The 72089-nt window shown below is 30.5% G+C and overlaps 5 protein-coding genes across 13 annotated transcripts; 1 reads left to right on the forward strand and 4 right to left on the reverse strand.

Moving 5' to 3' along the window:
- Positions 1-16203: 16203 nt before the first annotated feature.
- LOC113858464 (protein FMP32, mitochondrial-like) lies at positions 16204-19742 on the reverse strand. 2 transcript variants are annotated; one of them, XM_027491131.1, is made up of 9 exons: positions 19522-19725; positions 19096-19329; positions 18855-18986; positions 18644-18703; positions 17023-17099; positions 16873-16929; positions 16709-16775; positions 16500-16625; positions 16253-16456 (listed from the first exon to the last, which is right to left on the reverse strand). In XM_027491131.1, exons 2-8 carry the CDS (start codon positions 19282-19284, stop codon positions 16506-16508), a joined length of 702 nt encoding a protein of 233 aa, XP_027346932.1. In that variant the 5' UTR covers positions 19285-19329; positions 19522-19725; the 3' UTR covers positions 16253-16456; positions 16500-16505. The 2 variants fall into 2 exon arrangements, with proteins under 2 accessions (XP_027346931.1, XP_027346932.1); XM_027491130.1 differs by having other exon boundaries at positions 16204-16625; positions 19096-19345; positions 19522-19742.
- Positions 19743-22572: 2830 nt separating this feature from the next.
- Positions 22573-29731, reverse strand: LOC113858050 (transmembrane and coiled-coil domain-containing protein 4-like). Its single transcript, XM_027490469.1, has 15 exons — positions 29288-29731; positions 29128-29209; positions 28516-29022; positions 28018-28186; positions 27769-27921; positions 26779-26876; positions 26514-26605; positions 26233-26303; positions 26013-26148; positions 24534-24593; positions 24367-24449; positions 24079-24155; positions 23918-23988; positions 22929-22986; positions 22573-22792 (listed from the first exon to the last, which is right to left on the reverse strand). The coding sequence occupies exons 1-15, from the start codon at positions 29542-29544 to the stop codon at positions 22670-22672; spliced, it is 2037 nt and encodes a 678-aa protein (XP_027346270.1). The 5' UTR covers positions 29545-29731; the 3' UTR covers positions 22573-22669.
- A 6349-nt stretch (positions 29732-36080) lies between these two features.
- On the forward strand, positions 36081-39791 carry LOC113858580 (protein CHAPERONE-LIKE PROTEIN OF POR1, chloroplastic). Of its 4 annotated transcripts, XM_027491278.1 has the most exons (6): positions 36081-36253; positions 36836-36935; positions 37168-37342; positions 37448-37551; positions 38553-38997; positions 39216-39587. In XM_027491278.1, the coding sequence occupies exons 3-6, from the start codon at positions 37200-37202 to the stop codon at positions 39370-39372; spliced, it is 849 nt and encodes a 282-aa protein (XP_027347079.1). In that variant the 5' UTR covers positions 36081-36253; positions 36836-36935; positions 37168-37199; the 3' UTR covers positions 39373-39587. The 4 variants fall into 4 exon arrangements, with proteins under 4 accessions (XP_027347079.1, XP_027347077.1, XP_027347078.1 ...); XM_027491276.1 differs by lacking the exon at positions 36836-36935 and having other exon boundaries at positions 37129-37342; positions 39216-39791; XM_027491277.1 differs by having other exon boundaries at positions 36836-37342; positions 39216-39607.
- Positions 39792-42711: 2920 nt separating this feature from the next.
- LOC113857786 (probable serine protease EDA2) lies at positions 42712-48705 on the reverse strand. Of its 2 annotated transcripts, none has more exons than XM_027489980.1 (12): positions 48383-48705; positions 48039-48164; positions 47012-47167; positions 46036-46218; positions 45807-45923; positions 45664-45717; positions 45495-45566; positions 44549-44754; positions 44293-44387; positions 43837-43911; positions 43352-43435; positions 42712-43043 (listed from the first exon to the last, which is right to left on the reverse strand). In XM_027489980.1, the coding sequence occupies exons 1-12, from the start codon at positions 48599-48601 to the stop codon at positions 42928-42930; spliced, it is 1503 nt and encodes a 500-aa protein (XP_027345781.1). In that variant the 5' UTR covers positions 48602-48705; the 3' UTR covers positions 42712-42927. The 2 variants fall into 2 exon arrangements, with proteins under 2 accessions (XP_027345781.1, XP_027345783.1); XM_027489982.1 differs by having other exon boundaries at positions 42731-43010.
- A 5925-nt stretch (positions 48706-54630) lies between these two features.
- Positions 54631-66985, reverse strand: LOC113858365 (pentatricopeptide repeat-containing protein At1g22960, mitochondrial). 4 transcript variants are annotated; one of them, XM_027490986.1, is made up of 5 exons: positions 64987-66985; positions 64612-64804; positions 64370-64525; positions 60633-60754; positions 54631-54736 (listed from the first exon to the last, which is right to left on the reverse strand). In XM_027490986.1, exons 1-2 carry the CDS (start codon positions 66845-66847, stop codon positions 64776-64778), a joined length of 1890 nt encoding a protein of 629 aa, XP_027346787.1. In that variant the 5' UTR covers positions 66848-66985; the 3' UTR covers positions 54631-54736; positions 60633-60754; positions 64370-64525; positions 64612-64775. The 4 variants fall into 4 exon arrangements, with proteins under 4 accessions (XP_027346787.1, XP_027346784.1, XP_027346786.1 ...); XM_027490983.1 differs by having other exon boundaries at positions 64612-66985; XM_027490985.1 differs by lacking the exons at positions 54631-54736; positions 60633-60754 and adding an exon at positions 61184-61196 and having other exon boundaries at positions 64612-66985.
- Between the last annotated feature and the right edge of the window lie 5104 nt (positions 66986-72089).

A 72089-nucleotide genomic window follows, 5' to 3' on the forward strand; every position in this document is an offset into this window, starting at 1 on the left:
TGTCTTAACTTGACGTTATTTTAACATGGAATATAATTTGCTTAGGAAAGGAACGAAGGAACATGGAATTAGTTAACTAAAAATTGACGTTAGTTATATATATATATATAAGATATATATTATGTTGTATTTTAGGTTTATTATTATGCTTAGCTTTTAAGGTTTATGTTGCTTGTAACCATTTAAATACAAATAAGTATAAAAAGACTCTATTAGCAAAAACACGTTAGTTTATAAAATAAGTTCTAATATTTTGTTATGACAGGTGTTTGTTTAATAATACAATTGATTAAATACTTAATTTGATAATCATGAAATTTCATTGTTATAATGAGTTTATTTAGGTGAGGAAAAAAAATTTTCACACAAAGCTGACACTCTTTGAAAAGAAAAATATCAAACCTATTTGCAACAATGATGTTGCAAAATGTTAAATCTTTCTTGCTTATCTTTCCATATCTTTTCCTTGCAAGTATGTAAATAAGCATAGTTTATCCTTTTTCATTAATTGGCTTCTTTTTGTTTAGTTATTTTATTTTATTTTTATTTTTTTTCTTGTTAAGTTTATTATTTATATTAATCAAATTACTAGAAGCTTAAGCAAATTTTTGTCATGACAACGGGAGATAATATAAATAAAAAGCATAATCAAATCATACATATTTAATGTTGGAGGAAATATTTTGAGATAGTTGGTATGTGTTTTTCCATTTTCATGGGAGTTAGTTATTTTGCATTATAGTATTGTAAAAAACATTGTCTTTAGCAAAACCCAATAGATAGAGAAGGTTTAAAAAGAGAATTTTTATAGACATTGATCAATGGAGATGATGTTACACATGTTGATAAACTTTGCATAGATATTAGGTCATTTCATTTATTATGTTCGATCCTTAGTAATGGAGGTTGGTTAAAAGAGGACAGACTTGTAAATATTAAAGAATAAGTGGCTTTGTTTTTACTTATAGAGTTTTTTTAGGGCATTAGACAGAACACTTATTGAAGTTAATGTGTTAAGCAATTGATAAATCATGATATTATAATAGAAAAGTGATATATCTACCAATGTTCTAGATGTGTGTTCTAAGGATACGAAGTTTGTATTTATTTTTCTTGGATGAAAAGGATCAACATTTGACTCAAGGTTATTGTGGGATGCCATTTCTAGGAAGAATGGTTAAATGGTTCCAACAAATATAAAATTAAGCATGGTACAAAATTTATATAGTAAAAAATGATAAATATAAATATTTAAAATTGATAGATATATTTTATTATAGGTTACTATTATCTTTGTGGAAGCTGGATATATAAATTATGAAGGATTTCTTACTCCATTGCTACCATCACAGGGAATGGAGATATGGATATATATACCATTAAATAAGGAATGAGTGTCTAATACGAGGCATTCTATGGAAAGAAATGTGATAGACTAAATCTTTGGGTTGTTAAAAATGCATTGGAATATACTTAGAAGTTTTTATTTTAACTAATCAAAATTTAAAATTATATTATAATTACTTGTTGCCTTTTATAAATAATTTTTAAAATATTATTTAAGTATTAATTATAAATATTTTATATTAATAAAATTTATATTTATATTTTTTTATTTATTTTTTAAAATTATATAAATAGTAAATATTTTAGTTTTATTTTAGAAACATATTTTGTTTATTTAAAGACATCTTATATTCAACAAATAAAGTTATAGTAAATACATAAAATTGATAAAAAAATAACATTCACATAGTTTGTTGAATCAATTAAAAGAAAATTATATGTTTTAAAAAAAAAAATTTAAACTTACTGCAATATATATATATATATATATATATATATATATATATATATATATATATATATATAATGACAATAATAATAACTATTAAATTAAAAAAATAATTACAAAAAATAACACTTATAAAATTTATTGAATCAGCTAAAAAAATTATTATATTTTAAAAAGTAAATAAATATCGTTATTATAAAAATTGTAGATGATAAATACTTATATTATAAAATTCATAGATAAAGAAAAATAACATATGAGCATAAGAAGAATTATTAAAATTTATATTTAAATTAAAATAACTTATATTTCTAAGTTTTTATCTTAATTAAAAAATATGTGATAAAACTTAATATAAAAATTTAAACTTAATGTACTATATATATAAAATGAAAACAATAATAACTATTAAATTAAAAAATAATTACAAAATATTTAATTTTATTTGTCTCATTAATTTGTTATTTTAAATTAACAAATAAATGTAAAATTAACTACACTATAATATTAATGTAATATAGAAAATATTACTAATACAATAAATTAAAACACATACTTATAAATTACATATAAATTGATAAATTGACTAATAATTTAATTAAAACATGTGCAAGTTATAAAAATATATATTATTATATAATTTATTTATAATTATATTATTTATATTATTTGTTACATGGTCTGATTATATATATATATATATATATATATATATATATTATAATATATTTTTTATTTTATTTTGTTGTTATTTTTTTTAATAAATTTTTACTTTCAAATAAAATATAATTCAGATTTAAGAAATCTCTATTTATTATAAATAAAAAGAATTATAACATAATATATTAATATAATAATTAAATTAACAATAATAAAATTAAGAGTATAAAAAATATATTAATATAATTTTATTATTTTATTTTTAAATTTTATTTCGTTTAGTTTTGATTACGTCTTATTCCTATTCAAAGACTTAACTATTTTTTAAATTGTTTAAATATAATAATTTATTATTAAATAAATTTATTATTTAAAAAGTGTAATCATGTATAAATATTTTTAATTTTTAATATAATATAATTTATGTTTATTATAATTATAAATAAATAAAATTATAACGTAATATATTAATTTAATAATAACAGAATTAAGAATATAAAAATATATTATGAAATAACTTTATTATTTAAATATATTTTGATAGCTGTATTTTTAAATTATATAATATACACATATATATATATATATATATATATATATATTTATACAGACCGGCCTGTCAGGTTTAACAGACTTTATAAACAGCTCAGGTCTGACTTGTTTACTTAAACAAGCCTTAAAAAAGGCCTGAGCTTGGTTTGTTTATTAAAAAGGCCAGACCACAGGCCCCTGTCAGGCAGCCTGGCCTATTTTCATCCCTCAATATGGATCAAACATAGAACATGATAAAAGTATTTTTTTTTTTATTATATCTTATCCTTATCTAACTCTCATATCCTATCATATTCACCAAATGAGCCCTAAAATGTAAATTATTAAAGATATATATTAGGGAGAAAAATTTTAGAGGAAAAGAGAGGGTATGACATAATTTTTAATTTTAAATTAAAAGAATTATATATAATTTATGATGATATGATTAATATATTAAATTTATGTCAATATATAAATATATATTTTATTTTGAAAATAATAATAATTTTGAATATATTTATTTAAAATACAAAATATGTCTTCTCTTTCCCTTCTATATAAATACCCCTTCCAAACAACTCCTAAAAAGTTAGAAAACTTAATAAAGAATTATTACATTTAGTTAGACCGAAACCAAAATTAGTAAATATTTGTCTAAGCTTGTAAAATTAGGTTTGAGAGGTTCCTATTTAAGGCCATATAGTGCCTTAGTTAATCTGCCTACAAGCTTATTATTTCCTACTACTAGTGGTTGATATATGAATATTTCTTGTAAATCACCATTGAAGAATGAGTTATTGACACTCAAATGAGGAATTGCCAATTTTTTTTTACAGAGCAACGGACAATATTTGACCTTATACTTTTAAATTGATCTATCAGAATTGAATTTGATCTTGAATACTCCCTTATACCTTTGTGTTTTTTATAAAGACTACACACTTTTTTAAAATTTAAAGTTTAAAAACCAAAGAATAGGGGTTAAATATATTTTCTTAAATGCTTTGGTAAACTAAAATAATCTTTCCATGCTCAAATAATCTCAAGTATAATATTTGATGACTTCCACGCTTGTTAGTCTCCTATTTTTTGCATGAACGTGTACCTCATTATATAATCTAATGAAGAAAAATTTACGTTAGACACATCTAAGTATCTATTAGACTTAACATATCACTTTTTTGCAATATTTTTTTGATACATACAAGTCTTTTGTTACAACAAAAGTACTTTTTATTTTCTTTCTTTTATTCTTTTTGCCATTTTATTACAAGGCATGAGGAATAAGTAAAAATACATTTTTATCTTACAAATAAGTATGATTTTTTGTTTTGTAAGTCAACTACTTGCTTTTGTACTTTATCTAATTCATATTGTCAATCTTTAAACGTGAAGATTGTTAATGTCTTTATATATATATTATCAGTTCTTTCAAGATATTTATTTTTTATAAATCATCTTATAGATAATCTTATATACTAAGACACTTGAAAAAATTCATTAAGACTTTCAATCTTTGATAGATTTATTTCTTGCTTTAACATTCTCCTTCATTGCATCATGTCAATAAAGTTAAGATAGAGCTTAAGAAATTATTATATGTTATAGTGAGACATGATAGACTTTTGGTTTTCAAGACTCTAACTTTACAAGTTATAATTACAAGGTGATTGTGAATACTAATTTTTATTTTCTAGAGGAGATTGTTCTAAAATCTTTAAAATAAAATAAAATAAAAATTAGGATGTTTAACAAATAGAAAAAAGAAAATATTGAAAAATCAAGTTTCAGTAATGGAAATTTTGCATCAATAAGACATAACTCAACATTAAAGTTAAGTTTGTAGTACGAATAAGAAAAAATTTCAAACATTTAACATTTTCTAAAACCCTAAATGAAAAACAATGAGGACCAATATAAATACACAAGTAAGAGATACCAAAAAGGGGAGCAACAAAAATTTGTAGGGAGAGCAAAAATTTTAAGAAGCAAAAAGTAAATTTTTTAAGAGAAAAAGTTTGGAAAAGAAAAAGAAGAGAAAATTTCTAAGAGAGAGTTTTAAAGATCTAGACAAAAAAGCAAAAGAAGAGAGAAGAAAAAAAAAGCAAAATAATAAAAACAAAAAGGAAAGAAGATACTATGCTCATATCACTCTATTAGTAAGTTATATTCTTTCTCATTTATTGTTTTTTAAACTTATACTTCGTAAATGTGTACATAAGACAAAAGAAATACTTAAATCACCTTTCTTTCTTTTTTTAATGGAATTATTATTATTTTATTAATCCATTCAATTTGATTTGATAGACATGTAAAATTCAAACACAATATGTAATAAAATTATTATTTTTAATAATAATAATAATATTATTATTATTATTATTATTATTATTTTGTTATTTGATTTTAATTTGACGATACGAAAATGTGCAACTTGAGTGCTCTGCACTGCATCCAAACCATACCATTTCATCTATTGTTCTTTATTTGATTTTATTTGTTTAGTTTATTTATTTTATTATTATTTTTTATCTTTTGGTCATCAACTTTTTTTTTTGTTTAAGCTTTTCTTTAGCCTTATAATTTTATCTATTTACTATCTAATTTTATTTATTTTATTTTATTTTAAATAAAATACCTTTTAAATTTAAATTTTCAAGTTTCATTTATGTATTTTTTTTTCAAGCAATGATAATTAAAATAATTATAATAAAATATTATTAAAATTGATTAAACGTAATATAATTTTTTATTATATTATATTTGAGTTTTGTTTTTATTTGTAAAATTTATTTTATTTTAATATTAATAATAAATTCTTTCTAATTTTTTTATGTTGTTTCATTGTGTATATCTTAATTATTATTTTGATTATTTACTTTTAAGTTTTTTTATTTTATTTATTGTATATTTGTAGAATATTGATGTGATTTAATTTTATATCTGTGATTTAATTTCTTTTTATATAATTAATGAATAAAATAATTATATTAATTTATAATATTAATGTATAGCTTCTTTATCATCATGTATTATAAATTGATAAAGCCTATGTATATTTACTTTACCTAAGATTTATACAATATTAATTTATCAAGACATGTCTCTAACTACTAACTTATTGATTAATCAACTAATATAAATCAAAATCATTTTATTAACGCAACAATTTATAATGCTAATGTGTATCAATGAAACCTTAAGTTTTATACACCATCAAAATATATTAAAGAAAAAATATTTGACTTCTAAAATTAATCAATTATATGTTTTTTATTTAATTAAAATTTATTATCTAGAACATCTTAATCATATTAATGCAATAATTTATAGTATTATTGCATAACGTCTCTATCTTTATACACTTTAAATCTTTAAGACTTTTGTATACTAACGTTATTTTGAGTCTTATATAATACAAATTTATCAAATGAAATTTTAATTTTTTATTAAGTAATTATATTCTTTAATTAATATAAATATATTTATTTTATTAAATAGAATTAATTTCATATTTAAATTTTCTTAAGTCCTATTTTTAATTTTGATAAATTAAACAACTAAATATTTCTTTATTTTATTATAAAATTTTTTGCAACATCGATTTGTAATTTATATTACTTTCGATGATCTAATAAATTATAATAGATTTATGTATAGTTTATGCTATTTAAAATTTTTTTTCAACACGAACCTCCAAATTTAAGTATAATTCCAAATATTTTATTTATAAGTAAATACATTTTTAAATTATTCATTTATTTTAACGACTTGTAATATAGTTGTGTGACCTTTTATATTATTTATCATAGGATAAGTATATAACTGCATTATCTTGTATCATAAATGTGATTTTTTTAAAATAATTTTAATTTCAAAATAAACTTTAATTTTTTCTAAATTTAATTTTAATCAAACAACCTTAGAATTTTATGATAAAACTACATGACTTTGAGTTCCCCATTGCACATGGGGATGTATAGAAGCGAGAACGAACCTGTTAAGCTAAAAATATTTTTAAAATAATTTTTCTCTTTCCTAATACCAATTAATGTCGGTGAATAGATTTTCTTCCTTTAAAAAATAAAAATAGCAACACTTAATGTCTAGGAGTTAAATAAATATTTTTTAATTAAAATAAATTTGCACAAATAACTTAAGGTAATCGTTTTTTAAATAGATGTTGTAGGGTACAATACTTTTCCTATACATAAATGACTCTCGAACTCATTTTTTATTTCAAAGATCATATTATTTTAAAAGTTTTCTTAAAATAAACTTTGGTGGTGACTTCTATGATTTTTTTGCAAACATTTTTATTGATAAATTTTTTTTTCTTAAACACATTTTTGCTATACCGTTACGACTCTCAATTGCAACAATGATCATTTTCAATATGTGAAGGAGGTTATGGATAAAAAGAGTCACTATTGTTGCAACTTGATTATTGTCATTGATAGCGTAGGTAGAAAAAAATTTAGAAATTGGAAGAGAATAAGAAACAATTAAGAATGCATATTTATAAATAAAAAAAAAGTAGCATATAATTTAAATTTAATCAAAAAGCAATATTCATTATAATAAACATGCCTAATAATATAAATTCTTCCATTTGGTGACAAACACATATAACCTTTAAGATAAATGTTGTATTCAAGAAAAGTGCATTAAGTATATTTGAAATTAAGTTTATAAGTATTGTATGGAATTAAAAAATTGATAGCAAGCACAATCAAAAACTTTAAAGACATTATAATATGGTGTTCTTTTAAACAATAATTCTAAAGTTTCCTACCTAATAAAATAATAGTTGGTTGACAATTAATAACAAGTGTTGTAGTAATAAAGCATTAATGGCTAAAAGGTAAATTTGACACAATAAGTAAAGTTAAACGTGTTTCAATTATATGCATGTATTTTCTTTTTACAGTACCATCTTGTTGACAGTGTAGGAACATGACATTTTGTGTTTCATACCATTTCAACTTAGAATTTAGAAAGTATTAGATATTTAGGGTAAGTTATTTAAATATGGTATAAAATTAGAAGAAATATAGAAATATGGTGTATTTTGCATTTTTATTGGAATATGGCCTTACAAAAAACACCAATGACGATTTATGATTTAAAGTAGTAAATGAAATAGGGTGACGAGTTTTAGGTGATCAAAACGTCATCAAACAATGCCAATGATGATTTTGACTCTAGTTAAGGCATCTCTGCAGCAGTTGTCACGTCGTACCTTTGTTGTGGACATCTAAAGCTTTGTAAACTTGTCTATAGCGAGATTTGACCATTGTTCATGCACGCCATGCAAGAACTAGAGTAAGGAAGACATTTGAAACTTTGTAAATTCACCAATGGTGAGTTTTAACCTCTATTCATGCATGTCATGCAAGAATTATAGCCAGGAAAAAAGCATGAATTGTCAATGGCAATTTTTTCCTATATATATGACCTCCAAACCTATTGTTACATATGCGGAAAGGAAACAAATTTTGAAGAAGAAGAAGCTTTGTAGAGAAGAAGAAGAAACCAAAAAAAAAAAAAAAACAAAACAAAACAAAAATAAGAAAAAAATATTTTGATATTTAGAAGTTTGAAATTTCAGAAGAAATGATTAAAGATTCAACTATTGATTTAAGGAAACATATCTCAAAATAAATTTAAAATTTAAATATAAGTTTTTCTGATTTACTTAATATATTTTTAATATGTATTTTAATTATAGTTTAAATTTCATTAAATAAAACATAATGTTATTAATATATAGTAGTTGAGTAATTTTTGTGAGCAATAGTTAGTTCTAGAATAAAGATAATCTAATAATAAAAAATAAAAATTTAATTATAATTTAAATTGTTATAGTTATTAAAATAAAAATGTTTTCAATTTATGTTAAAAAAGCATATAATAATATTTATTTTGTAATATGTTATCATGAATTTATTATGTTAATTATAAATGTTTTATATATGAACAAAAGTACATTATATTATAATGTAATTTTATTGTGAAATTAGTTAGGTTAATTTAATAATAAATTAGTTAGGTTAATTTGTAATTAATAAATTAATTAGTAATTATTAACTTACAAGCAAAAAATATTTTAATAAAATCTGAGAATTAATTTAAAATAATTAATAACAATATAGTTAAATATTTGTATTGAATGTGTATATTTTCTAATAATTATTTATTTCATTTAAATAATTATAACTTAAAAAGTAATTATAAATTTTTTTAATTTATTAACTATGTTTATTGCTAATAATAAGTTAATGTTAATATTTTTTTAATTATATTATTATAATAAATTTTGATTTTATAAGAATTATATATTTTAAAAATATATTTTAGGAGATTTTTAATATAGGTTGTTACGCTCTTGTCACTTATCAATAATGTCTCCACAGATAAAAATTATGAAAATTTTGCAGCATGCTGGTTTTGATTGAATTTCTAAACTTTGTCAAATGCAAATAAACAGTTCACTTATAAATGCACTTGTAGAATGTTGGACGCCTAAAATACATATATTTCACTTAGTTTGTGGAGAATGCACAATTACATTATAAGATATTTATATGTTACTTAGACTTAAGATTAACGGTGTAGCAGTGATTGGTTCTACAAATCCCTTTACCGTAATAATACAGGATATGTATGAAAATTTAATAGGAGGCTGACATAATTCAAATGACATTGAAGGATTAGAAATTAGATTAAAGTGGCTATCACAATACCCTTGTTGGCTTCCTTTTAATTCTGACATTAGGTTACAACAACATGCTTGTGGGTATATTTTTTGTTTGCTAGGACATGTTTTGATGTCGAATAAAAGTAATTCAGTGATACATGCAAAATACTTGCAGTTGTTAACAAATATGAATGAAATTGACAATTATAGTTGGGGATCAACATCCTTGGCCTCACTTTATAGAGGGTTGGATTATGCTTCTACACATGATGCTAAAGAAATTTGTGGTTGCTTAATATTTTTGCAGGTGTGGGCATGGCATCGCCCCCTATGGTTGGCTCTAATCCCGGGAGAACAATAATATTTTCACTTGCTCTTAGATGGAGACACTTGTGATATCCAGCGAATACTCTATTTAAGAATCTTCATATTATTAGATTAGCATTGGATCAAATGAGTGTTAATAAGGTAAAGAGTTTTACTAATTCTTATTAATATGTTACATCATGATATCCAAAGAAACCTTTCTTAATAGGGATTAACACTAATGAAATTTGTTTATTGCAATTTTTGTGGACACTGCATGTAGATGATGAAATTGATGTACTAGCTCCAGATGAAGTGAGGTGTGAACAACAAGTGTGGTCAACTATTAGTACTCTTATATGTTTTGAAGTTATAAAGTGACATGCAACTGACTGTGTCATGTGTCAATTTGGATATGCTCAATTTATTCCTCTTCAGCGCTGACAACTTGAAGGAGTCCATAACAAAGACTTACATAGAGTAAGAGAACCAAAGGATTGGACACTCATACATCATGATTAGGTGACAATGTGAAAGCATCGACATGAACGTATGTTAGGAGTACAATCTCAGAATTTCTATCCTTCTAATGAATATTGGGCATGGTATACATTGTATGTAATGGATTAGCTATGGTTATCCCCATAGATGGAAGACCCACTACCTCAACAAGAATTGTTGCCTAGGGAGTCGTCACTTTCTAAGCATGAAGACATTCCTATAGATGCACCATTTATTCAGCCACAAGAGATTTCATCAGCTTACTGCATAAGCCTCACTCCCTTTACATGCAAATAACTGTGTCAATCAGAAGTAAATGGCTCTTATAAGTGTTGTAATAGGAAAATTGTGGGCACCTTTTAATACAGAATTAATGCATTCAACGAGATTCGTTGTCATATGACTCCATTGATGTTTGTTGTCAAATGCTAAAATCCACTTTTCTTGTGGTAATTTATTAAGCCAGTCTATATAAATTTGTCCACGCTCTCATATTCACGTATAATGAATATTAAATTCATGCTTGATTCTTAAGTAACCTATAAATAACAAATTTAAATTTCATAAGCATAAACATTGTCATCTAATAATATATTAATTGTTTTATTTTAAATATAAAAATCAAGTTTATCACCTATATAAACAACAAGTTTATGCAAGTTAGGAGACTTGAATCTTCCTAAAAAATTTGTAGCAATATGCCTAATACAATACATGTGGAATGCTCTTAGAGGTTCCCCTTGGCCATTGTTTCTTCTTATTAATGCTATAATTGACTTGTGACGATCAAAAATCATGCCAATGCTATCTTTAGTAATGTATTTTCATAAATTTTTAAGGAAAAAACTCCAAGCATCTGCTATTTCACCCTCAACAATGGCAAATGCAATTGGCGGTATATTCTGATTTCCATTTTTTGCAACAGCCACTAGTAGAACTCCCATTGTATTTGTCATATAAATATGTCCTATGAACTTGCACAAGTGGCTTGCAATGTTGAAATGCTCTAATGCAAGGATCAAAACTCCAAAACACTCAACGTAATATTTGAACATTGGAACCCAATTCATCATTGCGATAAGCTTTTACAGCATCTAATTTCACAATAGAACTTCGAACAACATCACACATTGCTACGCATTATTGCAACAAAGTTTCAAATGAGATTTTTCACTGACCAAATACTTTTTTGATTGCCTTTTGTTTTGCCAATCACGTTTTCTAATAACTTATCGTGTACCCAAATTGAAACTGAATTTCTCCAATCACTAGTTTGATTTTAAAAGAAGGATCATATTCTACTATTGACTTTATATATTTTGCAATTGTGTCTGTATCTAACTTTTTTGTAATCTTGATAAATGATTCCAATAGTACAATTGTGTCGATCGTTATATTTTTGAATTTCTCAAAAATACTCGTTCTTCCTGAAACTAGCTTAAAAAAGCCACCTGCAATCTAAGTCATACATTACACATTTGTAATAAAAAGTATTTAGTTCTAACTTGAACACTTTGTAGTCTGCTCCTTTTGATATACTACAATACTTCATTATTTTTATAACAGCTTCTTTGTAACATCCCTCTTTCATATTGAAATTAATTTATATTTAACACTAATATTATTAAAACATAATTAGCAAAATTTGTATACTTTGTATAAATGATACAGTATGAGAACATGAATTAGAAAACTTGACGAATTTACAATATTTTTTTAGAAATATACAAATATATTCTTAACACAAGATTTCTCTTTCAAAATGAATGAAAATACATTAAAGATTTATACATCTATTTCATAAAACTTTATTATATCCGAGCAGTTCCTTTCTTACAACTCCTTGATGAGTATGACCCTAGAACGGATCATTTGTCTCCATTTCTTATCTTTTATTACCTGAAAGTAATCAGTAAGGGTGAATATTTCCCGCCCACTAAATCTCTTTTAGTATATCTTAACTAATAATAATAATTAGAGTCGTAGCCTAATACTTTATTCTAATTCATTATCATTCAAATACATGTAGTCGTACAATCATTCATCGAGCACATATAACATTTCACTCATTATACACACATTTCTATGCTGACCTATATGTTATTATACATGTATTATATATTTCAATTCATGTGTCATGATACATCTGTCCTAGTAACACCCGTCGATGTACTACAACATATGTACCATAACAACATGAACTGATCTGCTACGACACATATATTATATCATACATATTCTTTACCACATCTTATTTATATCACTTTTCATCATAATAATTGCCCCTGGGATCCCTTGAGGACTTCTAGCATAGATAGCTGCTAGATAACCGCAACATCACGGATACACGTGTGTCGCTCCGGCTCCTTTTAGCAAAGGTATAGTCAGGAGCTGCGTCGGGAGATAAGGGTGTGGCCTATGAATGTTTATTTTCAATAATTTATTGTGCACCTTTTTCATTGTTAACATTCACCATCCTCATTTCCTCAAAATTTTTCAAATCTTCTCCTTAACTCTATACCCCCTAGTATACCATTGCACTATCTATACTCATTCTCTTTCTCATTCTCAGCATTTCTCATTTCACATTCCTTTTTATCAATCAGCATGTCATGATTCATGAGTCACAATTTATATAAAAATTTATAGATTACAATGTACATGATAACACATCCTTCAACATGCTATAATTTATATTATAGTCGCTCTGTTTCAAATTACGTGAACTTATGCATTATAACCACGCATCATATTCTCATTTCTCATTTATATATGACATGTTTTCACTTCCAATCAACATTTCATTCATATTTCCATCATTCATTCATATACCATACGCTTCCAATTTCAATCATTTTATTCATATTGCATACATTTTAGTCATCATTTCACATCTATACTTATTACATCGTACCAGTCCAACATATCAAATTATCACTCAATATCACATCATACCACCAATGCAATACATCAATCATATCACAGATACTACCACACAAGCTCACATCATACAATCAGTATAATCTACCGAAGGTCGGACACCTTCGGACTCAGCTCAATTCGCACAATACCAATATATGTAGTCTTCTAACTTAAAGTTCATCATTGTATATCTTTTAGTACTTAATTCATATACACCCTTAGAAACTTAGTTTTGAAACTTCTTAAAGTTGTCCTAGCTCATATCTTTCTTTTAAAAATTTGATATTATCAGTTTAAATAAACCCAAATCTTTCTTTATGTCAAAATACCCATTTATCATATAATATTATCAAGATCTACCGATCTTTTCTAAGTGAGATGCCCATGTTTCTCATAGAACCACTAGATATATAGATATATATATATATATATTATATATATATATATATATATATACATATAACTACAGCTAGAAAATACTCCCCTTACCTGATAATGGTTCCTCCAAATTAGTTCTCTGAGTGATCTATGGAGAGATTTCACAGTATCCACGGAGAGATCTTCCAAAAGATAAGATTTCCTAAGTATTTCGAGGTAGAGATCTTATCATGAGAAGAGAACCAAAGAAAAGGAATAAAATAGAGATCTGAACTCCGAGAAACTTACTTAGATCTGAGAAGAACGGATGTTTGAGCTCAAATCTAAAGGAGATCTAGAGTTATTGGAGGTTTTCTCTAAGAAGGGAGAGGGAAGAATGAAGAGGATGGAGAGGGATATGTGATTTGGTTGAAAATGAAGATTTTAGGGCGAGAGTTCCTTAAATATCTCTCAAACTCGCGACTTTCTCGCTACAGCGAAAAAACCAGAAGTTATCTTCCTTTGCTGTCTATCATTCTAGCTATAGTGAGAGCTCCTTGCTACAGCGAGAGAGTAGCATTCTCGCTACAGCGAGATAGTAGCATTATCGCTACAACGAGATATCCTATAGTTCACCTCAATCAAACACTTCTAATTTCAAATAACATGCACAAACAATTAGTATTAATTGCAATAATAATAAATTACAAAATGAGGATGTTACATTCTTTGTCATTGAATTGTCTTCCAACATAAATTCACCATAAGTTTGCATACTCTAGAAACTCAGAAGCAATTATAACATCAAAATCTAATTCATGCATAAAGGGTGGCTCTTTAAAATGATGTTGTCCACCCACATGGGGTTCATCTTCATCAACATCATCATCAAAATCCTCATCGCTTTCCTCATCACTTTGATATTCTCCTTCAAAGTTATAGTCATCACTTTCACTGTTGTTGTGTTCTCATTTTGAATCTGTCTCTAGCATAGTGCTTGCAAATTCTTCTTGAACCTCATTATTTTTTAAAACAGACAACTCAATCGTACCACTTGGAGGATGAAGTTGTTGATGTATCTAATACATTTGTTGAACATCGTCATCATTGGTTACTTGAATTGTATGATATTGTATGAAACTGCTAAATATCAACACTAGACATCGATGCATAACACTTTTTAATGTTTTTAGAAACGAAACTTCATGAACGTATTGACAAAGCCAATACTTTAAATATTCAAATGATACATTATATGGAATATATACACATGTTAGCTTCTCGCATACAAATGTCACACCTTTACTCGTATTTTTTATAATCTCACCATTAAAATAAATTACAACTGTCACACTCATTTTTCCTTCTAATAAACACAAGATTCAAAGACAATCTCTAAGAAGTGCTTCAAATGATTTTAGGAGCAAGTTTCTATGAATCAAGATTGCAGTATTTATAGTCTTACCAATTAAAAATTCCCAATGCCGATTTATTACATATTTTAAAAAAAAATTCATTAGTCAAAGGTCACTATTGACAAATTTTAAAAAGTTAAAAGCTTTTCTAACATTCAAAGATCGCCAATGGCAATATTTTTAGTCATTTGATACTTTCCCCTCTCCCCTCTAAAACTTGCCAACAGTGACTTCTCTTTTTAAAATTTTATTTTTTTGTACGCTATAAAATTGCCATTGGCATTTTTTTAGAAAATCATACTTAGGCAATTTTGTAAAAAAAATGCCATATTTTAGTAATTTCATTAAGAAAAATCATAATAAAAAAATAACCCAAATATTTAGACCCATTATCTTATTGGATTACTTTTATTGTAGAAGAAAATTAACTTTTATGCATACTTGAAGTGTTGGAATATTGTAACAATTTGAGATTTAATTTTAAGAAAGTCGAACTAATAAAGCTAATGTAATATCAACCTTTAGTAGTACTAGGTGTGGTTGGAAGGCACTAAAGATCAGTATAGATAAGTTCAAAATGAACAAAATAAAGAGAACTAGAATAAGTAGAAGGTAGTTGATGCATTTTTGCTAGATAGCAAAATTCACATGAAACCAAACCGGTTGATAACTTTTAGTGTATCGACTAGAAAGTAAAAATGTGATCGTGACTTAAGGAAAAATAAATGATTACTGAAGCAGTTGAAAATAACAGTTAATCTCTGAACAGTTATTAGCAATTAAACAATTTCTTAGAAAATATTCTCATTTTTCTTCATTGGCGTTGTGGAGTGAAGACACAACCAAACTGGTTGATAACATTATGTATTACTATACCTAAAAATCGATTGCACAACAGCATGAAGTAGAATTAAGCATAAAGCAATTAAATATAGCACTTTCTTATAATCACCCGCTTAGCGTTCATGTTAGCACTTAGATTCTTTTTCTTAAGCATGCAAAAGAGTGGAGTGATTATAATCCAAGGTGTTTGTATTCATACCATACTGCCACGTACAAATTGCCCAAATATCCAAAAGGCATGGCAAATAAATAAACAAAAGAATACAGAAAGAATGGGGCTTAAAAAACAGGCCCATTTCGTGCCTAATGGGAGCTAATTCCTTCAGCTCCACAAAAAAGTTAAAAAAGAAAAAGGTTCCACTAGTATTGTAATGCAATTGTTTTCTTACACATAACATACATCTTCAAAGCAGTTAATATTTGATTCTTTTCCACCTCATTTTTGTGGATGTTAATTGGAAATACAATCCTTTTACATCAAGATCCGTAAAACAGCAAGGCCAACAGCAGAGATTGAAACAAGTGTTCCTATGCAGTATTTTATCACATCATATTTGGCTGCCTCTAGTTGTGCTCTTAAAGAATGGATCTCCTGAATATGAATTATAGCAAAAAAATTGTAAATTGCAAATTTTTGACATGGGATGAAAATAACAAGTAAATATAATTGCATACTCTATCAAGTTTGTTTGTCAGGTTGTTAGTTTCAGCACTCTGATTAGACAGTTCCTCCCTAATTCTCCTGCATTTGTTGTGAATCATCAGCGAAAAAAAGGATTTTCAATCTAATAAAAGTTCTGTAATATCTGCAATCAGTATATTTTTTCTTTAACTCTTACCCCCTTTCAAGGTTCAAATCTAATCGTTGCCCAGCAGTGACTTTATCTATCTCATATCTGTTTCACAGGCCATTTGATTGCACCATAAAATTCATGACAAAACAAAATAGTAGTTGATCAAGACCAACTGCTAAAACTAATAAAGCATACCTCAATTCACTGCGCATCTTCTCTATATCATTCCTAAGCTTCTCAGTCTCATGTTGTAAGAGAGAAAAATGATGTCCCTGAATTATAAGTTTTTCAGCATATTACAGCACCAGGTAAACAAAACCAAGCTCATCAATATCAATATAGCAAACAAATTAAAGTAAATAAAATATATGAATAAAGACAGTGAAAATTTGACCAGCGAAAAAAAACATGACAGTTACCAATGTAAGAAAGATGCCCTCAGAGCAAAAATGTCTTAATATAATGCAACAAAACCAACCATACATACTATGCATTTGCTACCATCACATGATTTGGGATCCAACCATTTGAATTACTCTCCTAAACAAGATTTCAAATGGATACGCAAAAGATGTTCTCCACATATCTATTAAGCATTGACAAGAATCATCAGTAAGGAGTAGGTGTTGGACATTTCCAATTAAAGGACATTTGGTTTAGGATGTGTTTTGTTTTCATTTTTAATTACAAATATGTCAGATTGCTTTAACTTTGTTTTCTATTTCTGGAAGTTGCTTTAACTGTTTCCTTTACAAATATTTGAAAACAAAAAACAAAGTGACATTTTTATGGTTTAAAAGTGAAAGCAAAAAGTAAAAGCAGAAACCCTTAATTAATCTTATGTTTTCCCATGATTAAACGAGATAAACCTTGAGGAGGATTACAATCATTTCCCAAGACATCCTACCATAGTGAGAAACACACATGAATAAGATAACATACAGCCCATTTGATTTAAAGATCTTCAAATGTATGGGTTAACAAGACAAAGCAATTTAATAAATTCACCTTAAATGAATGCAGTCTAATAAACTAATGTCTAAAGATCAGAAATAACCATTCAAATAAACCATAGATAACTTGTATATTATCTGTTTTCTGTCTCTTAATTACAATTTCTATTTACTTTCTTTCCTTGCTTTTCACACTATCTGCTTTTGCAAACATAATATGTTAGCAAGTTTCCCCAAGGAAGTTTGAACATGTCCGGACGATTGTATGCAGCAGTAAGTTAGAAATTAAAATAAATATAACTAAAAATGTGACAACAGCAAAAGATCAAAAGTAAGATCAATATAACAAAAGTTTCTACGAAATCCCTAAACCGAATTGTTTCATAATGAATCATTTATCATGGACTAACCGATTTCAAAAGGGACCAAAATATATTATGCTATAGACAACTGAAAATATCACCTACATGAGAAGCTGTGAGTCGAAATAAAGGGAAGAAAAGAAAGAGAACTGCCGGCTTCAAAAAAGATGGAGAAATATGGTGAAGGAACTCTGCAATCACCTAAGACTTATAACTTTATTCTAGTTACTTTCAGTTTCAGAGAACCAGTGTTATATTATTCTTGCTATACCAGAACAAAATCAATAAAGGGCACTTCGCATTCACCTAACAATCGAGAAGCAGGATGCACATATTCCCAAAAACTATTTGTCAATAAGTAAATGTAAAAGGTATATTTCATCTCGAATTACTGTAGTTCTTCGAAATCATATTTGCTAACTCTAACACACCCACATGCACCAAAACCACAAACCACAAACTTAACAGTTTACACATAACATTTACATAATTAAGGAATACCTGTGAGCTCTGCACCTCGGCTTTAAACTTGGACAGGTTGGCTTCTTGCATCATCTCAGTCTTAATAAGAAAATTGACCCAAAAAGCTTATCAGTACAAGTTGTGTATTATCCTAAAACTAACAAAATTGACAAGGGGCAAAACAAATGCTAATCATAAATCCACAGAATCACAAAAAAAGAAATGAATTAAGCATCCTAAAGGATCTTACTTTCTGCATTTCTCCTTTTGATACTAACGATTGAGACACATTTTCAAGACTATCATTCAAAACTTCAGTTATAGCAGCAGTTATTGCCTCAGCATGCTTTGAGGGTACACCTTCCCCCTCGAGTCTCCTAACCTATATCCCAAAAATCAAACCATTAAATTAAAGCATGGAATAAGACAACTTCCTCGATAAAAGTGAAATCCAAACAAGGAAAAAGCAAATAAGAAGGGTAAATTATTACAAGAGCCAAGGTGTCAACAAGAAACAAGCGTTTTCCGCTGGATTTCACCAATTGAGAAAAATGTCTTGAGCCACAAACATGGAATGGATCGTATATTGCTCTTTCCAACGGATACGAAACTTTGGATTTCGAAGCCCCGAAAGCTGCTAATCGGGTTAATTGCCACACCCGGTTACGAACCGCGGCCATTTCTCACTAAAATCGTAGCACTGTTTCAAAGATCGGGCTTGAAACCTGCGCAGAAAGTCAACTACAAAACGAACAAACCTCAGATTGTCCGAAATCTCATATGCGTGTGTCTTTTTTCGTTTTTTTTTTTTTTTTTTGGGTAACCAAATGGGATGGGAATAATGAAAAAGAGAAATATTATTAAAATAAAAAAGGGGGGAAATGGTTGGTGTGGGGAAGTGTGAAATGGACGGTTACCTTAAGAAATAACCAATCCGAGTAGAAGGCTGAGAGAGCAGCCACAGCACGTCCTTAGGCAGTATTGTTGATGAGATGAGTCATCAAATCAATATAGTCGAATAGAGTGCTGGGGAGGGAACTCGGATGGAAAGAGGGTGCGAATTTCGTTGTTTACGATCCCTTTCTTCCCGTGCAACAACTCTACGGTTTACGACAAATGGCAAATTTTACATTGGTTCAAGTTTTGGACCATCCATGCTGCCTTTATCTCACTTATTTTAGTACGCCCTTTTCTCTTCTTATGATCACCTTGTAAATATTTATAGTAAAATGAATATTTTTATCCTCAAACATTATTGCAGGTTTTGATTTAGTTTTTTTAATATTTTTTAACTATTTTCATCTTCAAAGTTTAATTTTTGTCTTTTGTTGATTTTTTTATTTTATTATATAACCTAACAAAAACATATTATGCACATTTAAAATAACATTGGCAGTGTTAATAAATCTCACCAAAAACTTTTTAACTGAAAGGTTATCATCACATGATAATATTAAGAGAAAAAAATTATTACTATATGAGAGAAAGATTGAAAGAAAAAATTTATTAATAAAGCAAAAATTTTTGGTGAGATAAATAAAAGTTTGTAACGAAAGACTAAAAATTTGAAGTAGAAATAAACATTAAAGTTATAAGTTATGTTTTTATATCTAAAAAAAATTCATTGTATGTTTTGAGTATAATATTTTCTCATGAGAGTAAGTTTTGTAATCTTAGACTTATCTAACATTGTTAAATATTTGAAAGATTTTATCTTTTTGAAATTTAAGTTTATTTTGTTATTAACTTTTTTTCGTCATAAGAATAAACAAATTTTGTATAAAAGTTCACTATAAAGGTAATTTTAAAAAATCATAAAATACCAAGTACATTAGGGGTAAGATATATAAATGTACTGTGAAGAAAATTTATGAAGTTATTTCGAATATTTGGATATGTTACGTGAATTGAAATATGATATAGTTAATAGTATGTGGTATAAAATAAGTGAAAAAGGTCTAGATGTTAGATGGAAAGAAGTAAAAGATAATAAATATACTATAGAAATGATTAAAATGTTCAAGTATTATAGAAAAGTAGAGCTGTATGTAGTACATACAATTCACAAACTAAGATATTTAATAAAGTTACGTTAATAGAACATCCTATGAATGTTGGTGAAGTGCAAGTTGATGAGATGAATGTTGAAGCAAAACTAGGTGAGGAAAAATATTGAAGTGAATGATGAGATTGAGATTGAAGTGGCACTGAGAGATAAAGACCAACCAATAAATGTTGATGGCAATAAGAATAAGAAAAAATTCAGTAAAAAGAAAAAATAAAGGAAAAAACAAGCAAAAGAAATGAAATAAGTAAGAAAAAAAAGGAAAACAACCCTTATTCGCTTTCATATTGATTTTAGTTCTAATGAAAAATTTGAAGTTGATTCTAGTTTGAGGTTAGTCAAGTTCTGCTAATTCAAGAACATTTGCTGCAAGTAAGAATGTCTTTGATTTTGATGGAAAGTATATATTAGTAAAGGATTGAAGACCGATGTATGATTCAATGAGGAGGAAGATAGAAACAAATTTGATTTATTTCAAATGCCATCAAAGATGTTTTGACTACAAATTGGAGTTAGGCACCTTATTTGCATCCAAAGAAGACTTTTAAAAGCCTATCAAAATGCATGTTATTCACTCTCGTAAAGATTTAAATATTCAAAAGAATTAGTAACACAAAAATAAAATACAGTTATTTATTCTTACAAAATTACCTCATAATTTCTACATTTCAAAAACTCCTTCCAATATTTATTGTTGTTTCTATGCAATAAACACTCTTTGTACCACAATAATAAAATGAATGTTCAACACTTCTACGAGCATACGTTATCATTGAAGATTGGGAGTCTAAGGAAGTGAAAATTTTGCCTTTTGTTTTTCTATTTGAAATACAACACAATATGAAACCCTAAATCATAATAAAGGAGAAAATACAATTTAACTTTTTGTTCATTTTTTTTAATAAAAAAGTACAAGTTGAACTACTTAAAGTGTTTAGGTCACTTCGGTATCATAATGTCATCTAAGATAATTTTGTTAATTAATGTAATAAATAGACTTTACAAAAATGACAAACATAAGAAAAAAATATTTTTAAAGGAAAAAAATAAATAATTAAAAAATTAGAGAACCAAATCAAAATTTATCTTAAAATTAGACAATGAAAACACTAATTTTATCATATTTATATTATAAATTAATCCTCCAAAGAACAATTATGAACTTTTGAATATTCTCCTTATCTAAGAGCTGTAAAAAAAGTATGATTTTTATTTGTATGACAAAAAGAAACCGTTTTTCAAAGCAATTATAACACATTAATGAAACCCATAGCATATAAAAAATAATGCAAAATTTAGCTAATTTATTTTTATCCAAAACCTTACAATGGGGAGAGGAAGAGAGGATAAATGAATAAAAAAAATCAAAATGCATTATAAGAGATCAAATTTGTACACTCAATTATATCAAGTGAGTTGGTTTGAACAGACAAACCTTAACTAGATTCAAATGTGTTGTTTAATCTGATTAGATTAAGGATGCGGTTGAAAATGAAACTTAATTTAAAACCTATTTAATAAATTATTTTTACATGAAAGTTTATACCATAAGTTTGACCATTAAATTTCATGAAGTAGGAAAAAAAAAAAAAAACCTATGCTGACTTATTGAAATAAATTGAAAAAAACTTATGTTCAAGATGTCATACTAAGTTTACACGAATTCTCCTACACGTTTCTCTGTTAGAAAACTAAGCTATGTGAAAGCAGGGGAAAAAAAAATCAAAGTAGGGGGAACTCCATATGCAACGGAGATACCAACAAACACTAAATATATCAATTTATTTTATAAAATAAAATAAACTACATAGTTAGCATTTTTCTACAACCAAAAACTGATACATCCTTACAGTAATAAAACAATAAATAAAATCTTAGTATCAAGCATGATTTCTAATTAGTGTCCGACTTTAAAGCAACTGAGGGCCGGCATTCGCTGCAACTCCTCAACAGCTGATAGAAGAAATGTAAAGGGAGAAACACAGCTGAAACGAGGGGTTTCACTGTATGCAAGAAATGTAGTTATATACAGGATAAGACGTATCCAATTGAAGCTGATCTAAGATCTTTTGGGTAGCCCATAGATAAGACGAATGGCCTTCAATGTGATCTGTCACATCGACCTGCAAGCAAAAAGAAAAATGTTTTGCTAAATATAAATATTCAAAATTTATGAATAAAAGCATTCCGGCTTATTGAAGGTAAGATTGAAGCTTGGCAAATTAGTTACGTTAGCAAGAGGATGAAGAAACATCTTACATTTTGGATCCCAGGAATGTCAATTGGTTGGATTCCAGCTAATCCTTTCGTAAGTAAACTGCTCAAATAAAAAAGAGAATGACAAGTAATAATTTCTACCTTCTGCCTATTAAAATTTATTCTTTTAAAATTAAATCATTTTTACAATTTGCTAAAAAATGATAAAATATTAAATAATAACTAAAAATTACCCAAACATACATACAACAAGTAGCAAACATACATACAACGAGACTTTTAAGCGTTGTTTGGAAGTATTGAGGGAGAGAGAAGGAAAGAATTTGAAAGGTAAACTAGGAAAAAAGAAAGAAAGAAGAAAGGTTAATAAAAAAACCCTCAAAATTAGGTGAACTTAAAAACATAAGTTTTGAAAGGTTTATAAAACATATCTCTCCTCTAAAAATTCTTAAACAAGGATTATCATATCCATAAATCTTCCCCTTCCCTCCCTTTCCACCCAAAAACTCTCAAACAAAGTCTTAACATACCTTTCTCCTATCCTTTCTCTAAATATCACAGGGAGCAGAAAGTTTTGTACAAATTTTAGAGACAATTAAATTGCCCCCCTTACTTTTAGGATGTATTCTTGATATGTGTGAATAAAGGAAAAATAAAAAATGAGATATAGAAACAACTATAGATGATATTATAATGTATTAAATATTAGTTGTGCAAATAACATACAGTTATAAAGGAAAGTTAGGTGAGACAACTGCTCACACATGAGAAAAGTGTGTAATGTGAAAATTCACAACCACCACACGAAAGAGATGTAAGTCTATGAACGCAAGGAACTCTGTCCTCTGCATATGTATAAAAATACATACCAAAAAATTGATCCATAGATTATGTAGTGTGAAGTGCGAACATCCATAGAGACATATAGCTCCATGCTATTCATTTTTTTTTAAGTGAACCTTTGCAAGCATTAATCGGTCCAAATGTTACCTACAATTTTGCAGAATTTTTACCACTACATTTTAATGTACCTGGCACGGAAGGCAACTCCAAGCATCCAGTCATTCCTAGAATAAGCATTTACAAATCTTCCTGCTACCATCTACAGAATACCAGGATGTCAGAACAGAAATATTCTCATACAACAGGTGAAAATGTTCTACCTAGAAAAAAACCATATCCCCTCATAAACCTTTCTAGCTGCTTCCCAGTTCTCATCCTTGATTGGGATGGGTGCTCCAAGAAGTACAACTCTTTCAACTAGTTCGGCTGCCAATAAACAGGCAAACATTAAAGCAATGAGAAAGATAATCTCATTCCATGGAGAAACATGGAAAGAGTACCCCATGGACATGAAAACACATGCACCCATCACTTGAAAAGATAAGGGATCAGAAAAAAAAAAAGGCTAATATGGAATCATAATCTAGACACATCAAAGATGAACAACGAAAATAGAGGAGGATATGGAAATACCTACCGCTATTTTCTGTTTTAGCCAAACACTGTAGGCACTTGAAAATAACTCTTGCTCCAAGCGAGTAGCCAATAAGTGTCACAGGCCTTAAATTCATAGATCAATATTACTGCCATTATCTATAACTTAATAAGAGCTGGACTTAAAGAAACTCCAGAATTAGTCAATACCTATTTCCCTGCAATCCTTTTATTAGTACTTCAGCAAGCAACTTACCCGCTTTGTCTGATCTGAAAATGAAGGTAAAATCAGGTAAGTCAAGTAGACCTAAATATAAAGAAAGAATGTAAACTGCTCAAAACAAGTTTTTCATCGAGATGGTGAAGCCATCATATTCACCACACCATTTGTCAAAAAGGGAGAAAAACACAAGCTGATACTCTTTGAACTGCCAAACCACCTTGATATCTCCCAGATATCAGTAAATTGTTTTGACCAGAACCGGTCTGCTGGGAATCACATTGATAAGCTCTGTTCAATAGAAGTGATTTTTTTTTTCCTTCGGTAGAACTCCATTCTGGGTGTCTTGAAAAGAGTGTAACCAAGTTTCAATACCCAACGTGTTTTCAAACAGACTCAAAATCATGGCATTTCAGCCAGACGATATGTGCAAATGTGAAATTTCATTTTGACAGGTCAGATTGTGGGTGGCAAAGCTACCCAAAGGATGCGAGGACACCTCATGAATCACATGATCTTACCAAAAAGATTATGAGTGGCAAAATAATTGACTAATCCACTGTCCTTTGTCTCCATCCATGTATTTATCCAATCCAACCCATTCAATAATGAAAATAATTTAAATTTAGCAGGTTGAACTTAATGGATCTATTTTATTTCGTGGATAGTAACTGAACTGACTTAAATATCTATTAGATATCTCCTTTTACACTGACAGGCTTGCTTCACGATCTAACAATAGTTTTTGTCATCGTCATCTCATCACACATAGCACTTAAACATCATCTTATTGTCCCAGTCCTAGATGTAACTATATGTCTGTGGATATTATAAAATGAACCTGTCAGTTATGAAAGTTGAAAGCTTAAAGCCCTGTTAATGCTGCCAATACTCCTGCTCTATCTGCCAACTTTCTTTAAAACTTTAGCCTGACGGTCCCTATGTTCCAATCTTATTGTCATTTTTCTTTATGTTTTTCATTTACTCAAATATAGTGCTTGCATCAGCTTTGTACATTACTTCTCTTGAATATCAATAATCAATTAAATCAATACTTCTAGAATTAACTTTTACAACTAACAATAACAGCATAATCAAACTAAACTTGAACAAGATCATCTAACAACTATGTAATCCACAAATAATAAATTTTACTATCCTTACAGGTGAAAAAAGTAAAGAGCAGAAATCTATTACTGTAGGAATGGAAAAAGAAAACAATAATAATAATGATCAATATAAGTTAGAAATAGATATCCAGCCTAAGGCATCATTGACAACTTAGGTTTTCTTAGTAATCTTTTGACAATCTAAAATAGATTAAGGGCCCATTTGGTGGACAAAAGCAAAAGATTTTAAGTAATGCCTGGAATGGCATCCATGATATGAAATAACAAAAGCAAGCAGAAGATTTTTCCCACAACCAAGCAAATGTTCTATTCTACCCAGAATCAAGAGACAAAGTTAACCTGTTAATAGCAATTGTCCATTTACTGTCTATGAAATCAGTTGCTGCAAGTAATGCAGCTGGCCAAGCCAAAGCAGTTACAAGTGCACTTAAAACGGTCATCATTGCCCCTCGCTTCATCAGCTCCATTGCAAGTCCTAGTGCAAGTCAGCAATATTAACATCATACACAACTTTACTTACATACTAATAAATCAGCACCCTAAAGCCTAAACCAATTACTTGAAGTAAGCCAATCTTGAATTGCAGTGCTCACAGCAATCAGATTCTTGGATTCCCACTGCAGTGCATACCTAACTTTTGGCAGGATCAATATCATCAATCATAAGAATAATAACATTACAGTTTCTAAATTAAGACAAAATGAACTAAAATGCAAGGTGATTTCAATGTAATAGTGTAATTTTCTATCAACATGTTGCATCAACATCAAGCATTCCAAGCTGAACCCACTTTCACTGAAAAATGATTCCTGTATTGAAGGGAAATATTCACTGTCGTACCTCTCCAAGTTGTCATTCTGTCCTTCCCATGGCCTTACAAAATCTTCCTTCTCAAAGACAAATCCAGAGACCAAGATCTCAACCCCTAGCCTCTGCAAGCAGAAGTTCAACAAGAATAAAATTTGAAACAATAAACCAAGTGCAGAAGTATTGTTTGATACTACAAGAAAGCTGAGACAAAGTTCACAAATGTGCACACAGAAACACAGATCACTAAGCAGTGTCACGAGAGAACAGGAATGTGAAAGATACTAAAAAAACCTACGCCTTGGTTATGGTTTTGTCCTATAGCTTTGAATTCAAACTCATCCACACCCCCGACTCTCCTAGCCATTTTGCTTCCTGTAAGTCCAGCTCCAGCAGCTGGCAGAAGTAGAACAATGAGATACATAAAATTTTTCATCATTTATGAAAAGGAATAAAACTTGTTAGAATATAAGAAAATATCTTATCATATCTTGGGAGTAACTTAAATTATCCTTCAAGATTAGTTTCCCTATTTCCCACTATTTATCCCTTAGGATAAGTTCCATATTTCCTTAGCTCATGATTCAATTCCCAAATTAGCTGGGATTATGATCAGTATAAATAAGGGTTAGTGCTCTACGTTTTTATACACAATGTAATACATTTCATTACATAATAGAATATTATACAAAATCTCATCTCTCCTTATTATCTCCCCCAGTAACTAAAATCTCATAATTTCAATTCAACACAACTGATATAAAAATGCAGAAACAATAGCAAAATCAAGGAGCACACTGTTCTACAGATGCTACTTTTATCACAATAAAAACATAAAAACCATCATGTACTGCAAAGAAATCAAATGTCTTATCTTCAGGATTGATCAGATATTAGTGGGCCTGCATTACTCCTCCAGTCAGTTACTTCCCAAAACTATACACAAACTTATTTCATCTGTATTACAGTCTAGGTGGAAGTTATCCTCTTCTGGACACTCAACAGATGAATTAAAGGACCTGTATTGCTGTCTGACTGGAAGTTATCTAATACAGGAATTACTGTCACCATGTTAATTGACAATTACATGCTACAAAAATAAAACCATCCTCATAACCCATTTAATCACAACTTTTTTCTAGTAGTCTGATAGTAATGCAACACAAAAACACCATGAGGCTTAAACAACACATTAAACTTAAAAATGAGAGTGAAAGGGAAGCTATAGGAACACAGCATGAGAAAATTCTAGCGAATCCAATGACATATATTATAGGCAAATATATACCTCCAAATGATGCAGCTACAGCAACAGAACCAGCAACAGTTCCTGCAGCACCAGCAGCTGCAGCAAATCCACTTGCTCCGATTACAGGGATCAGAGTACCCAAAGTTGGAGCCAAGGCACTCAGACCTGCAGCAATTGCTGGTGCAGCTAACCCTGTTGAATGATTAAAATCAAAGCAGTCATATCCACTATTCACATGGAAATTCTATATTCCACCATACAGTTAGAAAAGATAAAAAGGTTTCATACCACCAGTAATGGCCAACAAGGTTCCCCCAGTTATTGCAGCAGCGCCAATTATACCACCACGCTTAAATTTAGCCCACTTGCTTTCTTTTGATTGAGAGTCTTCTTTCTTGGATTCTTGCCCTTTAATAAAAGCCATTGCAGAACAAGCAACCATGGTCTCAATGGCCTCCTACAATGCCAATATTCATCTTCATCCTTAGAAGATACCAGACCAGTAAATATGAGAAATTTTAACAACTGACAACATAAAGCATAGCTTACAACCTAAAAAAACAAATACAATCCGGTTCAACTAATGCGAATAGCTTAGAAATCAAGGTGAACCTAGAGGTAATGTTCACAACGATAAAGAATCCTCTTCATAGTTCTTGCTAATCCAGCATAATGAACATACACATTCAGAAACCACGGCACTCATATCTCATGACCTCCAACATGCAACAAGTTGTTTACGAATCAGTCAATCACATAAAACATTGAAAAAATCATCAAACAAACCATTTTTATCCACTTGACATCAAGCCAAGTAGCTAGCAACCGCAGAGCCACACGATGTCGGGCATCATAGCCCTTCCTCCTCCGCGTAGACTTCTCGTTATCTCCGCCCAAATCCGACAGACAAGCAGATAGAATTTCATAAAGAACCGTCACCTTCCTCTGATCACTCAGCATCATCACTTCCTCAATCGGTCTCTCATCAATTTTACAATCAACAGATTCCTGCTGCGGCTCTTTGCAATCAAGTAAAGAAGCAGTATCCGTCTCCTCTTGAACCTCCAAATGCGCATCCGCCTTTTCACAATGAGGTTCAACACCAGCACCCGAAATTTTTTCGCGACACTTATGTTCATATTCGTGAAGCTTCACTCTTTTAGACTCAGAAGACTCCGAGTTTTGTTCCATGCTATGTACTATAGCGTCAACCGCTCCTGACAATGCAAGTTCTTGATCTAACCTTTGAGAAGAAGAACCATCGTCACATTCTTGTGAAAGTAACCTTAGGAACTGAAAAATTCACACACATTATCGTCGTTTAGTAATGTATTTGCACAAACCAAATCATTTAATACGTAATTTCTGCGCGAGTGAGGAACAATTAGTGAAACGTACTGGTCCCACATGATGCGTTGCTGAAGAAGAACCAGCGGTTTCCTCTAGTCCAAGCCACGCAGCAGAATCAATATCTAGAAACCTGTTTAGATTTGTTTCAGATTCGGAGATCCGAAATAGCAAATTAGAAAAGGAGGATTATAGTAGTAGTAACACGTACTTAAAAACGGGTCGGAGCAAACCCGAATTGCTGTTGACCCAAAGATCCGGGTCTTCGGAAACTGAATCGCTGCTGCTGGAGCTACTACTGGTTCGTTCATTGGAGAGTGAGTCTTCCGAAACGGGTAAGGGTAACGGTTGGGTTTGGTTAATCTGAGCCTCGTGAAGAGCCAGGCCGAACAATGCTCCTGCAGCGTACCTCTGCGTCGGCGATATAAACGTCGTTGTCGTTGTGGTCGTCGTCGTCGGTGCCGCCATGTGCGGTTCTAGGACTTGGAAGATGGATTGTCGTTTCTTCTTCTTAGGTACGGTAATCGCAGAGAGAAGAATCGTCGTTTGGAGATTGGAATTGAAATTTTGTGGAGATGGGATGAGTGTGTGGTGCTTTGAAAGGGCGAAAGCTAAACGGGTTTAATTAATATGTTTGCATTGGAAGTGCAGATGGATGACGTGGTGTAGCGTTCCCCCGGGGCTTTAAGATTTTAGTCTGTTTACTATTTGGGACAAAAGTGCATTCCCCCGTTGGCTCTGCCCAGCGCTGTCACCCGCATAAAATTATATCAAGGCTTTGTAGAAGGCTTTTTGGACATGTTTATTAAGTTATTAACGAATTATAAGAAAAATATATATATTATTATTATTTTAATATTATTTTTTAATAAACAAAATTTTGATTCAGTATTATTCTTTAATCAAAGTTGGAATTTTATCACGATAATATACTTAATAAAAATAAGTTAAAAGTTGATACACATTAGTGAAGCAAATTTTAACTCTAATTAAAAATAACATTAATAATGTATATGATACTATTTAGATTTTTTAATAAAACATTATATTATTTTTAATTAATACTCTAATTGATTAAAAAATTAATAATATAAAGAGATTTATGTACTTATAACTTTAAGATGATATTGAAAGATTTAATAAATATTTTTTATTAAAAATAATGGTACGAGTGCATGAAATTTTACGTGACAAGTATACTATTACACTTTCTGGTAAAAAAAATTATTTTAAATATTTTTAAGCAATGTCTCTTAAATAAAGATTAGCATTTACTTAAAACAAAGTAATAATTCAAGCTTATTAAAACACAAAATAAAATATAAGGTTGAATATATAAAATTTTATATTTATAGTCCTTTTTTTAGTTTTAAATAAGTGAAACTTATTTAATTTTAAAAATTTTATTTTTGTAATCTTTTATCTAATATTTTGTTTTTATTTTTAATATGATATTAGAATTATACCATCTTTTAAGACATTTCACTGAAACTTTACTCTTGTGTAAAACATTTAATTTTAGTTTTTGTTATTATGTGGTTTTTTATTAGTAAGAAAATAAATTTTATTTTTATTAATTGTTTACAAAATTTTAGTTTATTTTCAATATTATTTTTGTTATTATATCCTATATACAATTGTTATCTTTATTGAGTTATGTCTGCCTCTGTTACTTTTTATTACGTAGTTCTATCTTATTTATATTTATTTTTTTTAGGCCAATCAATCTCTTACATTTATTATATTCACAATCTAATTAAACACACTTTTAAATTATAAGCAACTTATTAAAAAAATTTCTTTTATAATTTTACAATTTGACTTAATATTTAAATAAGACATAATGTGTTTTATACTACTTTACATCTTATTTTTTTTATGATTAAATATGTCAAGTTAATTTACAAGTTATATGTTAAATCTTTAACTAGTATCATATTTATTTAATAAAATTTAATATAAAAATTACATATTCAAATTCTCTAATTACCTTATACGAGGATATGAGATTTTACATTTGAGTAGAAATCTATGATCTAGTTGACGCCACTATGTTTCTAAAAATAACACTGCTGACGAAATCTTGCTACAATCTTCGAATACACCCGTGTCCTGGACACAATATCAAATATTTGTACAATAAAGGATAAAGAAGAGAGATGAAAGTTTTAAAATGCTGACAAACAATTATGATTTGATGAAATAGAAAGAATATACTTATTATAAACTAGTATATAAACTTCAATTTTTTTAAAACAATTCTATTTGTGGTCAACCCAAATTAGAAATCAAGGGAAATAGTGGTCGTAATTCATGAGAAACCAAAATTTTGAAAAGGAAAACATGATAAATTGAAGGATCCTGTCATGCTTGTGCAAATCCATCCATGTGGGGAACCATTATGAGCACCTTCAAACATGTCTAACAGCCCCAAATCTATGGCAATAATTCCTCCATTGGTGGTAGTGTTTTTGGTGAGTTCCCTTGAGTAAGGGAGGCAACCCTTGCTTGAAACCAAGAGAGAGGATTGTGATTATAGAAGAGGATTGGGGGAGATTGAGAGAGAATGACGTTCAGTGAGTTTGGTTGCTTGTTAGAAGGAAAGCTCGTGAGATAAGAGAGAGAGTGGAGAAACTAAGAGAGATAAAGCAAAGTTTGAGTGCTTGAGTCTTTGGCCTTCAAACTGAACAATGTAAGAATGAGTGGGAGAAAGGCCCTTCTCTAGATACTAAATCAAGAATGAGGAAGAAAAATAAGTCTTGGGGGCTCCTTTACTCTTGTAAACCGAAAATAAAAGGATAATTGCAAAAAGATGCATAGCAATAGAGAGAAAATAAGAATGTAATTTTTCTTCTCAACACTTAGTTGAGAAAACAAAAGGCATCATGGGCATTTTAGTTACAAGATTTCAAAATTGGGTTTGGACTTTACTTTGAGCTTGATAATTTTTTTTAAAGAAACTAAACATGGAAAAATGTTCACCATTAGACCCTAAGGCTTTGTTTGGGAGTTAGGTTTAAGAGGGAAGGAGAGAGAAGATAAGGGATTAGAAGAGGTTTAATCTTGTTTGGGAGTTGCTTAATTATGAGGAAAAGATTTTGAGAATTTTTCTAAATCTTCCAAAACTCTTATAAAGCTTGTTTTTTGAGTTCTTCCATTTTGAAGATTTTCTCTCTCCCACTCTTTTATACTATTTCACAAATAAGATTTTTTTTTAGCTTTTTTTTAAAAAAATGTTAGTTTTTCAAGTGATAATTTTTTTAAAAAAATTAAAAATAAAAATATTAATTTTAAAATTATTTATATAATTAAACCCCCTATCACCCTCCCTTCTCAATATTAAACATTCAAATAAGGGAGAGGTTTAACCTCTTTCCCCCTCCCTTCCCTTTCTCTCGTTCTCCTTTCAAACCCTTCCCCTTCCTCCCTTTCCAAACTTCTAAACAAAGCCTAAATAAATCATAAACTTAAAAATAATGATCATATTTATCCTTATTGGAGTATCAATTCAAACAATTGACAGAGAAAGATGTTTGGTTTTTTAGTGAAAATGGTTTATTTGAAAAATAAACCAAATATTTGAACCAAACTAAGTTAAGATAAACAAGATCATAATAGAAATATGAAACATGAGGGAATAAGTTACGAGCATTCATCTACCTGAATTAATATGGTTAATAGAATTTATTATAATATTTTCATAAGTATTAGTTCAATAAATATCAACTATATAACTAAGACACTTATATAATTAAAGATATGTATTTTTTTATTCTCCTTATTATAAATTAGTTTACTAAATTATAACTTTTTGAGAAAACGGGATTCATAAATATTTTTAGAAAAATATTAAATTATTTAAACATAATTGTAGAAAAAAACATATATTTAAATAAATTAATATTACTTATTTTATCCTTCTTAGTAAATTAAGCTTATTTTAAAAGTTTTAAAAGTCTTATTTTTCATAATTTTTATAGAAACATAATTATTATTTAATGGTCCTTCTATAGTAGATTCAGTTACAACAAGCTATAATTAAGAGAGATTTGACTTTAGAAGAAGTGTTAGAATACATATAAAAATCCAATGGTATAATTATTATATCTTAAAATATTAAGGGTGTATTAGATTATTTTTTAGGACTAATTCCTTTAATTTTTTTGTTTTTCGTATTTTCCTTTTTATGTATAGCTTTGTATGCTTTAATTAGTCATAAAGACTTGTTTGGAATAGTTTTTCCATGTCTTTCCAATATTAATTTATTTTATGAGAATTTTTTTCTCTCCTAATTAGAATTGTTGGATCCATGCTAATTTATTTAGCCTAATTCTTGATAGCTCCTTGGTTCACATTGTTTAGTAATATAGTTTGGTTTATATGGAAGAAAAGGAATGAAGTTTTCTTTTTTTAGAGAAAGTTTTGTTTAGAATTTTATTTGTTTTAGAGTTAAATGGTCTAGTAATTTTGTTGAATCTTTGTTTCTATCTTATTGAGTCTAGTTGTCATTCCACTTTGCTCAAATCAAAATTTGCTATAAGACATTGTTGGCACTTCCATGAATGGTTTTGTTTTTAAAATTATCATCTCATTTGTAGTTATGAAAGAACTATAGAGTATGTAATCTATGTTTTATATTGCTTGAAATATAGTTATCTTAGTATTACACATAAAGTGAAAGTTAATTAAGTGAATATTGTTCAGTTATTAACAATTTGCTCTTATTTTTAGTAAATTACAAGCATTAAATGTAAACTTTTCAATTCTATGTGGTGCATAAGAAAAAGTAACTTCATGTATGATGCATATAATTTTTAATTCAATTTAGTTTCATCTTTATATTGTTGCATTCAACATGATATTAAAGCTTATTTAGTTTTAATGTTGGACCACGTGTATATGTTCACTCTTACAAATTTCATGCACCAAATGTTCGGTCCTAAGCATGAGGTTGTATGTTAAAATGTTCTACATCGGCTTAAGCAAATTTCTTCTTATAAGCTAACTTTTGAAAGTGAGTTAGAACCTAATTTTCATAAATTTGTTGAAGTTCAATAATTATTGCAAAGGTTATTTAAAATCAAGGTGATAAGTGACTTAAATTATTTTGTAGGGTTAAAGATAACTTGATCCACAAAAAGAAATTTATTTGCCTCAAATAATGTACAATTTAGCACTTTGGATGAAATAGGTTACTTGACTTCCAAACTAAGTAACATGCTTATGGATTATAATTTAAAACCACCAATCTCATATGGTGACCTTTTACTAAATCTTTCTCTATATAAAAGACTTGTAGGAAGATTCTTATATTTAACTATTTCTAAACCCAACGTTAGTTATATAATTCATAATTTGAGTCATTATATGCAAAATTCTCAAACTACTCAGTCCAAACTGTTTACCATTTACTGCAATATCTTATGAAAAGTTATGAGCAAGGACTTTTTTTTCCTAATAATAATTTCTTACACTTAAGTGCCTACTCAAATGCTGATTGGGTAGTTGCTTAAACACTAGAAAGTCTAGTATTGAATTTTGTGTTTTTCTTAAGAATGCCTTCATCTATTAGAAATTAAAGAAGCAACCTCCTATGTCTTCTACAAAAGCATAATACAAATCCTATCCTTTGCTGCTAGGGAAATTGTTTGGCTATATAATTACTTCAATAATTAACTCTATTTTTTGAATATTGTTATCTTCTACAACAACTAATCAACCATTTTATCTAGCATCAAATCCTATCAAGAAGTTTCCAAATACATTGATATTGATTATCATTTTATTCAAAAACTTATTATTGCTAATGCCATCAAATTGATTCATGTTAAGACATAATATCAACTAACTGACTTGTTTAAAAAACACTTCCTTTGCCTCAATTTTCTTCCTTTATTTGTAAATTTGGGATCCTTAATATATACTTTCTAACTTTAAAGGGGGAGGGGTATCAAGCATAAAGTGAAAGTTAATTACATAGAAGTTATTTAGTTAGCAATTTGCTGTTGTTTCTCATTAGTTAGTTACTAGCATTGAATGTAAATTATCCAACCCTTCCTTGTGTATAAGAAAATGCAACCTCATGTATGATACAATTTTTTTAATGCAATTCAATTTCATCTCTATATTATAGGGTTTAATACTTAGGTTTATATTAAAAGTGATTCAAGTCTTATTATTTATCCAATAATTAATGGTTGAGTCATCCTATTCTCTTACCTTTATTTTTCATTCATTTGATGAATTTTAAAGTAAAAGAGGTGAATTTTTACACTCTAGAAAAACCAACATCATACTTGATTAGCATGCTTTAATTATGCTCACTCTCATGATACTTGATTGGTGTTCAATGTTAGTTTTGTGACTTAGACCAACTTTAATGCAGGTTGCATAACATTTTCTTTTGAAAAATTGACCATTATTTAGATAATTTTAACACTAAAATTGCATTATTGGGCACATTTCAAAAGCAACCATTTTTTCTATAACAAATAGTTTCTAATTAAATAAATGAGCCCTAGTCCTTGATCTAAAGACTACAATGTGAAGTAGAATCCACAAACCATTAAATGAAATATTGATTGAAGTTTAATTTATAAAAATAGATATTATTGTAGTCCTATAAAAAATTATAAATTAATTATCTAAGCAACTTGAATGAATAATACTGTTAATGACACTCTTAGTTCCTTATTAAAAAATAAAAAGGTTAATTTTGAGTGTTATATGTGACATTATAAATTAAAAAGAAGAAACTAAATTTTAATTTTAATTCTTGTACTTGGCTTACTTTTTATTTTAATTTATACAACAAAAAGTTTGCTTTTTAATTTTTTTATATATAAAAAATTATAAATTGGTATCATCATTTATCAAAATTATAACAATGTTTTAATTTAAAACTCAAAACATTTCATTATGCATAAAAATTAAAATAAAAAATATTAATATCGAGAAACCAAAGTGAAGCACGTGTAAGAAATAATAAAAACAAATTAACAAAGTAATTTTATTTTATGGATAAAATTGGGTGGAGCAGGGTTTTGGTGTCCCCCTAAGCCCCTCTTTGCTCGGCAGCGTTGCTATCCGTTGTATCGTTCACACCCTCTCTCAAATGTCAAATATGAAAGAACCAAACACCCTCTGAACCTTTTCCCCTTAACTCGTTTACGCTAAGGTACACCTTTCACCGTTAACCTCTATTGCTGCATCTCAACTTCTCGTCTCGATTCAAATACACTATTTTGATATTTTCATGTTACGAAAGTTTTCTGTGTGACTAATTTCATTCCCTCTGCTCTTCTTTTATTTATTCTCCTCTATTGTAGAATACAGTTTCTCTGCAATGTTTTATTTATTTATTTATTTGCACAATTCATACAGATTTCTATTTTGTGCCCCATTGCGTCGGAACTGTCATTTTCTTTTCTCACGCTTCAATTGTGCACACCACACTTTGTACTTTTCAGTTTTCGTGTTCTCTGTTTCTTTCCACAGTCCCTGAGGTGGATGCCCTTTGCTCCTTTTATAAACTATTCTTATTGTTATAATGAACGTGGATTGTACTTGCATAAAGGTTTTAAATTGTGGTTTCGGCTGAAATTGCGGTTGTGTAGATTTCCAAAACTATGATATTGTTGCCAGAATCGCTGCGTTGGACTGCAATTTAAAACCTTGGGTTGCGTCTTACCATGACTAGTTGGTGTATGGTAGTAACAGGGGTGTATATAATGTTATCTTTTTTGTGGTTCAATACTAGATATGCAGTTACCTTACTAGTGCTGGAGTTGCATTGCGAAACTTGACAAAGGTTTTTGGTCAATGAGAATTACGATGGATCTACTTATCCGACAAGAAAAGTAAGAGGAGAAGTGGTTGTGTGTAGAATTTGGCAAATTTAGTGACTGATTTTTGGAATTTAAGAGTTAATGGATTAAGTATATGATAATAACATTTGGTTTGTAATGCATGATGTTGTACTTGTCTTTTTATGTTTGATGCTACTCTGTCCATTATTGTTGATTGGTTCTCTTTTCTTTTTGGGCATTGAAGTGTCAAGTTGTGATCTAGATTCTCACAAAGCATAAACAGGTAGGTCATATTGCCATAGGAATTTAGTAACAATGACTGTGTCTGGGTTGTGTGGTTGTCCCTCAAGATGTCCCCGGCTACCTTTTAGTCCCCTGGGATCACACCATGTCCATGCTATGGCCTTTGCTGTGGCTGGGAAAAGTAGGCGAGGGCCTGAGTTTTTCCAAGTGGAAAGGTATGCCTATTAATCATTACCTCCTGAACTTGGAACTTGATGTAAGGTGCTTGCTATGCTGAATGGGTAAATAATTCATTATTTCCTTACTTTCTCACTTTACAGAACAAGTTTTTTGTCTCCTATATTAAAATGCAATAGACGACAAGTTCAATTGGTCAAAAGTGCCATGGATGCTTCATATGGTGATATGGCAAATGATTCTTCAGGTAACTTTTCTTTCAAGAATCTCAATTTTTATGTTTCATGATACAGAAAATTTCAGTGCTTGGGCAGTGATCATGTAAAACTGGTGTGTTACTTAGATGCTGCTTTTTCCTGAAGCAATAGATTAGTAAATGAAAACTAAACTTGAAAATGACAAAGTGATCATCATGGGTGTTTGGTCCACTCCTGGATGCTTGACTAGGAATTTTCTTGTGCTTTTGTTCATTGGTTTATTGATTTGAAGTCATAGACTCATATCATCCCTTTCAGAATTATTTAAGCACACTAATCATATCTGTTGGTGTTTCCGTGAAGCTAGGCTATAATATGATAAGAGTAGACTCAGTAGAGTGATACCTTAGAAGCTGGGGGGGGGGGGAGGGGAATGACTGTTGCAGATTAAGGAGGACCTTGTTTTTAGGGTACAAAACTGTTTTTTTTTCCCTTTTAAGTTTATTAACTTCTGTATGGGTGATAGATTATGCCTTGATGTTTTCCCAGAGTGACGATTTCCCTTCTTTCCTGCCCATCTTTTCTCTTTGTTGAAGAATGTTACTTGCATGTCTTGGTAGATTCCTTTTTTATGCATTCAGACTGATTAATACCTCTATTATTTTCCACCTTATAACTATGATACTTCAAGCTCTTGTGTAAAATCAATATTATATCCATTTCTTTTTGTCTGTTCACTTAGGATGATAACACATAGATTAAGGAATGTAATAATACCATTGTTTATTTTAACATTATTTTTTAACTTCTGTATATAACCTCCACTATTATTTCTCTCTCATTTATGATACACATGTCAAGTAATTAAGAATTAGGTAGAGATAAGGGCGTAATTGAAAATATAGTAATTAATATTGTGTTGAACTTCTAAATTGACAAATCATCAGAAACAAAGTTTTCTTTCAAAAGCCAACAGATAAAAAGACACAGGGAGTAATAAATATATTATTGCTTAACTGATCTTCTTGCTTCTCTTTTTTTGCAAATGCAGCTGTTTTTCCAAGAATTAATGTGAGGGACCCATATAAACGACTTGGAATTAGCAGAGAAGCTTCTGAAGATGAAATTCAAGGAGCTAGGAACTTCCTGATTCAAAAATATGCAGGACACAAGCCAAGCATAGATGCAATTGAATCAGCGCATGACAAAATAGTCATGCAAAAGTTCAATGAGCGGAGGAACCCAAAAATTGACATTAAGAAAAAAATGAGGGAAGTGAATCAATCCCGATTTGTTCAGGCTGTCAGGGGCAGGTTTTCTACTCCATCAACAAAATTCATTATAAAAACGTCACTGGTATTCTTGTTACTTGGAGTTCTGACAGTCGTCTTTCCAACTGAGGAAGGACCGACTGTTCAGGTAGCACTATCTCTGATCGCTACACTGTATTTTATACACGACCGGCTGAAGAGCAAGATACGAGCTTTGCTTTATGGGTACTTAAACAGTGATGTGTCTAGTTATTTTAAATATGTTAAGAATAAACTTCACTTGACAATTGTGTTAAACAATCTTCGGTATTTTTCATTTAGAGGCAACATATTCCCATTTTATCACCTTCGGATGTTAATATCAATGTCTCCTCTTTAGAACTTGATGGATTTGTGCTTTTTCTTTTCCTGTTTCCCTTATATAAATTGGTGCTTTCATGCAGGGTTGGAGCATTTATTTTTTCGTGGTTGTTGGGAACCTTCCTGATGGTGTCTGTAATTCCTCCTATTACTGTACTTAAAGGACCAAGGGCATTTGAAGTGATCACATCATTGATAACATACGTTTTATTATGGGTTTCATCGACCTATCTAAGGTGAAGAGGTTTTTACAGCAGAAGACCAGTTTTTGCATCGGAAGCTCACATAATGTTATGATTTACCTTTATTTAGTTGTCAAATTATTCCTTAAAGTAAAAATAAAAATAAAAATGATATACCTATTTATGTCGAATGAACGGTTGTTTTCTATTGTCGGTTAATATTTGAACGAGCAAATACTGTATTTTTTAGGCGTAGAATTGAATGTGATTTGTTCAATATGGATATGACTTACACATACGACATGTCCTTTTAATTATTCACCACTCCTACTGTGCCAATGCCACGTCTCATTCCCCTTGCCTGTGGTTCAGATTCTTGGAATGGACATTGTTCCTATTATTTGTAGCTTTGGGTTTCACGTCATCACCTTCCAGAGGAATGCTGATGATAGGAATGATAATTTTATCTTTTCTTGGGAATTGTTGTTGGATATATCAGTGTATGTTTGGGAGGACAGCGAAAGAATCCCTTATTGCCTGATATATATATATATATATATATATATATATATATATATATATATATATATATATATATATATATATATATATATGTAAAGCTTTTGTTCCAGTAGTTGTGGTTGCTTAGAAACTATTTCCGTTAGTTGAAGTGCAGAACCACGGTCAGAAGAGAATGATAGAAAATTGCCCAATTCAAACTAGCCAATTGAACTTTAATCAAATTAGATTGACCTGTTTGTTACACGTTCTAAGGGAACTTCAAAAGGCTGGAGATTAATTTCTTGGTTTTCTGCATGATTTTTCCTCTAGGTTGCACTTGATTTTCTTCTGAGGCAACAAAAGTACTGGTGCAATGCTCATTTCATTGTATTTTAAGTTGCTCTTCCTCTGGTTCTGCATTTCAGTGCTACTTACCCTCATTGGAAGATTTATGGACACAAATGCTCCACAAATTGAATATCGTGTGCAAACTTACTAGATTCTGAGGAAAATTCTTGCATGTAAATTCCTATAGCAGGAGTGGCACATAATTGAAAGGGATGACTAGTTGCATATTTGACACAGCACTGGTCAATAGGACTGGCACATTTTTGAATATGGGTAACTCTGCATGATGGCCACATGTCCAATCTCCATGTAGTAGAGCATTTTAGATTGGCTACACTCCTCTTGGTGTCATACATGCCATTCCCTGGATGAGTGACGTATTTTGGATTAGCATTTTACATTTGAAGTATTGATCTTCTCAATTATTTTGATAAATTGTTTTTAATTTTTACAAATTGGAGTAAAAAAGCCCAAGTTTAAAGAGGCAAAGGCAAAACAAGAAAAAACTCATTAAGGATAAATAATACTCCATAGAATAGGAGAGAGCATATAAGATTATCAGATAACTTTTAAACAATTTCAAAGACATTGTTAAGAGTTTTTTTTTTTTTTTTGGCTTGATCATATTCCACTCAACTCCAATTCTAACACATCACTAATAATACTTATGATACAACATTTAAATTTTGTGTAAGAAAAAATAGATTTCATTAACATTTTCCCTTAGACTGAAGTTTAAGTAAATACGTATTATGTTAAAATTATAAAAGTGTGATAAATACTTTTTTTTTTCAATAGAATCTCACTATTATTAGTTGCTTAAACTCAATCTTAAAACTTGAGTTAATATTTTTCTAAAAAAAAAAAAATACAATTATCATCTGAAGTTTATGTACATAATATCACGTGAAGTGTTCTTGAGAATTTTTTAATAGTGTGTGGCAGACAAAGCCACAATGAAAGCCACCAAGAACGTAGTTGCAATGAACCACACTTCAAATATATTCAAGTAATTACATTGTTGGTATTACTAGTGCTAATTGATATGCAAAATAGTCCTTCAAAATGCTATGGTGGATCATGTAAGGGTTGACATGCTTGTTGATAAAAGTGTTTATTAGAGTGTGTCAACCTTATAAATTAATTTAGCTTTAATTTACATCATCAGGTCTAACCTAAAATTAATTAAGCTTGATCTTTAGATTTTGATTAAATGTGAGGTAAAATAGTGATAAAAGAAAAAAAAAATAGAAAGATGAGAAATAGAGTAAAAATTATTTGATATTTAAATAAGTTGAAATAAGATGAAAGAAAATAATAAAAATTTTCTCACTTATGAATGAATAGAAAAGAGAGTAAAAAAATAATTGAATATATTAAAGCTATTTAAAAAAAATTAAAATTAACCTAACAAAATATAATTATAATATTTTTGTTAGCAATTTTTTTAAATTTTTTTAAAATTATTAAAAAAAATCCTCTCTCCCATCTCTTCTCTGTCCCCTTTCTTTACTATTCATTTTATTTAAAAATGAAGGGAACTTCTTTTTTTTTTTTTGTGGTGGGGCTCACAAAAAAAGAAATTATTCCTTTCCCTTTTTTATATTCCGTCATTTCCTTCTCTTTCTTTGTTCTTTCTTTCCATCTAAACAAATTTGTAGTGTTTTAGTTTTCAGCTTCATATCTGCAAAAATCGAATCCACTCAAACTTATTCCTATATTACTATTTATTAACATAGACATGCATTCTTTTTAAGATTTGAGAACTTTTTTCCTCCTTAGCAAAAATATTCTCTAATTGATATTTTAAGTTTTAAGGATATTATTAAGTTTTTTTTTATATAGATTTTCCAATCTAAACCAAACGAAATTAGTTAAATTTCTTTTCCTCTCTAAGACAAAACCAAACGAATGCCTGTACAAAACCCTTAGTTGTTCACCTTGAATTTACAAGATGGGGAGGCCAAAGAAGTTAAAGATTTTTTAAAAAGCTCATAACCATGGATCTAATATAAAAGTTATTAGTATCTCTAAAATAAACGTGAATTTCATGTATACATAAAGCCAAACATTCTAAAAGTGTACCAGACGAAGTATTATGGCACTTTTAGGGGATTAAAAGTACATGCGCTTATACCATGTTAGGTTTCACGTTAGGATGCAAGTGAATGCATGTTTACTTCAATGTTACTACTTCTAGCTTCTACTTTGGATCTCCGTTTACAGCTTTCTAATGTGTTTTCAAATATACACTTAATGAGTAACTAAAAATTAATTATTGTCATGCCAAAAGACAGTAAAACTTTCACCAAGTTCAAAATCAATTATTACTCACTCCAAAATTGATTTTTTTCTACGTGCCAACATGGTCATATCACGTACGTGGGTTTGGTTTCAACGAAACATGTAGTAATTAGACAACAAAACTAAAAAAACTAAATTGGTAGTTAATCTACATGTCCTTGGTGTGAGATTCTACGAAATGCAACAAACAGCCAAAGATTTATAATCAATAAAATGGAAGGAGTGGCACAGTTAGTTGGCAATGAGATTAACGTGCTATAACTAACCAGATAGAAAAATATCTTGAGAAATGTCATCTATGTACACACATGTTTTGTCTTATATTTGGACAGTGTATCCAGTATACAAAGTTGATCAACAAAACTAATTTATTTCATAGTGTCATAAATATCTCTCAAAAGGGAGAAATACCAGAAATAATGCTAAGTTATCGTACATCATGCAACTCGTATGTAGATAATCATATGAAAAACTTGCCAGTGTCTTGGCACTCAGATAACCACAAGTCCATTTGTTCAACAATCTTTTGCCTTACTTTGTGAACTGCATCAGGAGAGGTGCAGTTCTTTTCATTACCTGAAAACAAAATTCCGAGTCAGAATGTTGGTTGATACAGCACTATCACATATGCATGTAACTAGCAACATTCACAGTTGTGTGTAGCATGGCAATGACTTCACATCGATCACATAATTTGCTTGCATCATTCCTTTCGATTATGATAATTTTCCTTTACTTTTATAACCGTGAGATATGTTTGTTGAAAGCATGGGGTAAGGAATCACTGTGATGTTGATAACACAAAGCTAACTCCTAAATAACAGGTTCTAAATTGGCGGCATTTTAGTATGCAAAATAAATTGGAGTGGAAATGTTGCGCATACCTTCAAGGACCAAAGGAGCTTGAGGACATCCTCGTAAATCAGTACAGTGACCACAATTATAACACGTGATAGTGTAGGAAGGCACTGAAAAGTTTAATAGCAATTAGGCAGCATTCAAACGAATAATAACAGTATTGCATTGCATGTCCAAGGTAGAACATTATATATTTTATGATCGTATCACATGATTTGGAACTCTTCTTTTACCCTCTTTTCAGGTAAACAATCTTAAGGGTACTACCAGATCCCACTTGAACCATTAACCCAAGATCATGCAGCTAACATTCGAGCAACTGAGCATGGGAAATTACACATTACTTAGTCTAACTTTGATTGGAAATGAGCCATTCATTTGTCACTAGATAGCCATAAAAAAACAATCCATGTGGGATTCTAGAGAAATTTAGTTTTGACGTATTGCCACAGAGATGGCAAGGATAAAGAATGTTGTTGATTAAATTGACAAAATGTAAATGGCAACTCACAGTCAGGGGATGAGGTTTGTTTGGAAGCATGACGCCAAGGGTCCTGCGAGCCATTTGTAAATATTATTTTTGAACCTGTCCATGTACATCACAGTAGGTTACATTAAATCAGCAGGTCAAATTCAAGATGATTGCATAATAGTATATTCAGAATAAAACAATAAAAGAATGTATAATATGTAGCGTCCAGACTTATGATGCCATGAGGAAGTTTTATGCTGAAGAATTTGTTTTATAAAAGAATGTAAACATAAAATTGAATTTTTAAGTTTGGGTTCAACATAACAATCACCAAGGCATGAACATAAATCATAAAACAAAAGAAAAATAATGAATGTATAATGGAAAAGTAAAAGGAGTCATGTAAGCATATCATTTATAAATTTTTGCATGCATTATTTAAATGAAGGAAAAAAAAGAGTAGCAAAAAATTCAGGCATAGGTAAGATTCTAGACCAGCAATTTTTGTGCCGCCATAGTATATATTAGTTGCATCAACATCAGGAAAGATGCCCGTTTCAAAGACATTTTTGCAAAGATCCAAATGGTACCTGCAATGTATGAGAAACCAATTTGAACAGATTAACATCATAAAGAAAAGAAGAAATCAATAACCACAAATACTTATAATATGGTGTATCAGTACATAAGAAAGAGGAAAAAATCCTGTCAATTGAGTATATAAAGTGAACTGCAAGGATGAGGAACTTGCTTTGTGTCAACTTTTGAGGAGCGTATACTATCATTTGAGGGAGCCACCTGAAAGTATGCAACTTCAGTGCACACTTGAAACCACCACAATCGAGCAGAACTGTCTTCGTTAATAGCAGTTTTTTTCAAGTACTTTTGGTCATAAGTTTGTACGTTAACACCAAAAGTTCCAATGTAGTATTCTTTGACATATTTGGCATAAGTATCCTGCAAGTTGAATTACGTAAATTCAATCAGATGTATTAAACCAGAAAGAAACTATCTCCAGGAGAAGATAGAGAGATAGAGAGAGCAAGGAGGGGAGATACATCTTGACGAATGAATCTAAAAGGGTGACCTAGTGAACAAAACTTCCACCGGGTGCAATCTGGGGAGTGTAGATGTTCACAACCTTACCCCCACAAGCAAAGAGACTATTTCTATGATTTGAACCTAATCAACCAACCTACGACCTTAAGGTCACAAGGCAACAACCTTACTATTATGCCAAGGTAAGCCCTTTGACAAATAACTGTAAAATAGAATAAAGGTTGTGGTTATGAGCTAGCACAAATAGTACACAGTAGTTGGAGTTGGAGAAACTAGTAAAGTAGATATGTTGTTTGTATATATTTCAGCCACAAGGGTCATAAATCAGCATAAACCAGGAACCATGCATATCATCATAGTATATCATATATTAAAAATTGAGACTTTATGCCCCACCTTAATGCAATGTGAGGGATAGAACAAATCCAGACACAGAATCTTATATGATTAAGAATTTTATAGACTGTAAACTATACTTTAGTGTGACAGAAGGAAAAAAGAAAAACATAAAACATAAATATTCACTTGCAAATGGAGACCAATACACACAAACACACACACACAAAAGAAGAAGAAAGAAGCTCCATTGAGGAGTTTTACAGTATTCAGGAAAAAAGGACCTAGATTGAAAAACATACCACCAAGTCCTCTCCAGCCTTTTTTGCTTCAACCATAGGCTTGCAAACTTTATCTGGATTTCCATATTGAAACTGTAGCATCCAAAGATCCAGAAAAGAGAGACAACATAGTGTATTTGAATACAAGATATTGCAATGAATATGAACAACTACTAGTCATATCACTTACTGCTACAGCAGCAGCATCAGCAACAAGATACATAAAGTCTCCATCTATTTCAAGCTGCAAAATAGTGAAAAGGTAAACATGACAATCAAACTAGATTATAATGTACTTTAGCAAGAAAAGAGTAGTAAGGGAACAGAGAATACATCATCTGCATTAAAAGATGCTTTCAATGCCTTTCCATTGGTTGCAAGTTTCTGTTCGATGAGTTGAGTAGTTTCTTGTAACACTGCTTTACATTCAGGACCTGCTGACTCACCAACCTGCACATGAAAGATAGAACTCAGAACTCAACATTTGAATGAAATAAAATAAGAGAACTTTGAACAATTTACAGCATTTACAATAAAAAAAGGACGGGGATGAAAAATTCACCTGCTGATCAAATTCTGTAAAGTCATAAACAGCAAGAACAACTGCAGAACTTGCCAAACTTCCACATGTTAAATGGGGAAACTTAAGACGGAACCATGCACTGAGTGCTCCAGAATATGAGCCACCAAAAAAGAACCAGGAGTTTTCAGTTTTTGTTCTATTAAGCTTTACATTTAAGGAATCCTACACGAAAATGACAGCAAGAAATCAAATATAACAGGCAACAATCTAATGAACACCATATACATCAATGGATTATTTAAAATTTGACTTATGCCATAAAAAACCCAGAGGTGACATGAAAAATACAAACGTAAGATGGAAATATGATAAATTGACAGAAGAAAGTATTGAAAAACTATTAAAACAAAGAAATTGCTTGATGATTTACCATAGATTCATAAGATATAACCAAACATGCATGCAGGAAACTGTAGAACTAGAAACTAGTGCATGAATATGTGACCATTATACATGTACCAACAACCCCCAGCATACAAGCAATAATTTTGCTGAGAAGCAATCTGATCCCTTGTTCTTACAATTCCAATTGATTTTGTTTCTTCTTTGATAACAATTTAGGATTCACTAAGATATCTTTCTTATACTGCATGTAATGCAATTTAACTTGTTTCAAATAAACATAAGATAGGTAAATTGAGTAACAGTAAACATCATATGACAAATATCTCATGCCACTGACCATTGCTGACCCTTAATCAATATCTGAATGTGATTCATAACCACAAATCCCTCTTAGTAAACACTTACAGGTTTTTGCAAATTGTATCTGAGCAACTTATACACAGACAAAGGCCTATACCTTGCATTATGTACGCTTCTTTAGTCATCTAAAAGAACTTGAAACAACAAACTATCTTACAATTTTGGTCATTCAAAATTTTTAAGTTAAGATTTTACTGACTCTATTTATACCAAGTTGTTTTAATCATGACAGCAAAACAATGTAACTTGCCTGATAATACTGACGAAAAACAGCCAAATCAAAGAGTGCCTGCTTGGATGAAAGATATTTCAAATTTTTAGTCTCCAAAGAATTGAATGGGGTACTCTTTCCATAATACCGATGTTCAAGAGAAACCAAAGCTGCCCCAAACTTCTTCGCCAGTACCTATAGATAAAACAAGGCAACAAGTCATGAAGAATTGTTCATATTACTAGTTACCATGTTTACTTCACAAAAGCCACGTCATTCTTTTATTGGAATGATAAGAAAAGTCAACCTTGTCGGCGAAATAGATACTCTCATAGTCATATTAAATTTGAACATGACATTAAATTTTAACCTGACAAGCTCATGTTCTAATTTAGAGCGATTGACATTTAGTAGGAGCGAGATACACACAAAATTTGAACACAACATGTCACATACATGAAAGATCCTTTTCTGTCAAAACAGTTCACAATAGAAGTTATAAAATCACAATTCAAATCACGAATCGTAAAAGCAATTTTAAATTGTGAATCATATTGAATAATAAGATTCAAAGACACGACATAAAACAATTTCAAATTTAGCATATAAAATATGTATAGTAATTATAATAATTTTAAACTAGAAAATGGCTATAAGTCTCACGAAAGAAAACTATAAGCCATAACTGAGTACGTGAAGCCTTTATTTTAGAAAACTTAAAATGGAAGAACGAAATTGTCGAACACAGTGCATCAAATAAGTGAGTGATGGTGGGAAATCCCTGTTCTAAAAGAATGGAATAAAGAATTTGAATAGTCAATTAGGGTGTGTTCAGTTCCCTTTCGTTTAGCCATTTAAACTTATAAAAGTTTAGGTAAAAAAAACTGAAAAACAATGAGTTACAAGATTCTAATAACAATGATGACAAAAATAGATAGGACTTGTGGTGCTTGTGCCAAAACTTATGATCCTTCCAAACTGAAATCTTTGGTATTGAGTCATAAATGCAGACATATTAACCAACAAAAGACATGAATTTAAATTTGTGCGAAGAATTGCCACTTACACCAATATAGTCATTTACTATCCCATAGTTTGTACCTTCACCGCCAATTACCAAAAAAATGGGTCCATCTGGGATCCGAAAATAGTCAAGGAACTCGTAGTAACGTTGCTGGAATTGACGGTGATCCTGCAATGCAATAACCAAATACTCACAATCAACGCCATCAGAATTTGATAAATGTACAATCATAGGACACAATTGCAGTTTCCTTTTTCTTTTTCCTTCTTTTAAAAACAACTCAAATTTTGATTTATTAAAACATGTTAAAAAAATTACCAAAATCCAAAAACAAATAAATAAAAAAGGAGAATATTTTGCATTTATAAACAGAGATAAAAAGGTACATAGGGAGAGAAGTGATCGAGGGTTTGATTGAACCAGAGCGCCTGGCTGGTGAGGTATTTTCCTTCAGAGAGCTTATTGAGCAAAGTACGAGGTGGAACAACTCCGTAACAGACCGTTGGAAAAGAAAGAAAGAGGAACACCGATAACACTGTCATAATCAACCATTCCCGTCGTCTCATCGTCATCGCCATCGCCATCGTCCTGTTGCCACTTAGCATCCTCACACTGAAATTGGAATATTATATAATAAGAGGTACTGGTGACATAGCAGAAGACAATATTTTAATGTCTCGGGTTACATACACCGACTGCTATAAAAACACGAAGGTAAATAAAATGCGGTTGTTTAATCTCGGACTTTGCTTGCTCTTTAAGAGACGTGCTGTAATAAAACAACCTCTGTTGCTGTCCCTTATCCTCAAGGTTCTGCTTAATATTTTTTAAAATAATTGACAATTACAATTTTAGTAGACTATGTCAGCAATGTATAATAATTAAAAGCTCGAATGTATCTTTTATTGTTATCGACTATTTTCATATATCAAGTTAAATATTTTAAAATTATTTTTTACGTAACATAGTCAACTATACCAATTTCTACATTGAATAGAAGTTGTACCAATTTTTACTTGAGAACTTGAGGTGCACGTCGGAACCTTGGCAAATCTTATTTTACTGTAATGCTTTTTCCACGATGCAATTTGGTATGGTTATTAACTAGAAACAGTTCTAATGCGAATGCACGAGAAAGAAAGTAAATAACCATTTGATATAAACTCGACCAGCAATTGACACGTACTTTAAAGTTATACGATTTTATTACAAGCTTAATTATATTTTTTATTCCTATAAATATTAATTATTTTGTGATAAGTCGATGTAATTTTTTTTTTGTTAAGATTTAGTTTCTATAAAATTAAAAAATTCAGATTTAGTTTCTGCTTTTAATTTTTTTTTTGTTAAATGATAAGTTAGCTGATAAAAAACTAACTTAGTACTCTACATAATTATTTTGAAACTTAGTCATTATCTAAGTGCATATCAAATAATTTATTTTTTATTTTTATTTTTTAAAATTAATATTTATAAATAATTTTTTTTAAAACTATTATTTTTAATAGCCATACAAGATAAAAAAAAGAGAAAGTATAAAAAGTCTATGAACTATTAATTTAATAATAATTAAAAGAGAAAAATTAAGTTTAGTTTATGTAATTATTTATCTCATTTTACCTTATAGACTCATTAAATATATATGGTACAGTCACTTCTAATATAATTAATTATATTATATTTAAGAGTTGTTAATTTCGAATATAAAAATATAACGTAATAGGATAACAATTAATCAAGAAAAAAAATAAAAAATTATCATTAATTACAAAGATTCTATAAAGTCATGCAAAGATTTACTATAGTCCTAACTACAGATTTAATTAGACATAATATAATGAAAAATCAAAACAATAATAAAATATTCCATAATTATTCAAAAAGTTGATGCAAATAAAGAAGTATTTAATGAAGAAGAGATGTAGAAAGTTATTGATTTCAAGACGTGATTCCAAAGCTCTAATAGTCATTAACGATTAGGCAAAACCATGATTGAAGATGTCAAAGATGCCTAAATCATTACCTATGAGGTTTCTTTAATAGAGTTCAAAACTATAATATTTCTTCAAAGTTGGACTTCTCATAGGTAAGTATGATCGTACATATGGTCGAAACACTTTTGTGCTGACTGCCAAAATATGGATGTGTTAGCTACAGCAAAACTCTATTTTCCATCTAATTTGGGCTTGAAATGCATGAAAAGCAAAATTGTGACATTTTTATGTTAATATGCATAATTAATAAAAAAAATTAGTGTAAAAATTTAATAAAATAATAAACACATATAAAGATGTAAATTGTAAAAATATATTAAAATATAGACTTATTATTATAAAATTAGCCCTAATTCATTAGTTTTACTATGGAAGAATTTGACATAATTTCTTGCTCATGAAACACTACATCTCACATAACCTCTAGGCAAATTCCTTAATCCCATAGCCCAAAAATATAGAAAGAATGACTTTATCATCAAGTTTTTGTCTTTTCTCCTTACTTATATGAACAAGAGCTACATCCAAAATTTTTTAAATAAGAGTAAATAATATCATGTTTGAACCATACTCTCCTAGGAATGCTAAAGCCTAAAGCCCAAAGAAATATATGAAAAATTAATAAAATAACAGAGTTTAATAGTTTCACCCTAAAATAACATAGGTAGCTTAGATATTCTCAACATAAATCAAACTTTCTTCATAATGATTTTATTGAATTTTTTTACCACACCATTATATTGTGGGGTGCCATGTATTGTCTTTTCATATATGATGTTATGCTCAAAACATAATTCTTAAATTTGTAGGAAATATTATGCTTAAAACATAATAATTAAATTCGTAGGAAATATTTTCATCTCCATTATTAGTACGAAAAAACTATAGGTTAAACTTCCTTCTCCACCATAGCATGAAACCTTATAAAGTATTGAAAAACTTGACCCTTTATTCATTAAGTAAGCCCACAAGTTTTCTAATGCATTGTTTGTTAATGTCACACAATATCTAGTATCACCCAAAGTATCCATTTTCATGGGTCAACAGAGATTAAAGTAAATCATATATAAAATATTCACTTACAACTTTGAAGTTTTACTAAAAGATATCATGCTTGCTAACATACAGTTATCACAAGGATTCATTTTGTACTTTTGAGTAGATGGAATGAAGGGCATTCTGGCTAAAATTTGTAATCTTTCCTTTCACTTAAATGAGTCAGTCTGTGGTGCCACAATTTTGGTGAAACGTTATCCTTGATTGCATTCAATCCATCTCTAAATAGCTTGATTTGAGTTTTGTTAAGTGTCAAATATATTGCTTCTAACATACATGAATGATCATTTGGTAAGATTCCATTTTTTATTACCAAACTAGTGATATCCATCTATATCTAAAGAATGCACCAAAAAAAAAAGATTTAGATGCAAATTTAGCCCATGTAGGCTTTTTTTTGCTAAAATAAGTTTAAATTAAAAATAAATTATTAAAATATAGCATTTACAAAATATTTTCTCTATCTAAGATTTTTTTGTCACGTTTCTTTGGAGTGTCGTCCATATAAAGGCCAATACTTATTCTTTAATAATAATAAAAAAAATGACAAAATCCCAGGTACTTGCCATAGCAGCTGTAAGAATGTGAAAAAATTGCACTGCTAGAAATTAACAACAGCTGCTGAACCAATCAAAAGGATTTCAATGTTGCCAATCTTCTCGTCTAAAAATTTTTCAGTATGTTTTCCGTAAACTGTCATAGGCAAAATAATTGGTAGCAGAATATGGAATAACTACAATAAGACTACTTCTCTGCAAAAACATGAATAAAGAAAAGCAAAGTTGTTTACATTTTTAATGTACGTACCTAAATAGATAGTCGAGTCTTGAGAAATTCAAGAGGATATGTATATAAAACCATAACTTTACACCCGCTTATCCATCCATTTTATATTTTTAATAATAAGAAAATAAATGTCAGCCATTACTATATGGACGATATTTATTTTTTATTATTAAAAAATAATTGTCAATCTTATAAAGACCAACACTCAAATCAATGTAACAAAAAATACTCCAAACAGAAAAAAAAAATGTTTTGTAAATACCTTATTATAATAATTTATTTTTAATTTAACCTTATTTTGACAAAAAGAAAAAAAAGCCGCACATGTGCATCCTTCAATGTCAGCGTGCAAACCACATTAATTTGAACGCATACATCACCAACTCCTACAATGTGTGCATTCATATTATTACCCATCTTTACTTTGCTAAAGTTATTGCTTTGTACATCTATTTTGCTTTTTTGTTACAAGGAAAAGAAAGACAGCTACGACCTAAAATGAGAAGTTCCTGATTCATCTGCAAATAACAAGATGGATAAATCAAGAAAAGACTCTTCTAAAATAACTAATTTATGATCTGGTAAAGCTCCTTTTTAAGCTAAGAAATCAACACACATGTTCGCTTACCAAAGAACCTGAATCAGTTTTGCATCCCATTGGGAAGCAAGAGGAGTCTCTGTAGAAGAAATTAAGCCACGGTAAGTATGGAATTAGAGGATCCAAAATTCACCAACTTGACAACTTGAAGACACTTTCAATGGCACAAAAGTTTTCTGAAGTTACTCAACCAAGCTAAATGAAGACCATGATAAATAGCAAAAAGTTCAGCTTCTATGTTATTAGTAACACCCAAGCTTCCATAAAAACCTTTTAAGCCATTTTCCATTAGCATCTAGGATAAGCCCACCAAAGCCTGAACATCCTAGGTTCCCATTGAGCATAATTAATACATTTATAATGAAAAAGATATAATTAATACATTAAATTTATGTTAATATATTATTTTATATCTTTTATTTTAAAAAATTATTAATTTAAAATATATTTATTTAAAATAGACAATTTGCCCTCTCCTTTCCGTCCCTCCAAAATCTCCCTTCTCAAATACCCCTTTAGGAAATTGCTGAAAACACCTTTTAAGGTTGATAATGAGATCCACTCCAAGGCCCCATGGAAACACCTTTTTCTGAAATAAGGAACATAATTTCTGGATTTGTTGAAAACAAAACTGTTCATGGAAACACAACATAAACACAAACCATCATAATATAAGGAAAAATAGTAACATTCGACTAAAAAAAGAAGCTTTCATGTGAGCAAAGAGGAAGAATTCCAGGGAGAAAATATCTAGAATATGGCAAGAACAGCAATGGCAAACAGAACTGACAAACGGCAATAGTTAACGGCGAACATTAGCGAATGATGACGGTGAATGGCAAACAGTGACGAAGAACAGAAAACAGTGACAGAGTAGGAGAATGGTGTTCACCGTCAGCCATGGAGCTCCCGAGATTGAGGGTTCTGAAATTTTCAAAATGGATATGGATTGAAATTTTGAATGGGGAATTTTTGTCCAGTTCAATTTTTGGGGAAAGCTTCCCGAAAGGTGAAAAGTAAAAATTTAAAAGCAGTCTCTGAATAGCTTTCACCTCTTTTGAGAGCTTGTATAGAAGTTAAAAGTTGTTTTAATAATTTATCCAAACATTACTTTTGGATTGTAGGACTCAAGCTAGTAGATAAGTTCTCAGAAGTGCCAGTGAGCTGTATCCAAACAAGCTCAAATTTTACTTCCCAGATGTTTGTTCATGTGTTCTCTGAGGCATCATGTTCAAAGGAATCATCTTAGTTCCCGTCATAGCATGCCCATCATCAGCATCAGGTTGTGGCGTCAGAACTAGTGGCATCCTGGGATTTTGTTGTTTCTCCCACGTTTTCATTTTGGGGTGAATTTTGTCCTCTTTTAGAACCTGGATCCAGAGGTTGAGAAGCTGCTGCATTACCCAGGTTTATCTCCTGAAAACTATGGAGCAAACTGATATTATATATTTTTAATTTAAGCTAAACAAAAGGCATTAAAATCATAAACAATGACCTACTCATGTTGGCAAGGACAGGCATACCTCAGCTCACTGCCTAAATAGAAGATACCTTCTGTGCGATCTTTTACCTGCAACGTGAACTATCTCATATCAGACTGCAAAAAAAAGGAACTTCCATATGTCTCACAATAGAAAAAAACTACATCCAGATTCAAAGGGCAAACACATAAGTAAAAGGCATATAAGAAACAACATGAGGGCAGAGAAAGGAAAGTATCAATACCAGGTGCATTCTCACAATTGTCAGGGTGGCACAACATTTGGACTTGCTAGACCAACCCTTATATGCCTGCTAGCTAGTTTATTACGCATGTGAACCTGTAACTCCAATATTGTTTAAACTTTGAGCCATTACTTGAAAGATGTTGACAACTTCTAAGTAAACCAAATTAGATTTCATAATTACTTTTTAAGACACAAGTACGTTTTGGCTTTTTAAGCATACTTTTGAGAATGGGAAGCATTACATTAAAAGTGAGTCAAATTGCAAGTGTATCATGCTGTTTCATATGTCGGATTGTTAAAAGTGCATAAAATATGTTTTCTAATTAACATCAAATTTTCATAACACAACTTCCATCAAGATGAGAATGGGCAGCATTACATTACATCTGAACATTCCTAATCTAATTTCGTACATTAAACAAGCCCTACCACTCTTATTTCCAAAGGCATACAAGTATAACCATCAAAAGCATCAACATATTTATGATTTTGACAAAGCCAACATTCAAGTAAATCAACGTTCTTATAATTACTTCCTTCCTTTTTGCATTTCTAAGATAGGATTTCAGCTTTGACAACCTGGCTTGGAACAGATAAATTGCAAACACCATGAGAGCAAGTAATAAAGCATCATATGCTTTTTGCACTTAACAACAGAAGAAGATAGGCACATACATCTTATAACCAAAGGAAACTATTTTTCATACATTAATTACAGAGAAAATTACTAAACATAATTGGATAAGTATTGTTATCTTCAGTAGTTTTGTTAAGATGGAGGTCTAACTAATAAATAATTTAAGTCATAATATGATGACACTTGAAACTTTGAACTGTATTGTGTCAATACACATTATAATTTACATGTATATATAAGCATCTAATCATAATATTTACATGAGATAATGTTATAGATTATAATTTACATGTATATATAGAAGTCTAATTCTAATATTTACATGAGACAATATTATAGATTATCTTCTAATGACCTTAGAGATAATGACAAATAATTACAAAGATGATGACAATAAGTACAATTAATCATAATAATTAGGACATATTCTCAACATTTCCCCTCAATATGGTGTAATGATATCTATTATTCCCAGATTGCGTGAAAGATCTTGAAATCACTCAGCTATTAGTTCTTTCGTGAACATATCTACTAGTTGATCTCTGGAAAGGACATAAGTGGTAGCTATGAGACCACTATCCAGTTTCTCTTTAATGAAATGTCGATCAATCTCTATATATTTTGTCCTATCATGATGGACAAGATTATGAGCTATGTTGATGGCAGACTTGTTATCGCACAACAATTTCATAGAACTAGTGAATTTTAATTTAAGTTTGTCAAGAATTATCTTCATCCATAGAAACACACTCCTTGCGCCATAGCCCGTAATTCATCTTTAGCACTTGTTTTCGGCACAACACTTTATTTATTGCTCTTCCATGTTACTAGATTTTCTCTTAGAAACATACTATCCAGCAGTGAATCTTCTATCTACAACGGAACCTACATAATTAGCATTTGTATATATCTCCATGGAGAGAGACTCTTCTCTTTTAAACAGAATGTCTCGCTCATAACTTCCTTTCACATACTAGAGAATCTTCCTCACTGCTAGTAAATGTCCTTCATGTAGGTCATGTATGAATTGGCCGACAATGCTAACAGCATATGCAATGTCTCTGAGATAAGTAGATTAACTTTCTCAATAGTCTTTGATATTGAGCTTTATCTACAGTAGGAGTCTCCTTGAAAAGATCTAGAACATATTTTCTCAGAGAGACAAAAATTCCTTGTTTTGAGTAGGTCACCTAAATTCTCAAGTACTTTAGACTTTTTGGATCTTTCATCTCAAACTGAGCAGCTAGTTTCTCCTTCAAGCTCTGTTTTTCACTCTCATCATTATCTGCATGATCATATCATCCACATATACTAGCAAGAGTTAATTTACCATCTTCTGAGTGTTTTATGAAGGGAATATGATCACCCCGACTTTGCTTGTATCCTAAGCACATGAAAGCCTAAGTAAATCTCTCAAACCAAGCATGAGGAGATTGTTTATGCCCATGTAAAGCTTTCTTCAATCTACACACTTTGTTTCCACTATCAATGGTGTCAAATGTTGGGAGAATATCTATATATACTTCCTCCTCTAAGTCTCCATACAAAAACGCAAGCTCCAACCAAAATAAGCTGCTAATGAAAGGATAGTTCTCATAATATTTATTTTTATCAATGGTGCAAATGTCTCCTTATAGTTAATTTCATAAATCTGAGTGTATCCTTTTGTAACTAATTTGGCCTTGTACTAATCAAGGGTACCATTTGATTGATATTTAATTGTGTAGATCCACTTGCAACCCACCGTTTTCTTGTCCTTGGGTCATCTAAAATCTGCCAAGTGGTATTCACTTCCAATGCACTCATCTCTTCTTGGCTTGAACCCACTTCTCATCTTTTAAGGGTTTCTATCCTGATGTAGGGATATTTGAAGAATCAATAGCCAAGATAAAACTCTGTAAAGATAGATGTTTAGTGGATATAAACTAAGAAATATGATACTTGACACAAACATTTTTCCTTTCACAAAGCAATGGGCAAATCATCTAGGTTAGGCTCACAATTGTTTAAAGAAATATCTAAAGAGTTAGAATCAAGAGTTCTATAACTTACCTCTGATTTGGCTGACTAAGGTTTCCATTGGATCAAGCCAAGTTTTCTTCTCTTCAAAGAAACCAAGATAAGTGTTTTGCTTTTGTTGACAATGAGTCACTTCTTTGTCTGAGTTAGAGGAAGAAGGAGTCAATTCATGCAGATGACAAGGGTTAAGAGGAAGAAAAGACAAAGGTTCATGAGGACTAACAAACTCATCTTCCTAATGACTCCCCTGAAGTTAAGGATGGAAGTAAAATGACTTTGTTTCATTAAAAGTGACATTCATAGAAATGTAGACCCAACAATTTGAAGGGTGATAACATTTATAGCCTTTTTATTTGAAGTATATCCTGTGAAAATATATTTAACAGCACAAGGATCCAACTTGCCACGATGTTGACTGTGAACATGAACAAAGGCAATACGATCAAAGACATGAACTTGAAGGTTGTTTAGGACAAGAATAGAAGGATAAAAGGTAGACAAACTGAACAAGACTAGAGTCATTCAAAATGCAGCTAGCAACCTATTGCTTAAGTAACTAGACGTTAAAACTGCTTCTCCCCATTATGATGAAAGATAGACAGAGAGAACAAGACTAGAGTCATTCAAAATGCAGCTAGCAACCTATTGATTAAGTAACTAGCCGTTAAAACTGCTTCTCCCCATTATGATTTTGGCATTGTTATCTGAAATACCAATGCTCTGCTAACTTCCAAGAAATGTTGATTTTTTCTTTTTACAACTTTATTCGGTTGAAGCGTATCTACACATGTAAACTCATTAAAAACTCATAGAAATTGAGACAAATTTTGGTTTACATATTCTCATGTATCGTCTGTATGCGAATATTTAATTGTTTGTCTAAATTGAGTTTGAACTACGTGAAAAAAATTCACAAACAGTTGAATCACTTTTGTTTTATCTTTAAAGTTTAATTATATTTTTTGTCCTCATAAAAGTAGTTTCCTTTGGAATTAGTCCCTACAACGACTATCCTCTTTTAAGTGACGCTTTAGCTCATCATTATCATGTCATTTAACTATTTTAAATATTTATTATTTATAAGTTAATATCACAAAAAAGTCTCCTAATCCCAACCCTGTGTATTGGATCTGGGCTCACTCTTGTTCACGATGAAGTTATGATTTTTCTCCTAATTTCAGTATTTTCGATTCTGATTGTTCAATTTCTTCAGCAAACTCCCCCTTCTATGTAACAATACTTGTTTGAAATTTTGCACACAAACACTTGTTCTGAGCATAGGAAGAGACATCACATCTTTGCATGTTACCAACCCATGGAATATCACCAGTCAGATTATTGTAACTCACTTTCAATGTGTGCAAAAACTTTAGCACTGTAAGACCCTAAGGTAGCGTCCCATAAATATGATTGTTCCTCAGATCCAAACCCTCCAAGTTCTTAGACAACCCCACTTTCCCCGAATCAAAAGACAAGTTCTTCACCAATCTTATATTCTGTGCTCTTCCCTAACCCAAACAAAATCGACAAGTGACCCTCCAACATGTTATGTGACAAGACCACAAACGCTAGGTTCAACTTCGCCAATGTCGGTGGAATCTTCCCAGTGAGCTTGTTGTGGGAGATCGACATTGATGTGAAAAAAATTGAGAACAAACTGTACGAGTCAGAGATGGTGTCAGAGAGGTAGTAGTTGACGATTTCTTTTCACTCTCCATCATTTGTTTCAGGTGACACCGAAAACAATTATGATCAATGTAATTTCTATGTATATACGAGAAAGAATTGAGAATTGAGGGTTCATGGGTAACCGTTTTACCAACACTAGATTGAGAAAAAATAGTACTACACAAATATGGTAGCCCGTAGCTGCAGATTCACAGAGAAGGAGAACTACTTGTAAATGTGCAGCACACAAGTTCACTTTTTCAAACTTAAATTCAATCTGAAGGGTTGTTGACTTTAATTGTGCAAGCCCTCCATCACCAAACTAGAAAGAAGCTTCCTTTGTTACAAATTTCAAACAAGTATTGTTACAAAGTAGGAGTTTGTTGACAAAATTGAACAATCAAAATCGAAAATCTCCAAATGAGAGGAAAAACCCTATACTTGATGCGAACAAGAACAAGCCCAAATCCTATTCATAGGGTTGAGATTGGGGACTTATTTGCAGCATTTTTTAAGGACTTTTTTGCAATATTAACTTTATAATAAAATATTTAAAATGATTAAACGACCTAGCAATGATGAGTTAGTTTCATTATCTAGTTGATCACTTAACAGAAGACAATAGATGATAGGGACTAATTCTAAACATTTTGAAAATGCCAGGAACTAAATTCTAACAAATTTTTTTTAAAGACTAATTCCAAAATATGCTACTTTTATAGGGACAATAAACATAATTAAACCTATCTTTAATAAAAAAAAAATTCAAGTTACACGTGCAATCATCAATAAAGGATACAAACCATTTAGCAATAGATGCAGGTCCCCAAACATAAAAAATGGATAAAATCAAAAGGTGCATTACTTTTTAAAAACTATCTGGCTGACAAACATCACATGAAAAGTCTTAACTGATTATTTTGAAAACAAAGAAAGAAACACACTCTTAAGCAAATTAAAAGATGGATCACCTAGACGCCTATGTTGAAGCCAAATTTGAGAAGAGTCATACTTAGAAGAAAACTAATTACAAAATTATCTTTGGCTTTGATTTTTATTGACGGAACATAATATAACTCTCCCTATTTCTTAGCAACTCCAATCATCCTCCCTGAAGGTAAGATCAAGAAAGTCACAATGGAATGAAAAAAATGTTACTGCACAATTTAGATTATGGGTGAATTTATGAATGGAAATAAGATTAGTGGAGAGCATAGGAACATGAAGAACATTTTTTAACGAAAGAAAGGTAATGAGTTGAATATTACCACAACCAAGAATGAGAGTTTGTGAACCATTAGCAATTGTAATGTGATGTGTACCAGATAAAGTATAATAGGAAGTAATAGAAGAAACATTAGGAGTTATGTGATCAAAAGCACCAATGTTAATTATTCAAATATTCCCATGTACAGAACATGAAGATAAACTATAATTCTTACCAGTCATGGCAAGAAAGGCCCATGGGTCATCCATGGTTAGAAAAACTTGCATTTTAATAACGAATGTATAAAGGTTAAAGAAACAATCACCCAAACAGCTACAGATTATGCAATGAAGTATCAAAATTGATAGAGGAGGTCTCAACGAACAAAACGTTTGTGACAAGGCAAACAATGGCCAAGAAGGCAATGTGTGGTTTTCACACACCGGTGAGGGCTTCTGTGGTGTGGCAGCACATGGAGGCTTTGTTGGATACAAAATTTTGGAATTTGGCCAGTCTTGGCCGTGTGCTCCAGATGGTGTGGTTGCCGGAGTTGATTAGTTGTCCAGCAATAGTATCAGTGATGACGACAGTGGCAGCAAGGGATGTCAACGACTAAGACAAAGGAAAGAAAATGTGTAAGCACAATGAAGGTGCAAACATATGCCATAATGAAGACAGTTGCTACGGTTTGGGTGCCGCAATGAAGGCAGCTAGGGTTTGGATTTGCAGAAGTAAAGACCTAGGATCAGATACCAACTTGAAATTTTCAATTGCATTGTGTCAATATACATTATAATTTACATGTATATATAAGTCTAATCCTAATATTTACATGAGATAATATCATAGATTATCTTCTAATAATCTTAGAGATAATAGCAATAAACAAGTACAATAAATCATAATAATTAGGCGATATTCTCAACAATGACTATAAAAAGCACCTGATTCAGTGCATGAGGCTCCCATTATCTAGCAGTTTGGAAAGGGTCAGATATATAGTCATAACATCCCGTCCCACAAACAATCCAGTCAATTTCTATGACAAGGACCTATAAATGTGGGTCTGTATAAGTAGGGGCAGAGCATTAATGAAAGTATGAACATTGGAATAGGCAGCACAGCACTCTTATTGTGTGATGTTATTCTAAAATTGTCAATGGCTAGACTACATAATGGCTGCAACATAAATGCTTGCAAATTATTTTCAAGTCAATAAACTATCTCACAGACATAGCTAGTTTGACAGAGGGAAAAAAACTGAATTTCTGAAACATGCTGTTCAGGGTACAGTGTTTGTTATGAGCAGAATATAATATAAACAAAGAAGCATCCAACAATATAAGCAAGGATATAAAACAGAAATGCCGAAGTCATAAGTAGTGGTTGCATCAACGAAATTATGCAACTTACCACATCGTTTGGCATCAAAATGAAACCAAATCATTGTTTGGTTTGGTATCAAACAAGTGAAAGGAAAGGAGAATTGACCTGGCAAACAACAGCTTCTGCAGTTTGGCACCAGTTTTCAGCATCAAAACATAAATGGGAAGGCCAGATGGAAGTGAGCTGTTCCTATATATATATAGATATATATCCACCAAATGTAATCTATTCTCCAAAGTTGCAGATTTGGACAAATTTCAATGAGAAAAAAAGCCAAACTTTCATAAATAACTACTGTACAACTGTTTAGTTGCAATTTGAAATAAATGAGTAAATGAACAACACCTTGCCTCCCCAAACCAAACCAGATAGTTAACTTATCTAGTTTTAAAACAAAGAAACACCTCCCCTCACAGAAATTTTAAATAACACCCTGTTTTCTCTTATCATTTCATCATACAGAAAAAACTTGCCAAGTAATCATAATGAATGCAAATTTCAAACCCTTCTGCATAGAATTGGAATTATTAAATACCGCTCCTCATTTTAATTTTATGCTATACATACTCCTAATTTTATTTTGATATAGAATAAGCTTACCAATTTACAATATATTCAGTCAAATCTTGTAAAGCATTTTTTTTTTAAATATCAAAGACTTAAGTTTTAAACCACTATATAACAACAAAGGTTACACAGATACATTCAATCCAATGGTAATATTTGTCAATAACTAGGTGAAATATAAAAAAAATGATTCACTTTTTCATCCATTGTCATTGTAAAACATTTTATACTTCCACTCAATCATATGTTGCCACATGTTAAAAAAGCATGACTAAAACAAAAACTATTTGCAAGATGAAACTCTTCTAACAATGAGCAAAAATGATTAAGTGATAGTGTAAAGATCAAAACTAAGCATCCCTCCTCCCCTTAAATTATGTTACCCTCTCCTTTAATATTAAAAAATAACACTTTTCTCCCCTAAGAAAAAAAACATGTAACACATTAATCCATTTTAATATAAATAAACAGATAGAAACCTGGTATCTTTATTAGGAAGAATGGGGAAGAACTTCTCAATTTTGAAAATAGTACATACACTGTAGACCTTCGACAGTCTAAACCTCCCAATGCCAAAAAGCCCTAATTTCCTCTCAAATAACAAAATGCCTCCTTTTCTCTCTTGTTTCTATTCTTCTTATACCTGTAATAACCTTTATTGATTGTAACTACTGATTATAACTAACTAATTAACAGATGTATCAAACTAAATGAGTATCTCTATAAATACTCCCTCCCCCCTCCCAAAGTTTCACCTTATCCTCAAAGTGAAGGGTGATGCTCGGTTTTATGTTGGTATTTTGGCCATGAAACAGAGCATTAGAGCTTTTGCAATGGATCCCACAGGCTGAAAAGAAACTTCCCCACGGATCCCACTGTTTATGGTCCAAAGCTAGAGCTAAACCATATGTGAGAACTTCTTCATCCTCCTGTAAATCCTACATGGTCAAATGAGACATTCTCATTTTGCTGGGCCTGGTCCATTATGTTAAAAAACTTATCTGATCCCAATCTTGCCCTTGCTCTCATCCTTTCACAACTGCCTTTCTGTTCTACAGTTTCTGGATGATGCTCATTTTTGCCGCTGTCTCAGCCACTGTACAAGGCACAAAATTCAACAGTTCTTGCATTTAGATGGTGGAATCTTGCTCATGATTGCTGACCAATCCTTCTCCATGGAAGGGATCGAGTTTGGCAGTTTCAGCAGTGGAAGTGGTTTGGCTAGTGTACTCATAACTACACCCTTCTTGGTTGTCATGTCTCCCTTCCATCTCTGCCCTATCCTTTTGCTTCCCACAAGGAGAGATTCCCCTTCTACTTTCTCCTCTCCTTTGTTACGCAAAAGGTGGTTGTACAAGTCAAGTTCAGCACTCTGTTTTTGTGATGTTCCTTCTCCACCATATCTATGAATGAAAGCTTGATATGAATAGATTAAGACACATCAATGATATTCAGAACATGGATGCACACTGATTCTGCTTTAACAAGCTTAGGCCAAGACCAAAGCCATCACCAAATTGATGTCGTCCAAAGAATGGCACTCCCTAGTCCCTAGTAGGTAGTAATTACAAGCTGTCAAGATTAAATAGGGCATTTTGTTCTTTTAACAGTTAATTTATAGAGAAGTGAGGTTTGTAGGCTTTGAAAATTTGGGGGATAATTATGTTGGTTTATCTTTACGGGGGGAGGTGTAAGTAATTTAATTCATTTCCATAAACTTTTATACATTCTTAAATAATACTTCCTATTCTGTTTCCTTTCTTTTTAACAAGGCCAAACACAGAATTGAATGTACTGTACTCATCAATTCTCTTCTATTCTTTTTCTTCTTCAATGGTCTTTTCCATTCTTTTATGTTATTTGTACTCAACAAAACAAAGGGAAATAGAGTAAGGGGACATATTGATCATGATAACATGGTGTGAAAGCTTACAAATACAAAATAGAATAATCAAATTAAACTAGCTTCTCAACAACCAAATCTATCTACTCATTTTTCTAACTTCTGTTGTCTAATGATAAATTTGAAATTTCACATTATAATAGACAATTGTATTAAATTAGTCACTCACAAATATAAAGTAGCCCTTTATATAAATCATAAATCAGCAAGCAATTTAAATGAACATACACTGAGATCATTGTCAATTTTCCTTTTTAAGAACACATAACTTCAGTGCTACGTAAAATTCCGTGCAGCATAAGCTTGTTGTGAACCCTCAAGAAAATAAATCTCAAATACTGCTTCATCCTGACATCCCATGCTATTTTACCTGAATGCATTACTTATCTTATGTATTTCTATCCTTAATAATGCCAAACTAGGAATCATCAGGAAGGATGTCAGTTATAGGAAACAAGGTACAGAGAATGTAACTGCAGCAAATAACTGATAAAAATGAATTTATTAATGAAGAAAGGAAGTGAACTTTGAATAGCAAGGTACAATACAATGCTGGGAAAATTGTTGTGCATTCAAAGACTACCTAGTATAGAGGAGGTCTAACTTCTATTTCCACTCATTGTACAAATTGTGATGGGAAATTAAAAAGTGTATCACTAGGCTTACAAAAGATAATCACAACTATCATGCAAAGAATAAGTACAGTGGCATTAACACTTTCCTTTTCCCCACAAAAAGATTAAGAAAAATGAATAAAAAAATGGTGTATAATGTCAAAAAATTGTTTGAAATATCTTGACAGAGGTTTGAACTTCATCTGTATACCTCTAGCCTTGGGAGTTGGGAGCATAATGTCATAGATCTTTGAATCTTAAGTGATAACACACTCTTCCAAGTATTACCTAGTCACAGGATATAACGTGTGAAAAAATGTAAAGTCCCCCCATCTCAATCATAGGAAAACCCATTGACATCTTTACCCTGTAACAAATTAGTAAATATATCAAGGCTAGAGGAATATAGTAGTTCCATAAAGCATTATGTATCTAAGAATAAAGATACCTTACCGCGAAAGTGAGAAAATGTACATGATTACGCCTGTGGAATTTACACCTCAAAAGGCAAAACCCATTTAAATGTAGGGCCGTCTTTTACTCATTAGTCACGTAGGAATTCTAAAATGAGAATAACTGAGTCATGTTATTCCTTCGTCTTTACACCATAAGTTCATTCACCACCTCCAATAACATTTTCGAGAAGCTGAACTGCATGCAATTTATAGTCTTTGTTAAGATGCTTCAAAAGTGCAGTGTGTGTGTATGAATCAGGCTGAATTTCTCTATCTAGCATATCCTTATACAACCTCAAAGCCTCCTGCCAATGGCCTAAGTTGCAGTTCTCATTAATTAAAATAGTGTAAGTATACTTATTTGCAGAAATACCCTTCACTTGCATTTCCACCAAAAACTTGTATGCCTGATCCATCTTTCTCACTTTGCAAAGTCCGTTGATTAAAGCATTGTAGGTTATCACATTTGGATAAACGCCCTTCTCTTGCATCTCAAAAAAGTACATTATAGCAAGTTCCAGTCTTCCCCTAATTGCATATGAATGAATCAAAACAGTGTAAGTGACAACTGAAGGAAATATCCCTCTGCTCAACATCTCATAGAACACAGCTCTAGCCTTCCTAAGATGCCCGACCATCAAGTGAGCATGGATGACGCTGGTATATGTTATATGATCTGGAACAAGTCCATCATGGAGCATTTTCTGCACAAGACCACTTGCTTCTTTCAAATTGCCCAATTTATAAAGCCCATCGACGAAGACATTATATGTGATTAAATCAGGAGGAAAGCCTTTGGCTAGCATTTCTTCCTGCATGCCAAAAGCCTTATATGGGTCACCAAGCTTCAGCTCACCTACTATTCGAGTTATGTAAGCAAAACGATCAGGCTGCAGTCCCCTATGCAGCATCTCATCAAATAGTTCCTTAGCCATTGGCAAGTTCCCCATCATGCTAAATCCTCTAACAAGAATTGTAAAAGTAAAAACATCAGGATAAGGTCCATATTTGATCATTTCATCTTTTAACCGCCTGGCAACATCCAAGTTCCCCAACCTGCAAAGGCCATCAATCAGTGTATTATAGGTAACAACACTGGGCACAAGACTTCTGTATCTTAACTCAACGAATAAAAGAAAAGCCTCCCCTAAGTTTCCCAACCTACTGTATCCATAAATTAGAGTATTATAAGAAACCAAATCAGGAATCATATTCTTATTTGCCATAACACCTAACAGCTGCCTAGCATCACTCACTCTTCCCCACTTACAAAGACCATACATAATCGTATTGTAGGTCACCACCGTAGGCGAAGCTCCTTTACTCAACATCTCCTCCTCAAGACTCCAAGCTTCCTGAAACAGCCCTTTTTCACAATACCCACGAATTAACGGGTCATAAGTGTAAGCCGAAACCTTGAGTCCCAATCTCAACATCTCCACAATCAGTTCCTTAGCCTGCTCCAACTCCCCCTGATCAGACAAGCCATTAACCAAAACATTATAGGTGACATCATCAGGAGAACACCCAGTGTTTTGCATGTGAAACAAAAGCTCCAAAGCTTGCTGAACCTCCCCTTCCTTGCAAAACGAATCCAACATTGTATTATAAGTAACAGTTGTAGGCCTTATCCCACACTCCACCATCACATTATAAACCTCCCTAGCTTTGTTCACCATGTTCCTATCCCTAAGCAACCTAAGAACCCTATTGCAATTCTTCACATCAGGCAACAAACCCTTATGAACCATCTTATAAAAAACCAACAAGCTATTTTCCAAAATGGAATTTTTCGCATAAATCCAAAGCAGCAAATCGAGAAGCTTAACGGAAACCTCAGAAGAAACGCTCCTGTTAACCAAAACATCCACAACGCCGTCCATTCTAACGGCGACCACCTTCTCCATCACCCTATACGCAGACCGCATGAAACCGCTCTGCGCGAGAATCTCAAGAATAACAACATAAGCCAATTCAGATCCCTTGAACCCGGTTCGGCCCTCGGCCCATCGAAAGAACCGGAGGGCCAGGACGGGTCGGTCTCGAACCGTGTTAAGAAGCCGAACCAGAAACTCCGGTTCGGAAACCGCAGCACAAAAGTGATCGGAAGGCTTGTTGTTGTTCTTATTATTAGTAATAGTATTGTCTAGAACGGCGTCGTAAATGGGCATGGAGGCGTAAGAGCTGAAGAGGAAACGCGCTCTGAGGGTTAAGGGTCTGAAAGAGAGGATCATTGAATAGTGAATTAAGGAAGGAAGGAGGCTACGGTGTTAGTGGCGATGCCATGAACAGCCACTGCGCTCAATCGAATCCAATGGCGGCTCCCTCCTTTTCAACCCCAACCAGTTGCTGGAACTGGACTGCGAGGTAGCTACGTCATTCTTTTTCTATTTCCTTTTTTTTTTTCAGTTTATAAACACTTTTCACTTTATTCTAATATGTTGTTGAGTAAAATATTTTTTAACTAATAATCTCTATGTATAATTTATAAATATAAATTAAAATATTTATCTTCAAAAATTTAAAATATTCATATATTATATTTTCAAGAGTTTTGCTTATATCAGTTTTTAAAATTAAAATTAAGCATTTAAAAATAGTTATTTTATTTAAAAATATACTTATTACATAAAATATATAAAAGTATAGTATTTTTTATAATATTTATTATTATTTTAAAACTTAATTTTAAGATTTATGATTAATATTTTATTTTTAATTAATTATTTAAAAAGTTCAATTTAATTCATTAATACACACGCATTGTACCAAAGGTAATTTTAAAAAATTTTAAGATAATATGTAACATAAATTTTCATGTATTAAAAATTTACTAAATAATTTTTTAATTAATTTATATCTACAAATATATTTTTATTTATAAATTTTAATTTATATTATATATAAAATATAATATAAGTATACTCCAACTTTTTTTATGTTATTTTTATTTTTTATTTAATAATAACAAACATTATTTGAATTTATTTTTAAGTCATCGTTTATTATACTTATAAATTTTTACCTTTTTATTAAATATTTATTAATTTTTTATTTTTATGATGTGATATAAAGTTGTTTACATAAACTTTGTATCTGTTAATTAAATAGAGACACTATTTTACTTGTTTTAAGTATTTTAAGTACATTATCATCATGTAGAATCTTACAAAAAAATTATCATCTAACAAGAGCTTAAATTTATTGAAATAGACACAATATGTGTATGTATACATATGTAAAGATCGTGAGAAAATTTTAACCAAGCAACATAAGTTTTATATTATTAGTAGAGTAATTAAAAATGATAAAGACATTCATTAAATAATAAAATATTTATAAACACATCAAAGTGGAGCAAAACAATTCTCAAAATTAACACCAAAGTACATGACCATATCTCAGGAACAATTCCAACTAAAGCATGAAAAAAACAAAGATTACATAAATTCTTCCAAAGGAATAGAGTCTTCGGTCGAATTCGACTTCAGAGTGTACATAGAGGCAATCATGCCCCATGTCCTAAGACAAGGAGTAGGAGATAACTCATCATCACAATCCCTCCAACCAATGGAAAGTGGAGGTAATCAGGATAGAAACTAAGGTGGTGATGATGATAAGTGACACACAGAAGGTCTCGCCTCATTAAAGGGTGGCATAGGAATAAGAGAAGAAGGTATAGGAAAAGGGCAAATAGAAAAGAGAGCACCAAAAGTACCAAAGGGTAAGTCCAAAACAAAAAATATAATTCATCAAACAACCATTGCATTCAAATATAATAATTAAGGGAATTAACATTTAACCAAACATTAACATTACATCTAATCTTATACAACACAACGTGCAATATTTATGATGTATGATGTAACTTATTGTAGATTTATTCTTCATTAGGTTAAGTGATGCAATGTGCATTCCTTGTGTCAATACTTCTACTAGGTCATAATCATCATCTCCATCAAAGACGACTAGAGGACTCAATTCTCTTTTAGGAATGGATCTACCATGACCTTGGTAATGGGTATCTACATCAAAATTAGTGAGAGTTTATCAGTGACGAGATCCAGCTACAATGAGCTACTCTACCATATTGGATCATCTCCCCCCTCCTTTATCTACCTCCAAGGTTCTCGCAGAATCTGAACACAAGTATCCCACAATTGTGCAACATTGTTGCCTTGATAACTCCCTCTCTCACATGCTTATGATGCATTGTAAACAATCACTCATCTAAATCTCATGGTTATTATCATATTATTATTTGTCATACGTTTAACCTTCATCAATCATCATCACATTCAATGAAGTCTTAATTCTTAACTCCTAGGTTGGTCACCTAGAGTACATACGTTCAAGATTGTCTTAAGAACCCCATTTACCACTCTCCTATTCCTCTTTGGTGCCTAGGTCTTCATCTTAGGTTTGCTCCTTCTTGTAGCCTTGTCTTGACTCAATGGTTGACATCTCCCCCTTGATCATCCTCTTCATTTTCAAGAGGATGAAAGGTTTGAAGAGAGAAGGAAGGGAGGGAAATGGGGATTAAAACTCCTCCCTTATTTGAATGTTTAATAGGAGGAGGGGGAGGTAATAAAATAAATGACATTATTACCCTTTATATTATTTATTTATTTTAAAAATATAAATATTAAATATTTTTCTTCTAAAAATTAATATATTTTGAAACCATCACTCTAAAAATATATTTTTAAACATTATATTTTTTTATAAATTTTTTAAAAAATATCACTATAAAAATTAATATATTTTGATAAAAATAATTTATTGTAATTTTTTTCTTTAAAATAAAATAATATGAGACTATTTAAAATACAATAGAAGCATTTAATTTGATATAATATAATTAATATTAATAGATGGCGAGAGAGTAGAGGCTATTCCATAATTGAACAAATAAGGTTGGAGACTCCGTCCAAATAGGAAAAATGCCATTAGGGGATGTATTTGGAGCTTTGTTACTTTCACCAATGCCTCATCTAATTAACATCATACATTGTAATAAATATGCATCCATAGCACAGACCTAAACTGCATTCTCAAACACTAAAGTTCATCAATGGCAAACCCTGCTTTCTCCAACACCATTTTCTATTCCACTTTTCCTACATCTCACTATTCCTCAATTCTATTTACTGCAAAACAAATGACAACATCATGTCTTCTTATATTGATTTGGTTGAGAAAAAAAAATAACCTGTAAAATGCAAAACACAAAGAGTAAGAAGAACAGAGAACACCAAGAGCAAAGAGAGAGCGGAGCGAGAGCCAGAGAGCATAGAGCACAAAGCGTGGGGAGAACAGAGAGTGCCAAGAGCACCAAGAGCAGCGAGAGATAGAGAATGAAGCTTATTGAGGGAGCAAGAGATAAAGTGAAAGAGATAACCCTAAACGTGAGAAGAAAGAAATAATCGAGGGTAAATTAGTCAATTAAATTTTTTTTAAAAAAACTCCAAAATGAGGGAACTTGTAAAATTAAGATTAAGAGAGTTTTGGGAGGTTTAGAAAACTCCCTTAAACTTTTCCCTCCAAAATAATTAACTCCCAAACATAAATTAAACCCCTCTAATCCTTCCCTTTCCTTTCTTTCTCCTCTCAAATTTAACTCCTAAACAAACCCTAACAGAAATAGACAAATTTGGCTTCCTAATCAAATATTGATAGAATCTGTTACATATCTTAAAATATGATTGTACAAGTTATAATCATGTTTTTATCCTTATCAATTTTCTTTAATCAAATCTTCTACCCTTGTAGAGACCAAGATGTCCTTAGATAGGTGTCTTATTTATCATTTTGACATTGGCAATACATTAAAATAAAAGAATTTATAAATACTGTAGCTTTAAAGAATAAGCTTAGCTATGATTAGATTTATGAGAAGATATGTCATTAAACACTTAGGAAGTGTCTTCATTAGCATGCCACCTTTGTAGAGCTTGAGGAAGACTTGTTTGAAGTTCAGTGTCATGGCTATCTTCTTCTTCATGATGGTAAGTTTCCATTATTCTACTGGTGAAACCAAAACATTCACTTCATAACCCATATTTGCCCTTTGATGTGGTTTACTAATGGTGTAATAGCATGGATGGGAAGTAAAAAGAGGAAGAAAAAAAAAGGAGGAATATTTTGGATGAGAAGTAAGATGAGAAAGAAAAAGAGGAAGAAGAAAAAAAAAAAACAAATAAAACATTCTTATAAATTGTATTTTGGGTGAAGTTCACAAGAAAGAAAAAGATAAATAATAACCCTTTAATAAAATTAATGTTTTTTTTTTAATAAAAAATGACTTATTGAAACACTTTTAAGTTAAAGGAAGAAAACTAAACTTGAACAAAACAAAGAGTTAAAAGACCAATCTTCTAATTTAGCCATTTTTATACTAAACATGTTATGAAATATTTATTTCAAAATAATGAACAACGCACAAAAATTGGTTTCTTATTACGTTGACATATATATGGTTAATGTATTAAGCAAAATATTTTGTTTTTAAATCATTCAATAAAGATTAGTTTGTAAGTTTTTTGGACTTGGTGTAGTCTTTGATCTTAGAAAAAAATAATTATAATTTTTTTGTTGTGTTATAATTAATAAGACATAAAATTAATATTGGTTAATTTAAAAGTTTTTTAAATTTGTTAAATTTTAGTGTTATGATTAAATAGTATCTTTGGAATAACAATTTAATATTTAAATAATTAATTATTTTTAAAAATAGATTTGAAAGTAATAGAGTGATTTTAATAATAGTACACATGAAAGAATATTTATTTATGACTAAAAAAATTGTATAAAACAAGATGATTAATAAACGGTTTAATTACTCTTGATTAATTAAAAGGTTAATGTGAGATATATACTTTTATATCATTGATAGAAAGACTTTATCTTAAAAAATTTAAAAACATATTTTTTATATAAAAAAACAAATAGTAAACTATTCTTACCTAATCTGAATATAAGATATATTCAAAATATATTATATTATAATAATCAAATCCACGGGTAGAAATTAGTATTGATGGACTTATTGTAATTTTTACAAATATATATATATATATATATATATATATATATATATATATATATATTTGAAATTTTTTAAGCATGGAATATAAGTACATGATTTTAAACTTTCATAAATTATTGATAATAACATTTAAAAAAAATTGGCATAGACAAATAAAAAATTATTATCATTAGTTGAGGGGAAAAACAATATAAAGAAAGAAATAACATAGAGGGTCCTTTTAAGATTTAACTTATATTAACTGTCTTTTATTATTTTAATTTTTAAAAAATGTGACTAATTTTTATCTCAAAAGATATAGTAATTAAGTAATACATATCAATATCACTTTTATAAATTTTAAGTATCTAAGTCATGTGCATTAAAACGGGCTATCATTCTTCTCTTATAAAAAATTTGTACCATAAAATATTTTAAAACTAATATAT

The sequence above is a fragment of the Abrus precatorius genome, unplaced genomic scaffold (genome assembly GCF_003935025.1).
Source record: "Abrus precatorius isolate BTA unplaced genomic scaffold, Abrus_2018 Scaffold2, whole genome shotgun sequence".
NCBI classification, from domain to species: domain Eukaryota; kingdom Viridiplantae; phylum Streptophyta; class Magnoliopsida; order Fabales; family Fabaceae; genus Abrus; species Abrus precatorius.

Coding starts and splice junctions, on each gene's coding strand:
- LOC113858464 (XM_027491130.1), bottom strand. CDS start 19,284: ATGGCCGCGGTTCGTAACCGGGTGTGGCAATTAACCCGATTAGCAGCT. Junction 18,987..19,095: donor TTGTTGACACCTTGGCTCTT/GTAATAATTTAC, acceptor TTTGGGATATAG/GTTAGGAGACTCGAGGGGGA. Junction 16,930..17,022: donor AAGATGCGCAGTGAATTGAG/GTATGCTTTATT, acceptor CCTGTGAAACAG/ATATGAGATAGATAAAGTCA.
- LOC113858050 (XM_027490469.1), bottom strand. CDS start 29,544: ATGGCGGCACCGACGACGACGACCACAACGACAACGACGTTTATATCG. Junction 26,304..26,513: donor CAGAATGACAACTTGGAGAG/GTACGACAGTGA, acceptor GCCAAAAGTTAG/GTATGCACTGCAGTGGGAAT. Junction 22,793..22,928: donor ACATTCCTGGGATCCAAAAT/GTAAGATGTTTC, acceptor TTTTGCTTGCAG/GTCGATGTGACAGATCACAT.
- LOC113858365 (XM_027490983.1), bottom strand. CDS start 66,847: ATGATCCTCTCTTTCAGACCCTTAACCCTCAGAGCGCGTTTCCTCTTC.
- LOC113858580 (XM_027491276.1), top strand. CDS start 37,200: ATGACTGTGTCTGGGTTGTGTGGTTGTCCCTCAAGATGTCCCCGGCTA. Junction 37,343..37,447: donor GAGTTTTTCCAAGTGGAAAG/GTATGCCTATTA, acceptor CTCACTTTACAG/AACAAGTTTTTTGTCTCCTA. Junction 37,552..38,552: donor TATGGCAAATGATTCTTCAG/GTAACTTTTCTT, acceptor TTGCAAATGCAG/CTGTTTTTCCAAGAATTAAT.
- LOC113857786 (XM_027489980.1), bottom strand. CDS start 48,601: ATGCTAAGTGGCAACAGGACGATGGCGATGGCGATGACGATGAGACGA. Junction 47,168..48,038: donor TAGTAAATGACTATATTGGT/GTAAGTGGCAAT, acceptor TTTTATCTATAG/GTACTGGCGAAGAAGTTTGG. Junction 43,912..44,292: donor TGGCGGCACAAAAATTGCTG/GTCTAGAATCTT, acceptor GTACATGGACAG/GTTCAAAAATAATATTTACA.